Source organism: Eulemur rufifrons, chromosome 7 (genome assembly GCF_041146395.1).
Source record: "Eulemur rufifrons isolate Redbay chromosome 7, OSU_ERuf_1, whole genome shotgun sequence".
Classification (NCBI taxonomy): Eukaryota; Metazoa; Chordata; class Mammalia; order Primates; family Lemuridae; genus Eulemur; species Eulemur rufifrons.
In genome coordinates this window covers 104,395,987-104,456,934 of record NC_090989.1, presented here as the reverse complement: position 1 = coordinate 104,456,934, position 60,948 = coordinate 104,395,987, and the positions used below count along the sequence as shown (strand labels likewise).

Genomic DNA, 60,948 nt, shown 5'->3' with positions numbered 1-60,948 from the left:
AGATAAGAAACAAAATCTTTTAATTACCACAGTGTGTGATCTTTAGGTAACACATCAAATGCACTTAAGTGTTTGCACTAGTCCAGCTGTTCACAGGAAAAATAATTAACAACTAAATCAGTAAAGCTTACGTAAACCAACAAATAAAAGGAAATCAGTCTCACAACAAAAGTGTTAGCTTCACAGTTTGGAGCCATTCTTTCTTTAGACCAAATGATCACTAACTCCCCTTGCTTTCTTCCTCTCTTTTCCTGTAAGCTTTATTTAACAACTGGATTTCCTCCTGGTAGCCTTCCCTCTCTTGATGCTGCCTTTTACTGTTCTGCCTGTGCGCTTCAACGGTGTCTGGAATAGAGATGTTGATATCACCATCAGGATTACTTGTGGGTAAAAAGAGGGAGTATGAGGCTGTTTCTCCTAGATCACATGAAACAAATCTGTTTTCTTTCCGTGAGTAGCGTAGGGACGGAGATCTGACTTGTGTGGAGGATTGGCTGATGTTACTAATGATTGATACAGTGTCCAAGGCCTCTTCATTATCACAAATTTCAAGAACCTCCAAGTGTATTTTCACACTGGTATCCGCAAACGTGGAGGGAGAATCCTCTGAGTTTGGTTCATGGCCAACACTTTTGGATCGATAGACTTCTATTTTCTTAGAGGCTGGGGTTATTTTTTGCCCTTCTGCGCTTACCTCGTAGGTAGAAAGAGATAGAGTTTTTCCTGTAGGTGCATGGAGAGACACAGTCCCCTGGAATGCACACAAGGGAATGGCAAGGGCACCACCGGAACGCTGGGGACAGAAACAAAATTGTTATTATTGAAAACCAATTTCTGAGACTGAGACATTTAGAAATTCATGTTATTCATCAGAAAGGTAAAGTTTTTCTACTTCAGATCCGTTTCCCTAGAAACATTTTACAGATATGGGATTTAAATTCTGCCACCAAAGTGCCATAGCTCAGTTTCTCCCAGGTCAAACCAGACATCTAAATGAGGGTAGTCAGGAACCTTTCTTTGAAGATGAAGGCCGTATTTCCACAGTTGAAGGGAAAATTGTTGTACTGATGGGAAGCTATAATGGGTGTTTCCAAGGGCAGAATTTGGACATAAAATTGAGTGCATATTTACAATCTGATATTGCTTTTATATTTTTGTTACATATTTATATTAAAAAGTTTACATAGATTGAAAGAAATGTAGACTGGTGTTATCACCATGTACTTTTTTTTTTCCTGTTTAGTATGCCAGAGGGAATGATAATTTTGAAACTGCCTCAAATTAAGTTCAAAGGATGTTTGAAATGTTAGGTGTGAGCATACACAAGACAAATTAAATGTCATCAGAACTGTGCTACAGTGTGCTTTTCCACAGAGAAATCAGTCATTACAGTAAACCCAATAATAGAGAACTCCTCTACCTCTCTGCAAAAATTTGCCTGAAGTTTAAACCTTTTCTATTACACTTTATATATGTATACGTATGCGTATATATATATAAGAAAAAAATAAGATTGATTCTTATAAAAAGTTTATACTTCTTATTGCTAATTCATGCCTTCATACTTTCAACTGATCCTTTTTTTGATTACATGTTAGTCTCAGAAGATGGTAATATGCCAAACTTCTAGAGCAGTGATTTTCCGAACTGAGTCTCTAAGCCAGCATCATCAGCATCACCTGGTAACTTTTCAGAAATTCAGGTTTTTGAACCCCACCCCAGACCTGCTGAATTAGAAACTCTGGGTACAGGGTCCAGCAATGTGTATTTTAACAAGTCCTTAGGTGATTCTCTTGCATAGTCAAGTCTGAGGCCCATTGCTCTAACTAAAGAAATGTTGTCATCCAGAAAATAAGGTGGTGGAGGTTAACAGACACTTTTTATATATAGGCCTACCACCTTTAAAGCCTGGAGTTACTTATTGCATTGGCATAAATGTGTCTGTCCCCCTGGGGAATTGGCATGGGGGATAATGTTTTTTTGCCAATTTAGTGGAGTTGTCCTACTTTTAGCACTGAAATTTCTTCATTACAGGAAACCCATCAGTCCCAGGCAAACCAGTAGAATCCAGGGGAGGAAGTTTGGTTACCCCAACAGTCCCCAACCTTTTTGGCACCAGGGACTGGTTTCATGGAAGAGAATTTTTCCACGGATGGGGGTGGGGAGATGGTTTTGGAATGATTCAAGCACATTATATTTATCGTTCAGTCAAACCTTTCTGCTAATAATAATCTGTATTTGCAACCACTCCCCAGTGCTAGCATCACCGCTGCAGCTCTACCTCAGATCATCAGGCATTAGATTCTCATAAAGAGTGTGCAATTACAGTAGGGTTCACGTTCCTATGAGAATCTAATGCCGCTGCTGATCTGACAGGAGGCAGAGCTTATGTGGTGATGCCAGCGATGGGGAGCAGCTGTAAAGATGAAGCTTCACTGGCTTGCCTGCTGCTTGCCTCCTACTGTGCATTGGGTTTCTAACAGGCCACAGACTGGTACCAGTCCACAGCTTGGGGGTTGGGGACCGCAGGGTTACCCTATTTGCCATGGGTGTTTTCAATTGGGACCCAACAGCAGCTAGAGGAAGCCCAGGTTTCCACTATTGGAGAACAGTTTGGATTCTCTTTTATTTAGAGAAGTTTTAAAGAGAGAATGAACCATGAGTTTTGCTGGGTGTGACTTCCTGCCCCACTCCTTGAATTTAGGGACTATGAAAAATACAGTCCCAGATATCTGAGACATGTCACCAGTCTTTCCCAGTTAATTCCTGTGAAGAGGTCTTGAATTCTGTTTATCCATGAGGGGACCTAGGAATCTAACTTTAGGGCCTTGCACTCTCAGAAGGCTGGAAACTTTAAAAATTCACATAATAAAATTTAATCTTCATTGACTCCACATGTGTAATATTGGCTAAAGTAGGAGAAACAGAGGTTCATTACTGCACCAGAGCATTATTTTGGTAGTGGCAATATAAAATCAACAGACTGCCCAGGTTTCAAGGCACATATCCTGAGCATGCCCACATGAACCAAGTATGCCAGATTAGTGACCCTGGAGCTGGCTGGAATGAAAAAGTCAAGTGCATAAGGAACCCAAGTACCTGGATGAGGAGTGAGGACCAAATTAAGAAGCAAGGGGTGCCCTGTTTTGTTGCAGTACAAACTTAAAAGCCAAGGACCTGGCACCGCCTCTCTGTGTAGCCCAATCCGATCACACCTTGTTGCATTTTCCTATCTCCCTCATAATTACTCTCTGCCTATGAAACTTGCGGCCAGCCGGGTGTGGTGGCATGTGACCGTAATCACAGCTATTTGGGAGGCTCAGAAGGTAGGATTGCTTGAGCCCAGGAGCTCAAGGCTACAGTGAGCCATGATTGGTCCATTGTACCAGTCTGTGTGACAGAGTGATACCTGTCTCTCTAAGAAAAATAAAATAAAATAAAGAAACAAAAAACCCTGCCCTCAGATCACAGCTAGAGGAGACAGATTTGAGTGTTGTTTCCTGTCTCCATGCCTGTCAACCTTGCAGTAAAGCTTTTTTCCCCCCATCAAAATCTGGTGCCACAGTATTGTCTTCTATGTGCATTAGACAGCGAGTCCATTGTTCGGTGACAGCAAATTTTGGCAAAGGGGAAGGGGCCTTCACTTCTATTTTTATTCATCCATTCATTAAACATTTATTAAGTATCTATTACGTGCAAGATTCTGAGCTTGTCCTGGTTATTTGAGCTTGTCCTGGTTATACATAGATACTATCTCTTCATTCTAAGACCTCACAGATGATTGGGTGAGAAAGACATGTGAAAAAAACAAAATAAAATTTTTTTAGTTCTAAGTGTAATAATTGAGATAGGAACCAAGTTCTATAGGGTTTAAAGAATGACTATCTGTGGTAAGGAGATTTCATATAAGGGTGGCATTTGAAATTGATCTTAAGAATCAAGAAAAGATTTATAGTTTTAAAAGCCTTGCTTTCTGAGTGATAAATCATGAGTAAAGGGCCATCCTAAAAAGTTTCCATCCTGAGAAAATATTTTTGTTTTCAAAGACAGGAACTTCTGTTTCTTTTTAAAATCAAATTTGACTGCGACATTATTCAATCAGAAAATTTGACTGTCATTTAAGAAGATGAATTATAAATACAGCCTTCTTTACTCTGAGAGCTAGTTAATTTGAAAGCTGAACTACCTTACATTATACTTTCTACAAGAAAAAAATGTACAACTCTACCTTAGTGCTTAAAAAATGTGACTAAGTTTTGTCTTTGATATGGGGCATTGTATAAACAAACTGCTACAGAGTGTGCTAGTATAAAAGAGAAATATTAGATAATACCCAGCAGTGTCAGCATGTCTATCTTCAAAGAACCTTTACTAGAGCTTCAACAGTGTAATTATGTCATTATATGTACCAACTTGTATCACGGATAAGTAGTTAATATAAAAACAAATGTGATGAGGAATTTTTCTGCACCTCATTTTATACATCCACATAATGCAGATTTTGATAGTTCCCCCATGCTAACCTTACCTGCAAATGAACAAGCAGGCTTTACTGAGTTATCAAATGACAGCTCATTAAAATTGGCATTTGAGAATTGCATAGTGCCAGAGTTTGGCTAAGTGTGAAGTCCGATTTTTCTGAAATGGCACACAGTCTCGAGTTATTCAAATCATTTTATGAACCATTGTTATTCAAACAATCTCCATTTGAGAGTTATCAAAGTAAAAACACAGAGATGACAACAACAACAAAAAAAAACCCCACAAACAACCTGATTAAAAAATGGGCAAAGGACTTGAATAGACATTTCTCTAGAGAAGATATAAAAACAGGCAAAAAGCACATGAAAAAATGCTCATCATCACTAATCATTAGACAAATGAAAATCAAAACTATAATAAGATACTACCTCACACCCATTAGGATGGCTACTATCAAAACAGAAAACAGCAAATGCTGGCGAGGCTGTGGAGAAACTAGAACCTGTGTGCACTGTTGGAGGGATTGCGAAATGGTACAGCTACCATGTAAAACAGTATGGCAGTTCCTCAAAAAATTAAAAAATAGAATTACCAAATGATCCAGCAATTCCACTTCTGAGTATATACTCAAAAATAATTGAAAATAGTGTCTCTAAGGGATATTTGTGCACCCATATTAATAGCAGCATTATTACAATAGGTAAAATGTCAGAGCAATCCAAGTGTCCATCAATAGATGAATGGATGAGCAAAATGTGGTAGATGCATACAATGGAATATTATTTCAGCCTTAAGAAGGAAAGAAATTCTCACATATGTTACAACATGGAACCTTGAGGACATTATGCTAAGAGAAATAAACCAATCACCAAAACCAAATACTGTATGATTCCAGTTATATGAGGTACTTAGAGTAGTCAAAATATGAAGACAAAAAGTACAATGGTGGTTGCCAGGGGCTCAGGGGAGGAATGAATGGAGAGCTATTGTTTAATGGGTATAGAGTTTCAGTTTTGCAAGATGAAAAGAATTCTGGAGATAAATGGTGGTGATGGTGGTACAGCAATATGAATATACTTAATACCACTAACTGTACACTTGAAAATGGTTAATACAGCAAATTTTATGTGCATTTTACCACAATTAAAAAATTGGAGGGACAACATAGAGACAGATAGAAATAGCCATCTAAGCATACAACTTTATACTATTAATCCAAAATTGGTAAATTAGTTTCAGCAAAACGGTACTGTCACTTTAAGCTAATTTAATAATTTTAATTATGCTGGTTTTGAAAGTATTTAGTGTAAGAATTTGGTTTTGGTTTAGATTTGCATAAGACCTATAAGTGTGAGGAGTTTATACCAAATTTTATTTGTACATCTTTAAGCAAAATCATAACAATTTGATTTGACAGTGAGGTTTATAGAGGTTTTTTTTCCTTTAAAGGGGACTTGTATATTATTTAAGTTACAGAAACATTTCTCTGGGTAAGAGAAAATGGCAGCTTAAACTAAAGAAGTAGTAATAGGGTTAGAGACACAAGGAGGAAGCTGACAGACTGAGTAAAATCAACAGAATTTTCTACCTTTTTTAGGAGTTTGGAGGGAGGACTAAAAGAGAGAGAGATTAGAAGCTAGGAGAACAAACTAATTGAACGACTATTATGTGCTAAGGAGTGGCTTAGCTGGTAGGCCTGTAGCAATGGAATGAAGAAGCTGGCATAGCTTAAGAGCCCATAGAATATAAAAATTTTCATGCTCATAAACAATCGCATGTCCATGTGATAGATGCTGCAATAGACTCAGGCTGGGATATTATGAGAATATGGAATAAGGGTGCCCAACTTAGGCTGAGTGAGGGAAAAGTAGACCAAAGAATCCTTCCAGAGCAGGGTTCAAATTTTACAGGTGATATTAACGCTATTGTCTAGCATTGTTCTAGAGGTCTTAGCTGGGCAAAAATCAGGAAAAAAATTGAGAAATATAAATAATGAGTAGAAAGAAATAAAATTATCATAATTTATAGATGAAAATATTGTCTGCTTAGAAAATTCTGGAAAAGCAAATCTAGAAAAGAACTAAATAGGGAGTTCAGGAAGGTGGCTGAATTCTAGGTAAAAACTTTAAGAAATCAATAACTGTTGCCAACCAAAACATAATTTTAAAAAGGTCTCATTCAAAATAGCAACAAAACTATAACAATGTATGAGACTTCATGAGGAAAATATGGCAATACTAAAGGAAGTCCTCAATAAATAGGAGACAAAAGAAATAATGTTTCTGCATAGGAAGACTCTATATTGTGTATATAGCGATTTTCTTTTAATTCAATGATTTAATTCAATTTTAATAAGCCCAGTGGAATTTTATCTTGGAACTTGAAAAGTTTCTTTTAAGATTTATTTGCAGAGATAAATGCTTGTAGAATAAAATTTGGAAACAGACATTGAAGTTGATTTCCAAATATAATATTGAAGCTACAGCAATTAATACAGGGTGTTCACAGCAAGATTTGATAAACCTGTCAAAGAAAATAGAGTCAAGAAACCAGATACAGTATATCAAGAAGATGGCATTTCAAAATAAGCAGAGTAATTATATTTTAGCAACAAAAACCAAAAATAAGTGGGATAAGTATTCAAATAAACTTTTAACATATTATTGGCTTTTCCTTAATTAAATTAGATACCTTTATCATGTTACGTGCAAAAAAATTTTTGATTCTTAATAATTCTTATAAAGTCCTTGATGAATAAGACTTTTCCAAATCTGGATGAAAACTGGAAACCACAAAGTAAAAGATGGCCAGATTTGATTATAAAAAAGCTTAAAATGTCTTTATAGAAATATGTTATAAACAAAAGTGTAAGACAAAAGGTAGCCTGGAAGAATGTATTTGTATTAAAATAAAATATAGTAATCATAATATAGAGAACTCTTCTAAATCAATGAGATAATCTAACAGAAAAGTAGAAAAGGAAAATGCACAAAGCAATTGGAGAAATAAAAATAGAGAGTAAACACATAAAAGATGTGCAATTTTACCAATAATTTTTAAAAAGTAAGTAAAAAATGGACCATTGTTGTTTCTTATATTGCCCTCCATAAAAAAATGGTTGTATACATACATAATGAGTGCAATGCGCACTGTCTGGGGAATGGACACGCTTGAAGCTCTGACTCGGGGCGGGGGGGCAAGGGCAATATACGTAATCTAAACTTTTGTACCCCCACAATATGCTGAAATAAGAATAGAAAAAAAAAAAGAAAATTTGAATTAAAAAAAAATAAACAACAAAAACTCCAGAAGTAAAAAGATTGATACCATCCTTAGAATAAATTTTGATATTTGACTATGTAATAAAAACTATATATACTTGCCAGTGCTCTTATTTCTGTGAGTCAATTCCACCAAATATTGATTTCAGAAAACAGTAATGTTTATTTCAGCACTGTTGTGAGCCCTCAAATTAGAAACACTGTAAATGTCCACATACAGAAAATAGTTGAATATATTGTGATATAGTTATGTCCTGGATTCTTGAACAGATGAGGTAAAGCTATGACTACTGCCTGTACAAAATAATTTCCATATATTTTAGGTTCTAAAAGAAAATTGCAAAACAATATCTATGGTGTGATTTAGTTTTCTTGTAGAAAAACACCCACCAGAAATCAACCCAGAAAATTATACATGTATAGGAATAAAAACATACACAGACACATAAACACACATATATACTATAGGCATAGAAAAAAGGTTTGAAAGGCTACACACTAAACAATTGTTTTCTCTTTGACTGAATAGTGGCAGGGTATTTCACGTTTAATATTTTATATTTCTAAATTATTATTATTATTATTTTGCTCATGGAAGTTTAATAGGTAGAAGGAACAGATTGCAAAATATTACTAGAAAGGCACCCAGAATGTGGAGGGCAGGTACTGAGTGTGTGTTGCCTATGATGGTAGTCAGCCTCAGGGTTTGGCATTTAGAGTTTGTGCTGCATTTGGGTTTCTTCTGTTTTTAGGTTAGCAGAGAGAGAGGAGACAAGCTGGGTGGAGAGTGTTGTCTCAAAATTTTGCCCTAGTCCTTTGGTTGATTAGAATAAGAGTCCCAATTGGGATATAGCTAATATCTGATTCATATTTAAAAACAGTAGAGAATGGCACTGATGGCAGGAAAAATAAAAAATTCAAATTATCTAAAAGGAAAAGCTATTAAAAAAATTCTATGGTCCTAGTCAGACAAAAATTTATAGTACTCTCAAAGTGGCCAGTGTCTGTAATATGTCAAACTACCCTCACTAATTTTATAGAAAAAACTGTTATAAACATTTGAGTCCAACAAACTGGCAATGTAAACTTTAAGTTCAAATAAAGAGTATCATCTCAGGAAACAATAACAACAAAAAAGGAAATATTATACAACTTGAATCACAAATGATGATGTAGCCTGCAGATCTGCAAATCATTCAGAAAGTTCAAGAACAATTTCAAAAAGAGACTAAAAGGCAATAAAACCTTAAGAGTAAAATGAACATTGATTATAAGAAATAGAAGCTAATACAAAAGGCTGTTAATACTGTTTTAATTGTTATTCACATTTGTAACAAGTTGAATAGAATCTCCTCCCCACCAAATTCATGTCCACTGTAAACTGTGAATATGACCTTTTTTAAAAATAGGGTTTTTGCAGGTGTAATCAAATTTAATGAGGTCATACTGGATTAGGATGGGTCCTAATCCGATAACTGATGTCCTTGTAGGAGGAGGGAAATTTGGACACAGATACATGTAGAGGGAAGATGATCATGAGAAGAGGCAGACAATTGGAGTTATGTTGTCACAAGCCAAGGAACACCAAGGACTTCTGGGAGCCACAGAAGCTAGGGAGAGGCAAGAAAGAATCCTTCCCTGGAGCCTTCAGAGAGAGTATGGCCCTCCTGACTCTTTAATTTCAGACTTTTGACCTACAGAAATGTGAGACAAATTTTTATTGTTTTAAGCCATCTAAATTTGTGGTAATTTGTTATAGCAGCCTTAGGGAACTAATAAAATGTCTTACGCAAACAAGTACAAAAACACATTTGAAAATAAACTTAAGTTTCAAAGTCCGACAACTGCCCATTATTTTTCTGGACATTGGGGCTGTGTGGTCATTTCTGTCAAATCCACATGGAATGTAATTTCTTCAAAGGAAAGGAGCATTTATTTGTTAATCTTTATTTTCTCTACCATTTGTAACAGTGCCTGGCACATGGGAGGCCCTCAAAAATAATTGTTAAATGTATAAATAAAAGTGTGCATAAAGGGATGAATCTGCAAAATGTTGACTTTATATGCTTTTTAGATTCCATATTTTAACTTTTTAAAGCACAAAAATAGGATCATCTTTAAAAATATTGCTGTTTAAAATTTATATTTAAATAGTCTTATATAATAATACAGCTACAAGTGCATCAGAAGGTCATATTAGAGCATATTCCTTTTATAAAAATAAAATATTATAGGACTGAATTGTATGTGAAAGTTTACTGCATGACAAAGAATGATAGATTCAGAGAACATAAACTGATTCATTTCATAGTCTCTTCTTTCTTTTCATTTAAAAGTCTATGAATTAGCATATGCTGTCAGGAATAATGATAATCCATTATTGCTGTATTCCTGAGTGTAGGCGGTCAGGAGCTTTTTTATTTGGTAATAAAAAGCAGTCTCTAAGCTTCACAAATGCTCCAGGAAGAGAGAGCATGCCATATAAACACATTAGCACAAATAATCTGCTGTGATAATTGATTCAGATTTACTGACCTTGGGTATATTGAATATTTTTATTTCTTCACTATAACCTTCTAGGTGAATTCAGGGTGAAATTATAATATGAAAGGAGCTGCTCCGAATTTCTCTCCTAACAAGGTGAAGTATTCTGTTGATTATGTGAATCATTCAACTTAAGAAAGATATATTATAGCAGGTAGGATCATAGCCCTTACCAGACACCATGGAGTTGCAATTTCTCATTTTATAAAGGGAGAACTGACAGCCACAGAGGGGAACCTTGCCCAGGGTCACATAAGCAATAGTAGTAGGACTGGCACCAGGACTCTGTGAAAGATGGAGTGTGGTGGCAGGGGGAACAATGAGGAGGTTTTTAAAATCATATGAGCAAAGAAAAAGATCTGAACTTTAATACTGGTAGTAAAAATGGCAAATGGGACTTGGTTTTTTTTTTAACTCTGGTTAAGTGCTCTTTCTACTCTATCATGCTGTTACTTTAAAAGAAATCTGCTTTAGCCAGAAGTTAGTCATGTGTTTTCTGCCCTGGAAGCTAGAATTCTTTCACTACCTCATGAATAATCCAAGTGACTGAACATTTTAATCTCAAACTCATACGGATGATCTTTAGGTGATTTAGGTGACTTTTAGGCCTCTAAAAGTACAGACCTTGAGGAATTTAAGTTGAGCAAGACCATTTAAGCTGGTTTTGGGGGAGAAGGGGTAAGTAAGGACATTTTTTTTTTTTTTTTTTTTTTTGAGACAGAGTCTCACTTTGTTGCCCAGGCTAGAGTGAGTGCCGTGGCGTCAGCCTAGCTCACAGCAACCTCAAACTCCTGGGCTCAAGCAATCCTCCTGCCTCAGCCTCCCGAGTAGCTGGGACTACAGGCATGCGCCACTATGCCCGGCTAATTTTTCTATATATATATTTTTAGTTGTCTATATAATTTTTTTCTATTTTTAGTAGAGACGGGGTCTCGCTCTTGCTCAGGCTGGTCTCGAACTCCTGACCTTGAGCGATCCGCCCGCCTCGGCCTCCCAGAGTGCTAGGATTACAGGCGTGAGCCACCGCGCCCGGCCTGGACATTAAGAGAAAAAAATAGCAGGAAGAGCAGCAACTTTGTGAGAAAAACAAAAGTAGATTTTTAATAATCTACTTTCTGGAATTTACTTTTTATTCAATATACAAGACTATGTGGTTACTGTATTTTCATATATTCAACTCACAGAATATTCCTGTGTCATTCTGTCTTCTTCATTTAAATGTTTAGGAAACCAAAATAAGAGATGATACATGAATTGCTCAAGGAAAGAGATGATAGCGGTGAGAAAATAAAGGCCCTTATCAAGGGTCTACTATGTGGCATGGAAAGTGCTGGGAATTTAACATATTTCACATTTAATCCTCAAAGGCCTTAGAGCTACAAATTAAGCTTTTTCTTTTTAATGATGAAAAGTCTAACAACTGAGTAACACCTTTAGGATTTATATTCATCGTAACTAATATTTACCGATCCTGTTGAACAGGAACCATGTATCAGACTTCTTGCTAAGCCCTTTTATGCACTTTTTTATTGAATATTCATATCAACTTTATAAAATAGAGACCCTAATTATCCCAAATTTACAGATGATATAATTGAGACATAAGGAAGTAACGCAAGTCATTAAATGTCAGAGTCAAATCCAAATATAGTGTTATCTGTCTCAAACTCTCTGCACTTAACCATTCTGCTACTTCAAGGCATAGTGTTACATAAAATCAGAATAATACCTCACTCTCCTAATTCAACTAGAACTCTGCAATGTTCTGTGGAAACAAGGAGACAGAAGGGATTTATTCACATTAGGGAGTGAAGATAGTATTTAGAGAAGACATTTAAGAAAATGTTTTCTAAATAGAATCCTAAAAGATAATTGCAGTAGGCACAATAGTGGGGAAAATGTATTCCAGGATGAGGGAACAAGAAGAGCAAAGACAAATGGAATTTTGGGGAAATGAGGCCAGAAACAGAGATTAGGCTCAGGGCTGAGAGCCCTGAGCAACACAAGTTTTATTGTGTCCCATAGGCAAGGGGAACCACCCCAATTTTTGTTTCTACATTTATAGAAGGGAATGAAATGATGATATATGGAGTGTCTACTATGTGCAGACATTACACTTGGCACTTTCCACGTGAAACATAATTTAATATAATCATGAGGGTGGTGAACTTATTTACATTTTGTATGTAAATAAATTGAGATATGATGAGATTAAGTAATTTTCCCAGGTTACCTAGAAAGATAAAGTTTGAACCATGATCTAGACTCAGCTTAGATTCCAAATCCTTCCCACTATGTCACTGAAGACCTAAGAAGATAACTGTGGACCCTGTGAAAGACAGAGTGTGGTGGCAGGGAGAACAATTAGGAGGTTTTAAAATCATATGAGCAAAGAAAAAAAAGATCTGAACTTCAATACTGGTAGGAAAAATGGCAAATGGGATGGATGGACTATAGAAGTGCTGCCTAGGCAAAACTCTCGAGACTGTGGAGGGTAGTGGTGAAATACTGCCGTGAAGTCACTACACTTGGCTGTGGACCTGGTTGAGTTGCTGTCTCTATAATGCTTACCTTTCTAAACCTCAGCTGTCTTATTTGCAAAATATGAAGATTAAATGAGTTAATGCATGAAAAATGATTATTGGAGTGCCTCACACATAATAAGTGCTCCATAAATATTAACTATTATCAGAAGGTAAGGGAGAGGAATCCAAGATGTTTTTGCAGTTTCTAGTTCTCGTGTCTGGTACCAGTAGTTGAGATAAAGAGCTTAGAAAGAGGTAGAAAATGAAATGCTATTTCCACAATCTTTATCTCCTAACTAGGCAGCTCATTCCTTTTATTTTATTCTTATGGTCTAAATAGATCAATTAAAAGCCAGACATGGGCAGAGTGGATTAAAAATACAACTCAACCATATATTGTCTACAAGAAACTTACTTTCAAATGATACGGGCAAGTTGAAAGTACAAGGATAGGAAAAGATATATCATGCAAACATAAATCAAAGAAAAACAAGAGTGGCCATGTTAATAATCAGACAAAATAGACTTCAGAGCAAATAAAATTACCAGAGACAGGGCAAATTATTACATAATAATAAAAGAATCAATCCACTCAAATGACATAGCAATCCTAAATGTGTACAGAGCAAGCAACAGAACTGTTAAATATAGAAAGCAAAACTAATAGAACTAAAAGGAGAAATAGTCAAATTCACAAGTACAGTTGGAGACTTTGACACCTCTCTCTAAACAATTAACAGGACAACTAGAAAGAAAATCAGCAAGAGTGTGAAAGAACACTATCAATCAATAGGATCTAATCAGCATTTGTATAAAATTTTATAGAAAGAAAACTTTTATTTATAGAAAACTCCATCCGACAACAGCAGAATACACATTATTTTCAAGGGCCCATGAAATATATACTGACATATACCATATCTGGGCCATAAAACAAACCCCAATAAATTTAAAAGAAATAAAATTATACAGAGTAAGTTTTCTAGTTATAATGGAGTCAAGGTAGAAATAAATAGCAGAATGATAACAAGAAAATCTCCAAGCTCTTGAAAACTAAACACAACACTTCTAAATAATCCATGAGTCAAAGAGGAAGTCTTGAGGGAAATAAAAAAATATGTTAAACTGAATGGAAATGAAAATACAATAAATAAATATTTGCGCTAAAACAATTCTGAGAGTTAAGTTTAAAGCATTAAATGCATACATTAGGAAAGAGAAATAGTCTCAAACCAGTAATTTAAGCTCCCACCATGATGATCTAGAAAAAGAATAGCAAAATAAACTGACTGCAAACATAAAGAAAGACACACATAAAAGCAGAAATCAATGAAATTGGAAACAAAAAAACAATAAAGAAAAATCAATTAAAGAGAGTTGGGTTTTTGAACAGGTCAATAAAATTGACAATCCTCTACCAACACTAACAAAGAAGAAAAGAGAAGACACAAATTACCAATATTAGGAATGAAGCAGAGATCTCGGCAGACTCTACAAACATTGCAAGGACAGTAAGAGAATACTACAAACAACTTTACAATTTAAATTTGACAACTTAAATAAAATGGACCAATTCCTTGAAAAACACAAACTACTACAATACACCCAATGTGAAATAGATAATTTGAAAGCCCTATAACTATTAAGGTAATTGAACACATAATGTAAAACTTCCCAAAAAGAAATCTCTCCAGGCCCACAGTTTCACTGAAGAAATCTATCAAACATTTAAGTAAGAATTAATACAAATTCGACACTATCTCTTACAGAAAATAGAAGAGGAGGGAACACTTCCTGATTCATTTTATAAACCCATTATAGTTTTACCCTGATACTAAAACTCCCAACGGACACCCTGAGGAAGAAGAAATTCTGCCTAAAGACCTCAGCATCAACTTCCAACCAACAATTTCCAGCCCGTAGGCCTGCTCCACATATTTTAAACTTGCCAGTCCTCACAAGAGCATGAGCCAATTCCTTTAAATAAATCTTTTTATATACATACATTAAAAAAATTCTACAGAAACTACAAAAAATAAAACTATGATATCATTTATGAATATACATGCAAGCATCCTTAAGAAATATTAACAAATAGAATTCAGCAATCTATAAAAAGAATTATATACCATGATCAAGTGAGATTTATTCCAGAAATTCAAGGCTGAGTCAGTATTCAAAAATCAATTCATGTAATCCACCATAATAGGCAAAAGAAGAAAATATGATAATATAAATTGATGCAGAAAAAGTATCTGACAAAATCCAACATCCGCTCATAATTTAAAAAAAAAAAAACCCAGAAAGTGAAAATAGAGGAAAACTTCCTTATCTTGATAAAGAGCATCTATAAAGACCCTACAGCTAACATTGTTTTTAATGGTTAAAGACTTCTTTCCCCCTAAGATCAGGAACAAGACAAGAATGTCAGTTATCACCATTTTTATTCAACAATAAAAATTCTTGACTTATTTTACTGGCTAGAACTTCCAGTAATAAGGCAAGAAAAGGAAGGAAAAGTTGCAATAAGTCAAGAAAAGGAAGCAAAAGTTTTACAGACCAGAAAGGAAGAAATAAAATAGTTGCAACTTGCAGATGACATGATTGATTCATGTAGAAAATCCCAAGGAATTAATAATTGAGCTAAGAAAGGCTTCAGGATACAAGATAAATATACAAATGCATTTGTACTTCTGTATACTAGCAATGCACACATGGGCATCAAAATTGAAAATACAGTACCATTTACAATTGCTCAAAAATGCTAACTATTTAAGTGAAAATCTTACAAAGCATGTATAGGACTTATGTAGTGGAAACTACATCACAGTCTTTAAAATCTGGACAATCTAAATAAATGAAGAGACATACTGTGTCCATGGACTGGAAGACTTGACATAGTAAAGATGTTAATTCTCAACAAATTAATATATAAGCTTAATGTAATTCCTTTAAAATCCTAGCAAGATTTTTTTGCAGGTATAGGTAAGATTCTTCTTAAATACAAATGGAAAAAGGTACATGAATTAGAATAGCTAAAGTTATTTTGAGGAAATTAATATAGTTGTCCATTGGTACCTGTGGGCAATTGGTTCCAGGACCTCTCATGGATAAAAAAATACACAGATGTTTAAGTCCCTTATATAAAGTGGCATAGTATTTGCATATAACCTACACACATCCTCTCATACACTTTAAATCATCTCTGGATTACTTATAATACCTAATATAATGTAAATGCTATAAAATAGTTGTTATATTGTTTAGGGAATAATGACAAGAAAAAAGTCTGTACATGTTCAGTACAGATGCAATTTTTAAAAATAATTTTGATCTGAAGTTGGTTGAATCTATAGATCTGGAACCGACAGATGCAAAGGGCTGACTGTATAATGGGAGGAATCAATCTACCTAATTTCAGTATAGCTACAATAATCAAGACTGTCTTTTTGATAGAAAGATAGACACACAGAACAGTGGAACAGAATAGAGAACCCAAAGGTAGGCTCACACAAATATGCCCAACGAAGTTTTTACGAAGGTGCAAAAACAATTCAATGGAGGAAAATTAGCCTTTTCAACTAACAGAGCTAGAAGAATTGGACATTTATATGCAAAAAAATTAACCTATAACTGTCTCACTCTTTATTCAAAAATTAATTCAAAATGAATTATAGACTTAAATGTATACTGTAAAACTATAAAACTTTTATTAAAAACATACAGAAAAATCTTTGAGATCTAAGGCTAGGAAAGAGTTATTAGACTTGACACCAAAAGTATGATACATAAAAGGAAATTTGATAAATTAGATGTCACTAAATTAAATATTTTTGTTCTGTGCAAATGCATATTTTGATTCAGTAGGCCTATGGTGAGACTTGAGATTCTGCACTTACTAAAAGCTCTCAGGTGATGCTGAGGCTGCTGGTCCAGAGGCCAGACTTTGAGTAGCAAGAGACATGTAACCTGTTTGGCTCTTTACAGTTCTAAAATTACATGATTTCATGGATAAATAGATTTCATTATTTTATAGTGTTAGCAATTTGGAGAAGTAGAGGAGGGAATTTAATTTCATTTGAAGGAATAGTAGAAAGCCCCCATTCCCCTGCCAAGCCAACATTCTAGCTGACTAGATTGAAAAACAGTCTTATCTTTTCAAATATCTTTAATTATACAATAATGTGATGCTTTATTCAAATAACAGTTATATTGCAAACGATGAACCATTCTGATGAAAGATAATCAGATTTCAGCATGAAACCTCACTTTACATTGATCTATGGCCAAAATAGAAGCTTCTGCAATGAATATATCATTGCACTTAAATTACATATTTCTCATTATGGAAACTGGCATTCTATGTTTTCTTTTCTTTCTCTTTCTTTCTTTCTTTTTTTTTTTTTTTGAGACAGACCCAGGCTAAGAGTGCCATGGTGTCCACCTATCTCACAGCAACCTCAAACTCCTGGGCTCAAGTGACTACAGGCACGCATCACTATGCCTGGCTAATTTTTTACTATTTTTAATAGAGACAGGAACTCGCTCTTGTTCAGGCCAGTCTCAAACTCCTGACCTCAAGTGATCCTCCATCTTGGCCTCCCAGAGTGTTAGGATTACAGGCGTGAGCCACCAAGCCCAGCCCCATATTTTTGATTCATACTTTTTAGCTCTGAGTTGATGAGCACAACCATCACAAGCTGTAAGAAATCCTGGGGGAATTTTGAATTTTAAGTCCATTGTTGCTCTTGGGATTATTAGACAGGTTTTTCCATTCTATGTTCTAATAGAAACTAAATCTCTTGTCTTATCTCTAAAATGACATTTTTTCAAAGTCACTGCAAAGATCTAAAAAAGAAAAAAAGCTAAAAATGACATTTCAACTCAGATATGATGTATATCCAAGTTTATTTCCATGTATTATCAATTCTCTCTATTTTTCTAACAAAATAAAAGAATAAGCTAACTTGAAAGAAAGCATATACTTACAATATTTAGACAAGAAATAAAATTTCAATGCGAATAAATGAATCCTAAGAAATGAAATCATTTTTCATATCTTAATGATAAGCACTCATTCAATTGGGTGTTTCATCAGTTAGGACTATCCTATGAAAAGTGGTTGCAAGAAAATTTCTTCTCGTGCCACATTAACCAGAATTAGGTCAGTAATGAAGATATATTTTCATTGGTGAAACAGTTTAAAGGATAAACACAATGTTTACATAAGATTGCTGCACTCCAGAAAAGGTGTTAAATTTCATGTTGATGGTGTTCATGAGAGTACAGAAGACAAGAATATTTTTATCAAATGCATATAGTAGTAAAAAGAGTATCAAACAGAAAAACAAATCTATAGAGACAGATAGTAGATTAGGGATATCCTGTGGTAGGAGGTGGTGACAGGAATTAAGAGTAAATGGGCACACAGGATCTTACTCTTGTGATGACAATATTCTAAAACTGATTTATGGTGATAGTTGCACAACTTAGTAAACTTACTAGAAATCATTGAATTGTGTACTTGAAATGGATGAATTACAACAGCAGCTCCCAACCTTTTTGGCACCAGGGACCAGTTTCATGGAAGACAATTTTTCCACAGACATGGGATGGGGGAAATGGCAGGGTGGAGGCGGAGCTCAGGTGGCTCAGTTCCTAACAGGCCACAGCCCGGGGATTGGGGACTGCAGAATTACAGGATATGTAAAATATTCCTCAATAAAGTTTTCTTTATTAAAGAGCATTTCACTGACATTCAGGAGACCCTGTTCTGCCACTAAATAGTTGTATGGCCCTGGACAAGTAATGTACTCGCTATAGATTTTTGCTTCATTATCTATAAGGAAGAGACTGGGCTAGGTGAACCCCAAAGTATTTTTTATCTTTCCTCATTCCAACATTCTGTGACTATTTTGACAAAGTTAGCCTCAAAGAAAGCACTTCTGGTCCTTGACAAATATCTAAGTAGGAAGGCTCTTCTGAAAGAAATTAAAATCACAAAATTTCCTATAAAAACTTGCCAAAATAAATTATAGATCCAAGACCCTTTAAAGAACATTTATCAATAAAGCTTTGTATGTCTACAGCCATACTACCCTGAACATGCATGATCTCATCAATAAAGCATTGTCGCTGATGGATATTTTTATGCACTCAAAATATATGACATCTAAGGCACTATGCATGTTACAATGAAAGTTTTTGTGGTAAGAAGATATAGTAAGAAAAGGAAGCAGATTATAAACCGATATTTATGTGTTTCATAGATCTTCACAAACTGGAAAGAAACCTGTGAGAAAGGTCTCATGATGCTTCTATTAATACAATTCAAATTTGAACTCTCCATCAATAGGAAACATTTATTGAGCACTGAATATAGGTAAGAAACCATATGAAATCTTCAATACATGGGTGTATATGAGTATGTGTATATGTGTATTATATATTTGTGTGTGTAATGTGTGTATGTAGGATTTATAGTTAACTTTTTTCTGATGGTAAAAATAATACATTACTGCTTAATTTTTGGAATTGGAATAATATCTAAAAATTATGCACCAAGTAGTCCTTAGGTTATAGCAAAGTAAGGATGACTTCCATGTGATTATAACGTTAACAATTTTAATCCCTGTGAAAAAAAGAGAATCGTTCAACTTTATAAAGCCTATGTGGACAATATGCATTACCTAAATAAATGAAAATTTTCCTCATATTTTGCAAAATAGGAAGGAATTATCTAGAAAATTCTCTGACATTTATCTAGAAAACAATTTGGTAAGTCTAATAGTCATTTATGACTTTAAAAAAGACAGTATGTGGTAAATTCAGAGACAGGTAGAAGAAGAGGTGCCTGGCAGGTGCAGGCTTGGTTCTCTCTGTATATGTGAATAGAGATCTAAGGTATTTTCTGGTTAGTATAATTTTAGGTTATTTGGCCCTCTCTTCGTGGTACTTTTCTATGTTGCTTGTATTTTAGAAATAATAAGCATATGCTATTTTTATAAAAACAATAAACTATTCTTAAGACAAAACTGAATGCAACTAATTTCTCTTTTGAAAAAAATACAAAGTAAAATTTCAGGTCTTAAATATGAAAAGACTGCTCTGTTTTTTCTTTCACTCAAAATTTTTTTTTCTTCCTACTACTTACATAGCAATAGAACATAATATGTGGAAATCATTTTCTAAAATTGATTTAGAAGACAAGGTCTCCAAAATTTTCCCATCCTACGCAGCAAATACTAAAGCAATTATTTTAAAATACATTATTACAAAGATTCTTTTGAAAAAGTTAACTAAAAATCCCAGTGATATTATTGGATCTCAAATAAGGAAAATGCTAATGACAAAGTTATACGTAGAGTATCACCCATATACACACTCTTCAGAAATCAGCCACTTGCCTTCAGAGGAAATGAGTCCTGCAAAAGTGAAAATGGCATATTCAACTAGTTTTCTTATTCCTGGGGAAAGAATAGCATGCACATTGTAACAGGAATTTTATCAGGAGTAGATGAGAGTACTTGTCCTAATAAAATCTGTTTCATTGTAATATGCTTGATAGTACTTTTTTAATTGATGAAATTATGGAGATATTTACATTTAAATTTTTCTGGGTTTTGGTTTTAATTCATATTAGTTATTTGTGTAGTGGATATAACATTCATGAACAAATGCATATTTTAATTCCACAGGGTAAAATTTGGTGATGCTCCAAAGGTTTTTAAAAAAATTTGGGCCTAATATTAACAAGAGAAAAATAGTAGGCCCTTAATAAATGTTTGTTCAAAAAAGTGGATGAAAGGAAAATGAAAAAAGTAACTGTAATCTTTATGACTAATAACAAGAATTTTTTAAAAAGCTCAGAAAAATATGCTTCAGAAAATACCTTCTGAGTGCTTGCAGTTCTTTGCCTATTTAAAAAAATTTATGAGCTGTTTGAGATCTCAATCATACATCTAAAGTGGCCCACATGAGTCTTAATATTCCCCAAGAATCCTCAAATGGCAGGTAGTTGAGGATGAGGGCTTTAGTCCCTCACAATACCCAGGAATAAAGGGATGTTCCAGACTCTCAAGCCAGGCTTGGTTAAAACACACAAAAATGAATATTACAGTATTTTTCTCTTTTCTTGGACTATCACAATATTTTTAATAGCAAAGGAAAGCAACACTGACATGTCAAATTTATTTGGATTCGTATGAAGGCCCAAGGGACATATTTTAGAAGAAATCATTCTTGGCAAGTCTTAGGAAGCAAGGGGAGATTTAAAAGCAGTTGACTGTTGGCCTGCCTTGGGCTTTCCTCATACCATCTTTGGAGAGGCAGAACTTTTGTCCTGAGAGAAGCACTTGGAATGGACTCAGCAAATATACCAGCATTTCCAACAACCTACTCATCCTTTCTAACAGACTGATTTTGCAGAGATACTTAGTCTTATTTTCTCTGGCTGGCCTTCCAAGCTATATGATGTGGCACAGTTTGAGCAAAAATAAATATTTACAACTAGCTGTATAGCAGCTCCTTTTCTTTTTCTAGTAGAGGCACACTGTGTTTTTTGTTGTTGTTCTTATTTTGTTTTGTTTTGTTTTTTTATTTCAGCTTACTATGGTTGTACAGAAGTTCAGGTTATGTATATTGCCCATGCCCCCCCATCCCCCTGAGTCAGAGCTTCAAGCGTGCCCATTCCCCAGACAGTGCACATCACACTCATTATGTAGGTATACACCCATCCCCTCCCCCCACCCCCACATCTGTCCGACTCCCAATTGGTGTTATTCCCATATGTGCACTTAGGTGATGATCAGGGAAACCAATTTGCTGGTGAGTACATGTGATGCTTATTTTTCCATTCTTGGGATACTTCGCTTAATAGAATGGGTTCCAACTCTCTCCAGGAAAACAAAAGAGATTCTATATCATCGTTATTTCTTATAGCTGAGTAATACTCCATGGTATACATATACCACGTTTTGCTAATCCACTCATGAATTGATGGGCATTTGGGTTGTTTCCACATCTTTGCAATTGTGAATTGTGCTGCTATAAACATTCTGGTGCAGGTATCTTTGTCATAGAATATCTTTTCTTCTTTTGGGTAGATGCCCAATAATGGGATTGCTGGATCAAATGGTAAGTCTACTTGAATCTGTTTAAGGTATCTCCATAATGCTTTCCACAGGGGTTGCACTAGTTTGCAGTCCCACCAGCAGTGTATGAGCGTTCCTGTCTCTCCGCATCCATTCCAACATGTATTGTTTTGGGACTTTTTGATAAAGGGCATTCTCACTGGAGTTATGTGATATCTCATTGTGGTTTTGATTTGCATTTCCCTGATGATTAGAGATGTTGAGCATTTTTTCATATGTTTGTTAGCCATTCTTATATCTTCTTTTGAAAAATTTCTATTCATGTCCTTTGCCCACTTTTTGATAGGGTTGTTTGATCTTTTCTTACTGATTCATTGATTTAATTATTGTCCTCTCCTCCACCTCTCACTTCAAAGTTCCATCTACAACAATGCCATGTTCAGTTGCTGTTAAGCAATCACATATGAGTATAGTTCTGCCTTCATGAATGGAAATATTAAAGCATGAATAACCTGAATGGTAATTCACAAAGGTGTGATAGAACTATTTCATTATCTAGATGCCTGTATTCAAGATTAATACCAGGTGTCCAAGGAACCATGCCAAACTTATTGTTGATCTTCTTGAAGCACTTTTTGATTCTCCTTGTACCTTAATTTAACTAAAATGTGGAGACCATTGCTCATTATACATAAAACTCAAACATTTATATGATGCAAATCATATGGCCCTCACTCTGGCCGAGAAATATAGTCCTTCACTATGTGTTTCCGCAAATAGGATCTTTTATTCTGCAAAAAGCCCTTTAATTCCTCCCCAATCAATTTCTCCATTACCCATTTTTTGTTTTAGAAATGAATATGTTTCAAATTTAATATTCTAAGCTAACAGTTAACACAAATTAATTATATTAATTGTGCCTAAATCAATTAAATCCAAACTGCCAATATCCAATATTATAAAAGCATTTAAGGGTTAGATTATTCATATAGAGTTTTTTTTTTAAAGAAAGCTTAACCACCTGCTGTCAAGTCAGGTGTCCAAATGAGTCCCAAGCAAACTCACACCCAATATCTTCTGAGCTAAGCGAATGTCAGATACAGGATTTTTAAAGCAGAAACCTCAAAGCCAATGAATGACTAGACTCCAGTAGCAGAAAGAGCTGAAGGAAAATTCCTACAGATGTTTTATTTTTTTAATCTAGTGGATATTATGCTCTACACCAGTGTTTTCCAAATCTGGATATTCATCAAAATCTCTTGGAGAACTTTTTTTTTTTGAGACAGAGTCTTTCTCTGTTCCCCAGGCTAGAGTGCAGTGGCATCATCATAGTTTGCTGCAACATCAAACTCCTAGCTCAAGCACTTCTCCTACCTCAGCCTCCCAAGTATGTGAGGTTCCAGGCACATGCCTCCATGCTGGCTAATTTTTGTATTTTTTGTAGATATGGGGTCTTGCCATTGCCTAGGCTGGTCTTGAACTCCTGGGCTCATGTAATCCTTCTGCCTGGGCCTCCCAAAGTACTGGAATTACAGGTGTGAGCCACTCTGCCTGGCCTCTTAGGGAAAATTTTAAGAAAACAAATACCAGGACTCCACATTCAGAATATTTGATTTACTTAGTCTAGGTGGGGACTGCGAATCATTAGGTAATTCTAATATGCAGTCAGTTTTAGGGACCACTATTGTAAAACAAAACCTCCAAAACTCAGTTAGGTGTGACATCATGACTGGAAGAACATTATTGCAGACCATTATGGTGCATTCACTGGACCCCAACACTTGTTGCTATTCATGTGATCGCATATGTTCCATTCACATTGCCACAGACTTATAGAAAATAACTTGAAGAATTAATACGTTCTTTTTGCTCATTATATATTTGCTTTTCTGATAACTATATATTATAAATGTGGCAGATCTACAATTGCTACATCACTTTGAGAAATCAAGGTTTTTTTAACTAGAATTTTTCTTGAGTCTCAACCAAATAAGGTTTAACTAATTATGTAAATTGCTGTATTTGTAAATCAATTCAGCTCCATTTGTCTTCAAATATTTAGGGTTAAGTTTTTCTTATAATTAGTAACTATTTGAAATGTTTCATACCATGCCAGAAATATTTAATTGCTTTAAGATATTTAATATAAAGTCATCATATCTGGGGGTGGTGGGGGGAGGATATCCAAGATAAAACCAACTTTAAGATGTATGGTGAAACCACCCTAACAACTTACCTAGATCTAATTGAGGAAATAAAAGTCATCATTTGATGTCCATTATGAAAGAGCAGGGAAATCATGTTAGGAAGTCTTAATACTCAAAATTGAATTGGGTGATATGTATTATATTTTTAAAAGATGTGATTACTTCCTAGCACAGATTGCTCAGGAATACATATTTGTCTTTATAAGGATAGGAAAATATTATGTTCAAACGAATCAAATAGATGCAAAAACTGTCTATTTTATTGCCAGACTACCTCTATTATATTCCAAATGATAAAGGTTTTTCCAGTAGAGGAATTCTGCTAAAAGTCAGAAAAGATTTTTCAACATAGAGAGTTAATATTGGGAATTTTCAAGTTTTGTTATAACTTTAGCATAATTCTGAGAGACTAGAAAATATTTAAGTATTGGATTTTGAAAGTAAAAGAGCGCAGGGCTTTGGCTTTGTTGTGGCTTGAGATTCATCACTCAGGCTGAGCAGGAGAGAGTGGGGAGAAGGGATTGGTCTCAGCACTACCGGGCTCCATGTGGGTAGGACAAGGTAGCCAGCAGTGGTGTTTCAGTCATGTAGGTAAGGCCCATCTGCTTCAGGGAGTGGCATTCTCCAGTCAAAACCAGGGGATCAGATGTAGCAGAGCTCAGCCAGTGGTGGGTGGGTGGGAAAAACTCAGACTTCCAGGAAGGCTGACCATCAGTATAGAAGCATAAACACAGCACCCAAGTGGCTCTAGATAACTTTGCCAAAAGTCAATTTGCAGAAAGCAAATTCATTAAAAAGTCAAATGATCATTTGATCAAATTTACCAATTATCAAAATCTCATGTTGAAAAATAGTCCTCTTGAATATCTTCAATTAATATGTTTTACTCAACTGTACTTTAAATAATCTTCAATTTAAGTGCTGAGGATCATAAGAATAATTTAGTTTTCTTATGAGTATGTTCTTGAAGAATATGTTCATGAGAAAATTCATACTTAATATATTCAAGAATGTATTCTTGATAATATTTAAGCAAAATATGTCCTTGAATGTATTCTCAATAAGAATATATCCAAATTCATTTATTAATAATAGATTCAAAAAGAATGTTCCTTAAAACAAATTGTTAGTATATCAGTAAATTCATTAAATTCAGTGAATTAGTCATTAAAAAAATTATTCCTTCACGAAATTGATTTTTGATGAATTGGTCTATTTTCAATGTGAACTGGAATTTGGGGGCAGGATGAGGGTGGTGGAATCTGGAAAAAGTATAGAATAGCTCTAGTGTGGAATGTAACAAGGGCAACCCAGGACATAGTGCCTATGCCCATATCTGGGGCCAGCCTGCAGGAGAAGGGGTACTATAATAAGCCTGGATAAAAGGAGGCATTGGGCTTGAGGCTACTTATTTATATCCTGCTAAAACCCCAAATTACTGTGAAATTAAATAGTGAGGCTGGATCTACAAAAGATTAAATGAGTTGACCCAGCTGTGGGAGAACTGGGGAAGGCAGGAGCTGGGAAAACAGGAATAAAGCTGAGACGTTCCATTGAGCAGCTCATATTTAAACCATCTGAGACTTTACACTATCATCTCTGCTTCTTTGAAGTCATAGGCAGTCCCAATGTAGGAGACAATTCAAATAAGCTTTGGCTAATCCTGGGGGCACCTGATTCTATACAGATTTCTTTCCTAGGAAGGAAGCAGCATTTATAATTCTTACTTTGTGTGAGTCCCCTCACAGTGAATATGGAGCACAGGGCTGGGCATACTGAAGTAGCTTGGAAAATATGCTTGTTGACTTGATATATGTGGAAGCTTGAAAACCTCATTTTAAGTCTTTTATGACCTCACTCATGACAAAGTTCTCATTTGTTCTTTGTAGAGCAAAATCCCCAGTGTTTAGAGTCCCATATTCCACAGGCTTGAGAAACAAAGTTACTACAATCGTTCCTTGATCTTTGATCTGAATGTTTGTTCCACCCAAATTCATATACGGAAATTCTAACTCCCAAAGTGATGATATTAGAGGAGGCATTTTAAAAGGTGATTAGATCATGAGAACACAGCCCTCACAAATGGGATTAGTGCCTTTATAAAACAGGCTCAAGGGAGCTGGTTTGACTCTTCTACTATGTGAGAAAAAAGCAAGACAGCTGTCATGAACCAGAAAGTAAGCCCTCATCAGACACTAACTCTACCAGTGCCTTGATCTCAGACTTCCCAGCCTCCAGAACTGTGAGAAATGAATTTTTGTTGTTTGTAAGCTACCCAGTTTATAGTATTTTGTCATAACAGCCCAAGCAGACTAAGACAGATGGAGAGAAATTTACATATAAGATACTAAATTGAAACAATGACCTTTGCACACAGAGTGCTGAAAGTTCAGAAAAGCTTTAGAAAACTGTGAAAAATAAAAAGCTCCAGGCATTTTTATAAAGCCTGTGGTGATATTTTATTTTCAGTAAATTAAACTTAAAAAGAAAATTCATAAGTAACTGTTACTAGTAAAGCAAAAGTATAGACATTTTCTCATTGCTGCTGCATTTCCAGATTCTTTGATTAAATAAAGCAATTAGGAATTATAGACCACAGCATGTTAGGGGTGGGAAAGACCTGAGGTTATCTAGTTCCAATCTTTCTGTTTTTCTCAAGTGCCTCATTTTTCAGATGAGAAAACAAAAGCAAAGAGCCTGCTCAATGTTATGTAGTTAATCAGTCCCAGAGTCAGAGTTACAGTCCAAATTCTGCCCAGCAACAGAATAGCTTTCCTAAGCCATCCAGAATTCTGGGGCTTATGTGCCTTTATGTATAATTACCCTATGCCAGGATAGAGCTAATTAAGGGTCTGTGGTTGTAATTCCATAATCAGGATGATCACTCTTTTTAACTATAGAATAATTATATAAATAGAATAGTTTTAGTGCTTCTCCTAGGTGGAAGAGGGCAATGTATGAGCCATTGCCATCTCTTCATCTTCTTTCCTGGTAACTTCTCCTGTGGACTTCCTCAAATTGGATATATAAATAAACTATAGCTTTGAATGCATTTTTGCTGCTTTGTGTGTGTGGTTGTATGCATGCCTATGATTGATAAATACCATTTCTTTTTTTTTTTTTTTTTGAGACAGAGTCTCACTTTCTTGCCCAGGCTAGAGTGAGTGCCATGGCGTCAGCCTAGCTCACAGCAACCTCAAACTCCTGGGCTCAAGCGATCCTCCTGCCTCAGCCTCCCGAGTAGCTGGGACTACAGGCATGCGCCACTATGCCCGGCTAATTTTTCTATATATATATTTTTAGTTGTCCATATAATTTCTTTCTATTTTTAGTAGAGACGGGGTCTCGCTCTTGCTCAGGCTGGTCTCGAACTCCTGACCTTGAGCGATCCACCCGCCTCGGCCTCCCAGAGTGCTAGGATTACAGGCGTGAGCCACCGCGCCCGGCCGATAAATACCATTTCTTAAAAGATATGAGCATGTTTCTTAAAGGATACAAGTACATAGTGCATATCTGAGCTTATGGGTTATATCTGGATCATTTTGTGCCTGGGCACTTGGTGTTTAGATGTTAGCTAGAGACATAATTTGCTGAAAAGAAACTTGTGCTAAGCCTGCTATAGTACTAGGCCAAGAATGATGATTGGAGATTATTCCACTTGGTTATTATCCCTAATATCTGGGGACCCTTTGGAGATGGAAAATCCAGAATCAGCTTTCATACTTTTTGTATTAGTTGTGTGTGCTAAGAAGCTTAAAACTCAGGAGAGGAACTCCTACTACAATGCACAATACCCTTGGGTACAAACTCTTTGTAAAATTTCAATAAACCGGTCATTGTCTCCTTTGTGAAAATTACCACCTAGTCCTCTCATAGATACTGGGGGGAGCTAGTAGGGTAAACTGGGGTTGGAAGTAAATATTGGAGTCTGATACTCTGGGTAGAATCTTGGCCTGGTTGTATGTGCTTTTAAGGCTGCTACTTTTTCATTTGTTTTTGTTATGCCATCAAATCTACACATTGACTCCAGCCTTAGGAGCTGCTTAAGGGAAAGTCACACATCCAAAGATCTCCAGTGCAGTAACTTTCACAGATGTCTGTAACTTTCTGATTTTTCTGGTACAGATAAAGGGAATAACTAATGGTGCATAACAAATATTAATCAAATGAATACATGAATAAATACATATTTAATGAACAACAAACACCTAATCTTTGAAAAACTTCATAATTTTAGCTTGTTTTACCTCAATACCCTGTGAAGTGAGTATTTTTATTTCCCTTTTCAGTTGAGGGAAGTGAGATGAGAGTCAAAAAGAGGTCTAATAGTTGCTGTGGATCAAAACTAGAAAGTACCAGCTTTGAAACACCTGCATCTGACTCCAAAGACCCACAATTATAATTTACACAATTGCAAAGAGCTACACGTCATTTCTGAGAAGCCAAGAATACTTGTCTACCTTTGTTTGCAACCGTATAGGATCAGACTGACAAGTTTCCACCAAAGAGGGTCAGAGTTGATCTCAAGGGCATACTCTATTGAGGGAGGTGAGTGGCATTGTCTCATTGTGAGACTCAGTGATCACAGGAAAGAGCAGTTTGTACAGATATTTAAAAAGAGGAGATGTGAGTTCCAGAGTTGAGCCTAAATTCATCTCCTTACTGTACTCAAAGCTTTTTGTAGTGTAAATCAATTCCATAAGGCAACATGCATCATCTACTCAAGACATACTACCTCCCACTCTTTAATTCTACCTAGGACCACCTGAGAGACTGTGCATTCTGTATGGACAAGTTATTCCTGTGAAAGACATTGCTGAAGAAAGCATAGGATTAGGGACAAAAAGGAAACATAGCTACTATGGATTTAATTTTCATAGAGCTGATACCAAGATTTAGATAGCTAAAAATAATTTTTATGATTTTTCTTGCAAAGCCATTCACAATCAATAAAGATAGAATTGTCTGAATAGGAGAGTCAATATTTTTAAAAATTATAATAATTTATGTACTTCCCTCTTATTCATGTGGGATTAATTCAACTTTTCTTTTTTGGAAGAAGGGGTTGAAGTATGTATTTTCTCTTCTTTTTCTCTTTAATGAAAATAGCCAAGGGAATCTCAGGATGTATATTAATTTTTAAAACCACTAACTGAATATATATAAAACAATATCCATCACTGCAATTTTTGAACAGAAATTTTATACTGATGTGAAATGTGGAAGGTTCCTGGACTTCCCATGCTTTTGTGTGTCGAAACATGCTATCTTCCTCCCACCCTTTCTGCAGGGTGAACTATTATTCCTTTCAAGCCTCACGGTGAAAGCTGTGATGATTTTATTTCTCCTTTTAGCAAGATTAGCTGTGCCTGTAATACTTTTGCACATCTGCAGTAACCAATTACCTTGAGATGCTGTCATTATCTGTGTACTCCCGTGCCTTCTGATCTCTGAGTTACTTGGGATTAAGGGCTCGGTCTTATTTGCCTTTAAATATTTCATACCTAGCCCTAGAATCAATGAATGTTTATTGAGTGTATAATACAATCCAAGTCAGAAGTATCCTCACATTGTCCCCACAATGCCTAAGGATGAAATGCAGTGATCTGACATAACCTTTAAACCTAAGTATAGATCAGATCTCATGTCTCCTTTAAATTGGTAGAATATGAGTCAGTGAGCCTAAATTATTTTTCTTGTTAAATCATCTACTATCTTTGGTTGTCTTATTAAACTTAAAAAATCTGTACCTTCTTTTAACTCATGGGAATGGTGAAAAATAAATGATACATCTAAAAAACCAGGGTCAGCACCTTCAAGTGTTACCACTCCCCAAACAGTGCGCAATGCACTCATTGTGTAGGCATACCCCCATCCCTTCCCCCACCCCCCACCTCAGTCTGATATCCAATTGGTGTCGTTCCCAGATTTGTATTTAGGTGATGATCAGGGAAACCAATTTTCTGGTGAGTACATGTGATGCTTGTTTTTCCATTCTTGGGATACTTCACTTAATATAATGGGTTCCAACTCTCTCCAGGAGAACCATAGAGATGTCGTATCTTCATCATTCCTTATAGCTGAGTAATATTCCATGGTATACATATACCACAGCTTACTAATCCAATCATGTATTGATGGGCATTTGGGTTGTTTCCACATCTTTGCTATTGTGAATTGTGCTGCTATAAACATTCGGGTACATGTGTCTTTGTTACAGAATTACCTTTTTTCCTTTGGGTATATGCCCAGTAATGGGATTGCTGGGTCAAATGGCAGGTCTACTTGAATCTGTTTAAGATACCTCCATAATGCTTTCCACAGGGGTTGCACTAGTTTGCAGTCCCACCAGCAGTGTATTAGTGTTCCTGTCTCTCCACACCCACGCCAACATGTGTTGTTTTGGGTTTTTTTGATAAAGGCCATTCTCATTGGAGTTAAGTGATATCTCATTGTGGTTTTGATTTGCATTTCTCTGATGATTAGGGATGTTGAGCATTTTTTCATATGTTTGTTAGCCATTCTTATAAACAAAAACATTTAATGGCCGCTCCGGACCCAGCCGAGCGGAAGTGAAGGGGCTGAGCTGTGCTAAGGCGTAAAACAAACAAACAAACAAAAAAAACATTGAGTCGCTGAATTATATACTTCAGGGTTTCTTACTACCACATTATTATCACTATACCAAGCAGGCTCCAAGAACTCTCCAGAGTGCTGAAAAGTCTACCCTGAGGTAAAACAAAACAAAACAAAACAAAACTGAAAACATTTTCACTCTACCTGTGCTGTTCTCTGTTATTAAATGGTACGTATCCTATGAACCCCTATGGTATGACCTTAGAAAACTAAAGCAAAAGATAAGACAAACATTGAGAAAAACAAGCCTAAGCATAACTTATTTTTGTATGTGGGGGGCACTGATTTTAGTAACTTGCCTCAAGGTGTAGAGGTATTTAATATAAATAAGTAATAATTTTTGCTATTTGGAGTTGCAGGAAAGCATACTGATATGTGAACTATGCAGTTACTAATAAAACATATTAAAATATCACTGGTTTTTCAGGTTATTTTGGAAAAGATGTTTCAGTTAATGACTTCTTTAGAAAAACCCACTGACCTTATGTTACCTTAAATTTACAGTACATTTATATTTACTGTTTTTTCCATCTACAAAATGAGTTGTAGAAAATCAATTTTAAAATTGTCAATTGCAGAGTAAATAGCAACATTCCAAAATATATTAATATGTACTCTTAAGAACTATAATTTGTGGGAAAAGTACCAATTTGGAATCCAATTTTCCTGTTGCTTTTCTTGAGTACATCAGGAGAATTTAAAACAACTTCTCTATGTCTTTTTGTCTCTGTCTCTCTTTCTTCCCATCATTCCACTGCTCTCTACACTACTATTTTTGCATTTTCTGAGTTTTTAAATACTTGGGCCTTCAATTGTGCTTTTATCAGAGGGCTAACTTAAGAATGATCTTCTGGTACCTTAGAAGGTAGCATTCAGAAAACATAGCCCTTGCCCCCTTCCCAGAAATGCCTGTGGAGCTTATAGGATAGAACAGGGGTAGGTAGGCCAAAATACATTATTTATCATTGCCTGACTCTATTCCATCCAATTTTATTATCCTGAACTTCACTCCAATTTACCTGTGTGTCCTGGAGGTTGACTATCCCAATACAGAACCCTATCATTCATGGTACAGACAGCTGGAGAGCAGAATTATTTCTAATAAATTGACCACTGTCAGAAGAAATAGAATCACTGTTATGCTACACATTTCACAAATATAAACATGTATTCAAAAAAATTAAAGGAACCACTTTGTCTACATAAAGCACTTTCTAGTGAATGAGAGTGGGAGTTAACACAGGCAAGGAAGAAGAACAAATGAGTTTCCTCAGAATTTTGTGAAAAGGTAACCACTCATATGAAAATCTGGAAGAGAGTAGTTGAGCCACAGGTCATTCATTAATTCATCATCATGGAGTATTAATTTCACACAGACATCATACAAGGTTCTGGGAGACACAAAGATTTAAAAATTCAATCAGGAATGTCAGCAAAGTGACAGAATAGGAAGCCCTAGACCCTTCTTTCTCCCATAGAAACAATGATTCCCCAGTGATTCACCAATAAAATACAGGCCAATTCACTTGTAAGAAACCTGGAAAGTAGTCAAAAGGCTCCTGAATCCCAGGCAAGTGTGAAACCAACCACGTAAAAAACAGTGAGAGGCTGGAACATCACCTCACCAAGGGCCCTACCCCTGGCATGGTGCCATATACTTGAGGAGGGGGGGAACCCCAGCTCTCAGTTTCTCTTTGAGGATAAAAGAGAAGAAAAAGACCATTCATTGAACACTTGGGTATATTTTGGAGGCTGCCTGAGGCACTGGCTTCTGTCTCACTTGCCTTGGAGGTTTGATGGGACCAGTCACCCGGGGATACTAAGAGTAAAGACTGTAGTTTGAAATAGCAAGCTAACACATGAAATAGCCCATTTCAGCACAAAGAATACAATCAAAACAAACAAACAGAAAAACCCCTCTGCCCACCCCAGATTGCAAGGTCTCTCTGAAAAGGGAAAGAAATAATAGGACTGTGCATCTAATTCTCTGATATTTTTTTAGGGGGCTTCCCAAGGTACTGGCTTTTATCTTGCTTGTCTCAGAGAACTGATGGAACTTGGCATATTATAGTCACCTGGGAGCTACTGAGACCAGAGACTATGGTTTGAAATATTAAGTTAACTCATGCCACAGCCTCACTCCCTCCCCCAGCTCAATGCAAAGTGAGTGGATGGGAAAAACCTCTAGCTCCCAGCTTCTCCCTGGTGAGGGAAGAAAAAGATGGGACCATACTTACTACAATCTGCTTGTGCTAAGGGCTGCCAGAGGCAGGGGTATCTGTTTTACCTGTTTCAGAGCACTGAAGAGACCTGGAATACTCTAGATGCCTGTTGGCCAATGAAAACAAAGATATCAATTTGACTTAACATGAAGGTTTGAGGGCCCCCTAGAATCTCTGAATGGGCTAATTGCTGACGGTCCTCTCCTGTACAAGACTAGTTCATGAAGAGAGGGAATAGTGACTGTTTTGTCTAATGTATAGACACAAGCACAAAAAGTCAAGGAGAATAAAGAAACAGGAAAATATGTTCCAAACAAAGCAACAAGATCATTTTGCAGAAACCAACCATAATGAAATAGAGATATATGATTTACCTGATAGAGAATTTAAAAAGATGCTCATAAAGATGCTCAGTGAGATTGGGAGAGCAATATGTGAACAAAATGAAAATTTCAACAAAAAGTCAGAAAATATAAAAAAAATTACCAAACAAATCATAGAGATAAAGAATAAATAACTGAACTGAAAAATTCACTAGAAAGATTCAGTAGAAAACTAGATCAAGCAGAAAAAAGGATCAGCAAAATCTAAGTCAATTCATTGGAAGTTATCCAGTTAGAAGAGCAACAAGAAAAAAGAATAAAAAGGAATGATGAAAGAATAAGGGACTCATGAGATGACATCAAGTGTGCCAATATACACATTATGGGAGTCTAAGAAGAAGGAGAGAGAGATAAAGAGGCAGAAAGCTTATTCAAAGAAATAATGGATGAAAACTTCCCATACCTGGGGATGAAAATCCAGATCAAGGATACTCAACAAACCCAAAGAGGTAAAGCCAAAAAAATTCACAGTAAGTCACATTATAATCAAATTTGCCAAATTCAAAAGCAAAGAGAGAATTTCAAAAGTATCAAAAGAAAGTGACTCATCCAATACAAAGGAACCTCCATAAGTTTATCAGCAAATTTCTCATCAGCAACACTGCAAGCCAGAAGGGAGTGGTCAAAGTGATGAAAGGAAAAAAACTGCCTAACAAGAATACTATACTTGGAAAAACTGTGCTTTAAAAATGAAGACTTTCCTTGACGAACAAAAGCTAAAGGAGATCATCACTACTGGACCTGCCTAACAAGAAATGTTAAAGGAAGTTCTGCAAGTTGAGACAAAAGGATGCTAAACAACAATACAAAAACATATGAAAGTATAAAATTTGCTGGTAAAAGTAAATATATAGTAAAATACTGAATACTCTAATACTGTAATGGTGGTAAATAAATCAGTTTTAATTGTAGTATAAAAGATAAATGTCAAAAGTACTGAAAATAATTATAACTATAGAAATATGTTAACAAATACACAATATAAAAAGAAGTAAAATGTTGCATCAGTAACACAAAATGTATGTGTGTGAGGGGGGAGGGAGAAGTAAAGGGTAGAGTTTTTGTATGCAATTGAAATTAAGTTGTTAAGCTTAAAATCAACTGTTATACCTATAAGTTGTTTTATGCAAGTCTAATGGTAACCACAAAGAAAACACAAACAGAAGATGCACAAAAAGAAGAGAATAAAATCAAAGCTCATCAATCAAAAAGAAAAATCAACAAAACAGAAAGGAAGACAGCAAGAGGAGAAAAGATGGGCAAAAGAACTATACAACAGTCAAAAAACAACAAATGGCAATAGTAACTCCTTCCTTATCAAAAGGAAGTACATCAATTACTTTAACTGTAAAGATTAAATTCCCAATCAAAAGATGTAGAGTAGCTGAATGGATTTTAAAAAAAGCAAGATCTAATTATATGAAGTCTACAGGAGATTTACTTCAGATTTAAGGACATACATAGATGAAAGTGAAGGGGTGAAAAAAAAATTCTGTGTAAATGATAACCAAAACAAAGAAAAAGTGGCTATACTTATATCAGATAAAATTGATTTTAAGTAAAAAATTGCCCAAAGAGACAAAGAAGGACATTATATAAATGATAAAAGGCCAACTCACCATGAATATGTAACAATTATAAATATACATGCAGTCAATATCAGAACACCTAAATATATAAAGCAAACATTAACAGAACTGAATAAAGAAATAAACAGCAGGACAATAATAGAAGATTTCGATGTCTCACTTTTAATAATAATAAATAATCATTATTATTTATTATTAATAAAATAATATTTTATGTTATTAAAAATAATAGGCAAAACAGCTAGACTAAGTAAAAAGAGAGAAGCCTCAAATAAATAAAATCAGAAATTAAAGAGAAGACATTACAACTGATGAAATCAAAACAGAAAGAAGCAGAAGAAACTACTATGAGCAACTACACATCAATAAGTTAAATTATACCAAACATTCAAGGAAGAATTAATGTCAATTCTTCTCAATCTCTTCTAAAGGACTGAAGAGGATGCAATATTTCCAAACTGATTTTATGAGGCCAGTATCACCTTGATAACAAAGCCAGCCAAAAACATCACAAGAAAGCTATAGGCCAATATCCCTGATGAATATAGATGCAAAACTCCTCAACAAAATAGTACCAAACCAAATTTAACAGCTTACTCAAAAGGATCATACACCATGACCAAGTGTGATTTATCCCTCGGAGGCAAGCATGGTTCAGCATATGCAAATCAATTAAGATAATATAACACATTAACAGAAAGGATAAAAATGACATGATCATCTCAATAGATGCAGAAAAAGTATTTGCCAAAATTCAACACCATTTCATTTTATAAACTGTTAACAGACTAGAAATATTAATAGATGAAAATTACCTTAACAGGACAAAGGTCATACATGAAAAACCCACAGCTAACATTATACTCAGTAGAAAAATTTTTTAAAGCTTTTTCTCTAAGACCAGGAACAAACCAAGGATGCCCACTCTTGCTACTTCTATTAGTACTAGAAGTCTTGGCCAGAGTAATTAGGCAAGAAAAAGAAAAGGCATGCAGGTCAAAAAGGAAATAAAGCTGTCCCTGTTTGCAGATGACATGATCTTATAGGTAGAAAACATTACCAAAAAAAGTTATAATTAATTAACAACTTTAGTAAAACAGCAGGGTACAAAATCAACATACAAAAATCAGTTGGTTGTACTTCTCTACAGTAACAATGAACTATCTGAAAGGAAAATTAGGAAAACTGTCCCATTTGCAATAGCATCAGAAAGAATAAAATATTCAGGAATAAACCTAACTAAGGAGGTGAAAGACTACTATACTGAACACTACTATACTGATCAAAATCACAATTAGATATCACCTCACATGTATTAGCATGGCTATTAAAAAAGAAACAGACAAGTAAGTGTTGGTGAGGATATAAAGAAATTGAAATCCTTGTGTGCTGTTGATGAGAATGGAAAATGGTGCAGCTACTATAAAAAACAGTATATAGATTCCTCAAAAAATTAAAAATAGAATTACCATATGATCCAGCAATCCCACATCTGGTTATTTATCCAAAAGAAATTATAATGTTGAAGAGACATTAACATTTCCATGTTCACTATAGCACTAGTCACAATAGTCAAGATATGAAAACATCTTAAATGTCCATGGACAGATGAATGGATAAAGATAAAGTGGTATATACATACAATGGAATATTATTAAGCCTTAAGAAAGAAGGAAATCCTGCAATATGCAACAACATGGATGAACCCTGAGGACATTATGCTAAGTGGACTAAGCCAGTGACAAAAAGACAAATACCTCATGGTTCCACTCATATGAGGTACCTAAAATAGTCGAAAACATAGAAGCAGAGAACAGAACTTTGTTTGCGAGGCATGGGGAGAGGAGGAAATGAAGAGCTGCTAATCAATGGGTATAAAGTTTCAGTAACCCAAAATGAATACATTATAGAGATCTGCTCTCAACATTGTGCCTGTAGTTTATAATGTTGCATTGTACACTTAAAAATCTGTTAAGAGAGTAGATCTCATGCTAGTGTTCTTACCTCAATAAAATTAAAATTAAGATTTTTAAAAGATTCAATCTAGTGGCAATGGCAAACACATAACTACAAAATATATCATTGAAGATAGTAGAGAGAGATATACATTAAAAAAAGGCACAGAGGAAAGAACTATCACTTATTCTGGGGATAGAGTATATCTAAACTTACTGCAGCCACCTGGGAAATGGATCCAAAGCTTTGTAAATGACCTTATCTCCCGTGAGTCTCCCAGACCAAAGATGAGCAAGGGCAACACTGGATCTGCTGGGACCGTTATATATAAAAGCAAATGTTTTGCGCATACTTTAGTGCAGACTAAAACTCCCCAGGTTTGTGTTGGCATTAAACTTGGGTTGGATGTGTGTAGGATAGAATTTGAGTCCTGACCACCTGGTTTTGGCAGTCATAGATGAGAACAAAAAAATGGACTTCAGCTATTTAAATGAGGTTTATAACATAAAAGCTATAGAGTAACTCTATTCAGTAGAAATTTTTGCAATGATGGAGATGGTTTATGTCTTCACTGTCCAGTGGGGTACCCATCAGACACATGTAGCTATTGAGTACTTGAAATGTGGCTAGTGATACTGAGGAACACATCTAAAATTTTTATTTAATTTTATTAAATTTAAAAGGCCACATGTGGCTAGTGACTACATTATTAGACAGTGCATATTTAGAACATTGAAGACTTGGTCCCAGAACACTGAGATGAAGTGGCCAATTTAACTAAATTAATAACTATGAGTTACTCTAAAATACAGTTGGAAAAAAGTTTTAGATACTGTAAGACTTAAACCCAAATATAAATGTTTTAAACATAGCATTATGTAGACATGCAGATATTGATTGACTAGCATTAATCAGCCAGCTGTCAGACCTAATGTTAATTGTCTTTTAATTAGCATTCCAACTCTTGGTAGCTTCCATCTACTATTGATCATTCAAGCTGACTCCTCCCTTCTTGCTTTGTAAAAAGAATATTTGAATTCTTACAGATTGCAAGGCTGAAATATAATGTTTTAGATCAACAAGTCTATAATTCATATAGGTGAAAAATTGTAATATTTTTTAAAGAAAAGTGAATGCTGGGATACTAACAAGCTAGAAAGCCAAAACAGACCTGAGGATTGAGATATCAACCTAAAAGAAGCACTTAATAATGCTCCCAAGAAAAGCTGACTTATTCTTGGAATGTGAATAGAAAGTTAAGCAGGTAGACTGGGGGAAATATCTTTAAAATCAAGTTTTATAGTAATTTCTAGAGCAAAACTATAGCTACCTTAAAAAAACACACATTGCCAATTAAAGGTAATGTTTTCTAAATCTTGAGTATATGACCAAAACAAAAAAATGTGAGAAGGCAAGAAATCATTTAGAGATGTTTTCTTGATAGGAAAACACAGTCAGGGGTTTCAAAAATATTTAGTATTTGAAAATGTTATATTTCTTGACTACTTAATATTTTTCCTGATTCCTTGGGCTCCCTCCGATAGGAGGAGCAGTGATTGGGAATTATATATATGGGGCTAGGTGCAATGGCTCATGCCTGTAATCCCAGCACATTGGGAGGCAAAGGCAAGGAGGATCACTTGAGGCCAGGAGTTCAAGACCAGCTTGGGCAACATAGCAAGACCCCATCTCTATAAAAAATAAGGAAAATTAGCTGAGTGTGGTAGTGCACATCTATAGTCCCAGCTACTTGGGAAGGCTGAGGTAGGGAGATTTCTTGAGCTCAGGAGTTCCAGGCTGCTGTGAACTATGATTGCACCACTGCACTCCAACCAGGGCAACAGAGCAAGACCTTGTCTTTAAAAAAAAAAAAAGAATTATAAATATGTTCATGTGTGTCTAGATTTGAACCTAAGTCTAAAGAGTACTGAGGTGGTCTGAATTCTGAGATTCTCTCTGGAACATTTTGCTCCAAGCATATTTCATTATGTTTCCCAAATGAGCTTTAAGTTTTAAATTACATAAAATTATGTAAAATTTTTATTCAGACCAATCTCCATTTCTTATTAGGAAATGTTTGTTTAGTGTGGGACCTGTGTAACTATTCTCATTTTACAAGATAGATAATAGACACTAAGAAACAATGTCAAGCAGCTAATTATTAGTAATTGTTGAGGAATACTAGAGTTCACATGTTTTTGGTTTCTATAATATTAGCAAGGAATTTTTATTTTTATTTAAGACATCACTAAAGCAATAGTATTCTTGATTGTAAATATATCTACTTAAAATATATTTCCTCTTGTTTTCGTGACTTTTAACTTACAGCAATGGGAGGCTTTAAAATATTTCTGTCTATAGTTAAATGACTTTGTTACCCTTCTTTTGTTTTAAAGTCTTCCTAAATTTAAAGTTTATTATGACTCAGCATGAGAACTATTCATCTAAATTAAACATTATATAATTTGATAGGGTGTCATTTTCAGAGGGTTTAAATCAAAATTATAACTAAAGGAAAACAAAATATTATGATTCTAAAAACACAATTGCAAATAATGCTTGATATCAATAAAATATTTTTAGGAATGTAAATACTAAAATCAGATTTTTATTACGTATGTAAGAACTTTGTAGGGGCCAGAGTTCCCTTTTCTCTTCCCTTTTTTTTTTTTTTTTTTAACTCTTTAGATCCTCGTTAATCATTTCCAACAGACTGTGGTAGTGAGGGAGATAGAGGTAAAAAAAATAATAAGGACAGTCTCTTCTGTCAGTCAGCTCCTTCTTATTTTAAAAATCATAGTATTTTTTTTTTAAAAAAGCACTAACCATTAAGTCAGAAGATATGGCCTTGAGTTTAAAGCTTATAATAATGCCAGTCATGTAACTTGGGTATCTGAGAACATCCCACTGATTCGTGTGTCCATTGGGATCGTGGGAGGAAGGAGAGAAGTGTTCCTGAATTAGAGACTGAATTTGAAATGGAAGCAAATCTAATCCCTATTACTTGGGAAAAGTTGAGAGTCAAGAGAGGAAAACTAAACACTTAAGCCAATTCTAGGGTGAGGTACCCGGTAAAGGACAGACTCATAAATGGAAAAACAGAGAAAGAATCAGATTCTAAGAAGAGACAGAGTCAGAAAAGGTCTAAAAGAGAACATGGATGGAGGGAGCGGTCCAGCACAGCCAGCCTGGAGGGACTGTGGTTCACATGATCAGAGACTGGGTGTTATTACATGTATTTTATGCTGGATTTTCTTAAATAACAGAGTATGCCAGTGGTGTGCTGGAGCTGGCTCATGCTGGCTCATGAAATTTTCAGGAATCTTGCAAACTGGTTGTTAAAAATTAAACTATATAAACTTATAATAAACTGAATTATATTAAAACAAAGGTAATAAATACTCAAAACTCACCACTTCCAATTATTCTAACATATTTTATTATTATCTATGCTCTTGAGATTATTTACATCTATTGTATCTGTATGTTGGAAATACTATAGAATGTTGTGTTACTGTATATCTCTTCCCAAGTCTGCATTCAGTGATGTCACATCGGTAGCTTGAAATCAGACATGCTTGGAGTATTTATACCATGTAAGTCAGCAAATGCTGCAAATTAGAACTTGATTTATTGTTTTGTTGATTGTCTTAAGAGTTAAGACAGTAAAGGAAAAATGTTAATAATATATATTAAGTGTCATGTCTATAGCTAATATATTGTGAAGAGCACAGAAAATAGAGTATTTAAAAATTATTATCTGATTCAACAAGGAAATCACCTATGTTATTGATAAATGAGTTTAGCATATGTCTTTTTTTGTTTAATTTTCACCTTACTCGTTAATATATAAAAATGTTAACCAAATTTATATTTTCAGTTGCAACTATAGGGTGGCTATGGATATAAGATTTTGGTAAAAATCAACCAAAGGGTTCTGTGAGAATCAAGTGGCTATATGGAATTTACAATAAAGAGTAACATCTATTTTAATATTATTTGTAAATTATGTGTTGCACATCTTTTACTTCAGTAAAACTTATACATATACTTCTATTATACTTACATACATACACATTTTCCCCACAAAGTCAGTAATTTAACATTTACCAACACACCACTTGAATACTAAGCTCAGTTCAACTTACTTATCTGTCAAAATACAAGAAAACATAATGGTATGATTTATCTTTACATATGTTTATGACTATTGGGGTTTCCTCTCACATGAAGTATCAATTTAAATCTTTTGCTCATATTCTATTCCATTGTCTCTTGTTTTATTATTGATTTATTGGTGTTCTTTATAAATTATGTATTCTAAATAAAAGTTCTGTGTAGATTATACAGTTTTCAAATATCCACACATAGAGTTTTTAAAAATATTAATACTCAAGTTTCACCCCACACCAATTAAATCAGAATTTCTGTGGCTGGGATTGAGCAGCCTTAAAGATTCCCCAGGTGATACTAATCTGCCCCTTTGAAGAGAAGAGATTTGAACTTAGTGTAAGAAAAGACTTGTTGACCATCAAAAGTATCTCGCTGAGGAAGCGTATGGTAGTGGGCATGTGGACTGTCTCTGGAGTCAGACAGCCTAAGTTTGCTCCCAGGATCTGATAGACTTTGGGATTAACTTCTCTGTGCTTCAGTTTTTTCATCTGTAAAATCAAGTAACAGTACCTACCACATAGAGTTTTTGTGAATACTAAATGAGCAATTTCATGTAAAGTGCTTAGAACCTTGTATGAAACATAGCAGGTACTCAATAAATATTAGCTATCATCATCATCATCATCAAAAGTTTAAATTAGTTAGTTGCCTCACAAAGTACTGAGAGCTGGCATCTTCCCTGATGGGAAAATATTAGAAACCTTTCCAGTAGTATCAAGAACAAGACAAAAATGCTTACTATTTCTTCAACTATTCAACATTGTTCTAAAAGTATTGGCCAATACCATCAGACAAGGGAAATTAAACAGGAGCATAAGAATTGATAAAGAAGAAGTAAAACAATCTCTATTTGTAGAGGGTATAATATTATACCTAGAAAACCCCAATAGTGATAAAAAATTTAATCAATAAAATAATTCAGTAAGGTAGCAGATTTAAAATTAACAGGCATAGATCAATAATACCCTTAATATACACAAACAATATCCTGTTAGAGGACATAGTGGTAGAGAAAACCTCATTTATAATGGAGACAAAGAAGATTGAATACTTAGGAATAAACTTAACAAAAATATGTAAAACTTATATGAATAACACAAAATCTTTCAGGAGAAAGATACAATAGAATAGAACAAATGGAAAGACATTCCCTGTTTTTGCATAGGACAATTTGACATTAAAAAGATGTCTCTATGAGTTAATTTATACATTTAACACAATCCTAATGAAGCTTTTTTTATGGAGTTAGACAAGTTGAAACTAAATTTGACATGAAAAAAGAAACAGGCAAGAATAGCAAGAAAAATACTAAAAAAGAAAAAAATACAAGGAGATCAGCCCTACCAGACAATAAACTCATTATAACAACCTCTCTCATTAAAACAGTGAGATATCAGTACATGAACGGATGAATAGTGAAATAGAATAAAAAGTCCAGAAATAGATCCAATAAAACATGAAAATGTATAAGATAAAGATCATAACTCACTGTGGATAACGATTGACTTTTAAATAAATGGTGTTTTTAAATAAATGACGAGCAACCTTTTGGAAAAAAGATATGATTATATCCATATCTGACACCAAACACAAAAATAAACTCCAAATGGACCTGAGATCCAAATGTAAAAATTTAAGCCACACAAGTACCAGAAACATGAGTAAATTCTGTTTTAAAATGGCTTTCTAACTATTACTCAAAATCCAGAGGCAATCAAAGAAAAGATTGATAATTTTTACTATAAACAAATAAAAAGTTGTGTGTGGTAAAAAACACCATAAACAAAAGTAAAAGATAACTAAAAAATTAGAAAAAATATTTGTAATATACTCTGTCATGAACACAATATCTCTAATGTGTAAAAAACTTTTAAAAATTGAAAGATAAATGAAAAATCCCAATAAAAAATCAGAAAAAGATAACACACAATTTACAAAAAATAAGATAAAAACATCCTTTAAACATATAAAAACTATTCAAACACACCTATAATTAGATAAATATAATTTAAAACAACTCTGAGATATCATTTCTCTTTTATCAGACTGGCAAAAATTAAAAAGTATGACACTATGTACTATTACTGAAGTGGTGGGGGAAAAAATCCTCTGTCATACATTGCTGATGGCAGTGCAAACTGGTTTGATGCTTTTTAAGGGGAATTTGGCAATTTCTAACAAAACTACACTTGTCATTTGATCCAGAAACCCTAATTCCAGGAATTTACCTTGACAATATACCTCCAATAATTTGAAAATACATATGCACAAGGATTACTCGTTGCAGTACCATATTTAATCGCAAAAAGTTGGAAACAGCCTAAGGAGAAAGTTGAATTGACTATGATATATCTACACTAGATTATTATGCAGTTATGAAAAAAAAGAATGAGGAAGATGTCTATGAACTGATATGTAGTAACTTCTAGGATATATTAAGTTTAAAAAGCAAAGTGCAAAAGCGTATCTTTTATACATGTAAGAAAAAGGGGACTATAAGAAGATAAGCATGTATCTGCCAATTTTTGCAAAAAGAAATACAGATAAGTTAAGCCATAAACTATATGATTAGTTATTTACAGAGGGTGAGTAGAAACAACATGAGAAGAATGGGAAATAGAAACAGGGAAGAAGGAATGAGTGAGGAAAGTATACCTTTTATAGTTCTGACTCTTGGAAACCTGGTAATGCTTTACATACTCAAACATAAATAATCAAAATCAAAAAGGATGTGAGGGGAACTCAAAATATAATACAGAATGAAGGCAATGGAGAACAAAAGCATGGACTTGTGTAACTTTCAAAGATTACATTCTGACTATAAACTGTAAGCTAAAGATAAAAAGAACTGTACACAACTGTTAATATTATACTCCAGTTAATATCTTTTTCCCACAAGGGTGTGGGTTAGCAATTTTAAAACTACTTTATGTGTATACCAGGATTGGGCAAATAAGTAAATATATTTGTGGATAATAAGAGCCAGTTTTTCTCATTATCAGAAAAAGATGTCACAAATAAAAAAAGGGAAAGGCATGAATGAATCCTATGGTAGTTGATAGGAATTGGAGGTATCAGTATAAACTCATGTTTTAAAATTATTTATAAATAGAGACTGGTATAGAAATATAGATGTGTACATGAGCATATGTATATGTATTTCCTAGTGAGATCGAGAACCAGCAGGCCTTGCTCCATGAGGAGCCATAAAACCTGAACGAAGATCTCTTGTAAAACAGGAGATGGCAGAGAAACCCAAAGCAGCTAGAACCCAGATGGCCACAAAAAAACACCTCAGGTTACCCTCACTGCTCATTATACACTAGTTATAATGTATTAGCATACTAAAAGAAACTCCCACCAGTGCAGGTGACAGTTTACAAATGCCATGGCAACACCTGCATGGTTTAGGAAGAGAAGGGACCCTCGGTTTCAGGAACGCCCCACCCCTTTTCCAGAAATCTTATGAAAAATCCTCCCTCCACTTAACATAAAATTAAATAGAAGGTATAAAATAAGACCCTAAAAACTCACAAGGTGTTACTCTCTGTTGCTCTGAGGGATAGCCACTGTCCCATCTATGTGGCAGTATCCTTTTTTTCTTTTCTTTAATAAACTTGCTTTTGTTTTACTCTATCAGCTTGCTCTGGAATTCTTTCCTGCATGAAGCTAAGAACTTACTTGGTCTTCTGGCCAGACCCCAGTTTTGGGTTCCACTTTCCTGTATCACTAGCTCTGTCCAGTAGGGTTCTAGAAGCAAGACACCTCAGTAGCAACAAGCATACCTAGCACCTGGGTCTTGATTTCTAAATACCATTTTCCAATAAAAAGAGCCAAAGCTCCTTGGAAAAAGGGTTGATTGTAGGGCTGGGTCAAGGAAAATACAAGATGATGCTGGAATATCTTGTGCTGTCAGAAAGTGAGGAAAGTAAGGAAAAGATGATGATGGCATGTTGAATTGATATAGGAACCAACATGAAAGAGCTCTCAATGGTCAAATCTAGGACAATTTGAGTAACAAATTAAATTATAGTATGGCTTATAACCTATAAGTTAAAATAAATATTTATGAGTTCATACTGATATAAATAAATAAGTAAATGGAGGAAAAGAGATAGCTTTTCTTTATAGTAGAATTCCAATGATAAATCAGAATTAATGATAAAGTAAAAAATTACCATCACGTAATAATTGTTGCAGGCAAGATTCATCAATGAACACTAAAGTTAGTGGAGAAAAGTATGATATAAAGCAGAATATTTGTATAGTCTCAAAATGGCTCTCCATGAGACACTTATAAATTATAAAGAAGAAAATAGTAACTTTGCATGGAGCAATCTGACAGACACCAGTTTTGCAAAGTGATCAAAGTTTACATTACCATGAAAAGACATACCAACATTATGTACCTCTTGATATGATGCACTAGAAAAGGCAAATGTCACTCCTGTGGTATTCTTGCCAAAAATGCATAACCTCAATTTAATCAATAGAAAACATAAGACAACTACAAATTTGGGGGAATTCCAAAAACAAACCAAAACAGATCAGTAGTCTTCAAAAGTGTCAAAGTCATATAAGACAAAGAAAGATGGAGGAGCTGTTACAGATTGAAGGTAAGGAGACATAAAAACAAATGCAATATGTAATCAGGGATCAGATCCCGGACCAGAAAAAGGATATCAGCAGGGAGGACAACTGCCAAAACTGAAATAAGGTCTATAGTTAATAATTTATTGATAATTGCATTATTGTTATATAACATGTTTTCATTAGTGGAACTTGGATAAAGGATATATTGAAACTCTCTGTACGATTTTTGCAGCTCTTTTGTAAGTCTAAAATTAGTTCACAATAAAAAGTTTTAAAAATATAATGAGTTGCCAGCAACTTGAGTTCAAGTAATGGGTAGTTACTCTATAGAAGGTCATAGAAGAAGTTGAAGCCATAGCTGGGTGGTTTCAGTACATAGCCTTTAAGTTCTCCTTAAGGCATGAGACTTGACAGAATTCTTAGCTTAACAGGTGGATTATAGGTTTTCACACAAGCCTTGATCCAATGCTAATTCCCTTGAATTTGTAGAAAGTGAGCAGTTAGCTCTATTTAACTCATTGCAGCAAATTATGCACGCTATGAGGATCACAAAATGTGTTATGAAATATCCAAATTAGTTTAGAATAAAATTCTCTTAGTTTCAACTTCTGAGCCTTTAAATACTTGAGAACAAATTTACATGCATGGAAGATTTTCAGCCACACTTCAAATAACCACTCCAAACTATACCAGATAGTGACACAAAGGGCTGCAACAACTTAAATGAGATGAAAATAGAGAAAAGCAGATCCCATGCAGATTATAGAAACCTATGCTGCCCCATGCAGTGTGATTCCATTTTTATCAAAAGTGAAAATATATGCGTAGGAAAGAGCCTAACATTTTATATGACAAAATGTAAACAATGGTTAATTCTGGGTGGTTGGAAGTGGATGTTTTTTTTCTTTACTTATCAGCAATTTCTAAATTTTCTACAATTGTATATTATTTTTATAATTATAAAAATGATAAAAGTTATAAATTTTTTTAAAAAAGTTGTGTAATAATTTTCAGGTCCCTGCACAGTGAGTAATGGACTAACCTCTTCAAATAAATGGATGTATCCAAAAATAAAATATATATACTCCAGAGAGTCATTTGTATTAGGATGACTGGGTGGAGACCACAAATAGAAGGTGATAAGTGTGTTTTCTTATTATGGTCATTTCAGTTAAAAATGTCAAAAGTTACTCAGAGACAAGTTTAAGCACATACTATTGTTAAGCTGAAAATGTCACAAGAAACACTAATATCTTGTGCCAAATTCATTTTTTAATAGTTTATTTTTAAAAGTGAAAAAAGAAGATGTACTTTTTTTAGGGAAAAGAAAGAGAAATGTGCATTGCGATTTTTTTTTGTTTGTTTTACTATACTTGATGGGGCATACATTAAATGGAAAAAATTAATTTTGCCGTGCTCTTTAAACTCATATCCATTCTCCAGTGCTTAGACTCTAAAGTAGTGCTTAAATTTTAGCATGCATATGAATCAACCAGAGGATTTTGATTTTGCAGGTCTGGAGTAGATCCTTGAGTTTGCACAGGAATTACCTGGAAGATTATTAGTAATGCAGAATCTTGGACCACACCTCATACCTACTCAATCTCAATCTACATTTTAATAAGGTCTTCATTTGATTTGTATGCACATTAAAATTTGAGAACCACTCATCCAAAGGACCAAAAATAGTTTAATTGACTTTTGGTTTTGGTAGTTTCCTATGAAAATTACTTAAAGAAATAATATAAAAAAAGATTATAGAAATCTATGCTGCTACTAAACTCTGTTAACAAAGGACACAATGTAATTTTGATTTGTAAAACTATTTTTAGATAGTTAAAACATTTCCCTTAAAATGAAAATAAAATTTCCTTATTTCTTAGGTGACTTTAAAATTAGTTCTTGTTGGCTTTATTTATCCCTTAAGCTAAGTGGTTGTGTAGCAAATTTAAATACAATCACTTTCCCCTGCTTTGTCTCTCATTTGAGGACTGTTTTAGAATCTGTTTATATATATGTAATATAATATACTATATAGTATATAAAATATTTATATGTTATATAATTTTATATATGATACATTATATATTTATATATAATTATTATATTATCTATTATATAAATATATATGATATATATATATTATAGTGGCATAGTGGAGGACCTTTCATTTTCAGATGCTATGGTGGTAAGATTTTAAATGGGTTAAAACTTATATCTTTGTTTCTGATATACAATAATAAATGAGTGAGTTTCTAGAACTCTAAAACAAGACATTAAGCCATCACCCATAAGCCACTAAATTATTTTTTAAATCAAATTTTCTTTCTTCATAAATGACAAAATTTGGGGCTCTAGAAAAATCATCATTTCATTTCAGAAACAGGCATACCGTGGCCACCACATTAAAACTTTCTAACTGAACTCTGACATTACTGACTATTCCTTCTGAACATTTTAGTGGTAAACCACTTAGGATTCTACCTACTAGAGGTCCAAAACGAAGCAATTGTGTGGCCAGATTTAACATTGAATTTGTCTTACAAACACCCTCAACTCTTAAATTTTATTGGATCTCATTTAAATCTACTGAAATCATTCTACTACCATCTTTTCTACACTCTTACTAGGTAATCTCAGTCTTAAAAGATATACTGAGAATTCATTTACTAAAATAAATTCTAATAAAAAAATTAAACAAAACATATTATAAAAATAGAGCTCACTAAATATATTTGAAATAAAATCTGCTTTTTAAAAATCCTGAATACACATACTATTCAGTGTAGTACCATTAGATATGAGCTGATAAATTGAGCCCAAATATTTGAAAGTACACCCATAAAAATTCAAAAGAATTAGTGTTTTCATAAAGTAACTGCAGTGTCTACCACAGTTTAATGTATCACTGTACAAGATGCAAAAGTTAACATTGCTTTCAGAGTAAAGCAGGCACTTGGAAGAAAAGACTAAAAATGAAAGTGCTTTCAAAGTCACAATCTGCTTACTCCCTTGTAATATTTACTGTTGGAGAATAGGGTAAGAGTTAAAAACTGTCTTTGATCTTGGAAAAAGTTCTCATGAGCTTTTTGGCCCAAAATGTATTTTGTTAACATTTTAATTTACAATGTTAACATTAAAATTTTTGTATTTTAAAATGTTTTGTAGAATTTTACACAATTTTTAAATTTAAATTTTGTAATTTCACTTAATGTTAACCTTAAAAACTATAGACAATTTTGTTAAGAGAAGGTCATACCAAAAATATCAGTCTCTGGTTTAAGGATTTTTTCCTGATACCTTAAAAATTATGATAGTATTTTAATTTTAATTGGTTTCTGGAAATACAAAGTTTTGTCTTTTCTGAATATTGTATTACCTGTTTTGCCACTGATCATTTTTGTCCACAGCTACCATTTCATAAGTTTTCTGACTTACTTGCTCATCATAGTTTTTTTAAATATCACTTCTTAATAAGGAAATATTTATAGTTGAAAGATATATGGATTGATCAAAGTTTTGTACATTCCATATGTCATTTTATTTTTTGATTTAAAGAAGATTGTGGGTAAGTTGTGCTGTATCATTCTCATAGGACAATATACTTATGTGTAAAGTGTGTGATTCTTTCACATGTTTCTAGGTGAAGTTAATTAATTATATTTTCCAAACTATAATCAAGACTTTTAAATGAGGGTTATAAGTTGTGATATTTTAGATAATAATTCCCGCTGTTTTGAAAAAATATATTTTAAAATTGAGTTAAAGTAATATTGAGTGACAAAAAGCAAGTCCCAGGAGACAGTATGATACCATCTTTGGAAGGCTCAAAAGTAGCAAAACTGAATTATATATTGTGTTAGAAGTACATAAATTTGTGATAAACTAATTTTTAAAAACATGAGCAAGATTTAAGATAACTGTGACCCCTAAATGGTCAACATGAGGATGGATAGGGGAATAGCACACATGGTAGTTACAAGTTATTGGGACACACACACATGCACACACACTTCATCACAAATATTATTTAATTTTTAAGTGCAAGAAAACAAGGAAGTTTAGATTATTTATGAAGAAATTGGTGATGAAAGTGTAGGAATTCCTCTCTTAGCTAGGGGAAACATATTGTTCTAAAAATTGGGATAATTGTGTTCTTTGACTTCTGCTTTTCACTGTATTGTTCCCTTTATGGCAAATATTTACTGATATTTTTCTGAGATTTCTAATCAGTAAACAATATGCGCAACTATCTTTTCTAATAATATATTTTGTATACTTTGTTTTACTATTCAACTGACTTTTTAAATGGTGATATCAGATTGAGACTAGTGGTTTTAGCTAATGACAATAAAGGAAATCTCAGATTATTCTGCTCATATTTATAGCTGGTGTCATATGGTTATACTTTTAGTCAATTAATGCATTATTACTAGCAGAATATTTTTAGAATTATGTTTTTGATTCCAGAAACTAGGTGCAAGTAGACTCTGATTTCCATTAAATCATGTAGAAAAAGGTCCCTTTTTCCTAGTAAATCAATAGTATGGAAAGCAAGGGCAACTTTAATTATCATATATGAGAGTTTGGGAGAAAGAACAATCTCATATCAATATTACATTGCAATTTTAATAAAATAAGAACTATCTCTCATCATTGTAGGCAAGCTGGAATCAAGGAGAGAATGAGATAAGATTCAGGTTCAAATTCTTTTAGTTTTATAAAACATTATAAAACCATTCTTCAACCCTTATGGAAATGGGACATTCAGCAGAGCTTGCAAATGCTTGCCAGAATGTATTCTGGAATAAATCTTTTTTTTTCTTGCTGCATACTGGAGGGACTAGTTCTTGCAAGACTGATAGGCAAACTGTCCAGTACAGTTGCAACAGGACAACCCTTCTCATTGCTAGTTGTATAAATACTTGCCTTTACATGAAAGAGAAAACTTCCCTTGGGAACTTGTGAGATACTTTTGGGATGGAGAAGGAAAAAATAAAATCTACAAGTCAACTAATCTGAAACATAATTTCTAAGAGTCTGGTCTGGATTTAAGCAGGTTACTTGAGGTTAAAATAAAAGGCTCTACCCTTCTCAAAGAGCTTATTTAACTCTGCTGATTCCAAAACGTATAGATTTTGAATGAAAATATATACCTACAAAATTAAAAGGTCCTTCAAAAGATACCTTGAAATAAAATGAAATATTGTGGAAAATAATTGCAGCAAGTGAAATTAACCTTGGACTTGATTGAATGAAATAAGCAACTAATAATGTTTTTCATGCCCATCATATTTAGTCTTACTTCTAATTTCACAGGAAGAACAACTTTTACTGTACCTGACGTGGTGTTCTTTCTGATTTACTTCTACACCATTCCCAGTCTGAAAGGTCTGGTTTCTGACTCCCCTCGTGAGACAGTCTCCTTTCTGGCCCTTTAAAAAAGGTGGTTTCTTCATAGTTAATATCACCTCCTGTTTTGTCAGAAAACACACCCCTTTCTTTGTCAGAATCCTGATTAGTTTCTGTAATATCAGTATTCGTGCATTTGTTGATGCCTTTGATTGTGGAGCTGTCCAAAGAGGGGGTGGTGCTGATTTCTACTTTTATGGCATTGAAGACATTACGGTTGTTTCTCTGAGAATCTTTTGTAGCTTCACACTCATAGTTCATCAGGTTGTGATAAGATACGGAATTTTCATCATCATCATAGTAATCTTCATGTGCTATTTTATAAATCCCATAACTTTGTTGGAATGACAGATTGAATTCAAAGCCTCTCCTCTTGGCTAAGTAAAAACAAAAACAAAATTCCATGGCTAGTAAGGTAGATAAAAACAACAGCTGAATATACATAGTGAGTAAAAATAGGAAGTGCATTCAACCTGATTATTATACAATAAAAAACTACCTTCATTTGCTCTGTGTCAATTATCCAAAGCAATTATGCCTCACAAACTCAAATCATCTTATCACCCTGGGCCTAATTTTTCTCACTTGCACAGTGAGGGTCTTGAAATATATACACTCCTGAAAATCCTTTCAATTTTTAAAAGCAGTTTTACATAACAAAAATTTAACCATAAATTAGTAAACTCGCAGATACATTGAGTTTTAGTTTTTGCAGGCTACCAATTGTTCTGTATATTTCTTTATTTGGGGATAAAATATATTGTTTTTAAATTTTATTTTGCTAGAAATTAATTATTAGGTAGCCTTTATATTATGTGAGTTATTCAGCTGACTGTACCACCAATGGATATAATTGCTTTAATAATTTTGATGTATACCATTTCTGACACTTATGTCTATAAATGCATACAATAAAAAGTAGATCTTGCTGAAAACCAGCTTTTAAACTTTTTAAAATAACATGTACATTTCTGATACAAATCAATTTGGAATAAATCAGTAAAAAAGTGGATGGACTTAAATTTTTGTGATGTGAAGCCCTTTACAATGTCTATAAAGCTGATTAATTACAGGATGAGGTTAGCAAGAATGCATAAAACTTTTTATGATTTAAATCAAGTGAAACATGATGGTATACTAAATATAGTATTCTTAATATTAGTTGGTGCATATGATGCAAAATCTTAGTAGAATAACAAAAGTGTAACAGAAAGTGATACAAAATTTTATGTGTGAATGTCATTAAATGCTAGATCATTTTTACATATTAAGAATGAAGTTATATCAAGGTGATAGACAAGATACAATTTAATGTTTTTGTTTTCATCTTTCAAATCACGGATTGTTTTGAACAAATTTTCTACTTTGGTAGCTCTGTGTTTTATAGTCAAACACTTAGCTGTCTTTGGTAGAAAATAATTTATGAAAAACTATAAAGTTTCTTTGGGAAAAATAGGTAAAATTTGATTCATTTTACCATACACCCTAGTGTTGTTCACATACTGATTCTATTATTGAAATGTTCCCAGAACTTAAGATTTACAAACAAATTCTGCTGACTGGAAAATAGAATTTGTCAGTATCATTCATTATTGTTTGAGCCAGAGCACAAACAAGAAAAATTTCAATTCAAGGAAATGGAAAAGTAGAAACAGATGTTTATATTTTATATTTGAACATCTCATTTATATTTCTATCTACCTTTTCTACTAATATAGTCAAGTAAAATTAAATAAGTCTTTTTAACTTACTTTAGCAATGTGAAAAGCAAAGGAAAAAGGATGTTTTAATTATTTATAGGTTTCCATTTTCTCCAAATAAGGATATAAAGTGACAAATTATCAATTCAGTACCATCAAGAAAAAAAAAACTATCACAATATCCCAATTTTGTGATATAACACTTGATAAAAATCATGTCTATAACTATATATTTTATTAGTGGAATATTATAACTCTGAAATATATAAAGCAAAAATGAATAACATTTTTTAAGAAGTGTGCAGAATATGTTACTAAAGGCCCTCTCTTCATGTCATGAGACACATGAGGCAGTCTGAGATAAGGCCATAAGAAGAAAGTAGAATTGCGATAGAGACCTTGATTTGATAGAGCATTCCAGGGCCAGCTTATTCACACAGATCATGTCATTTAACGCATCAACAACCTTATACGACAAAAAGCTTATTGGTCCTATTTTACAGCTAAGAATACTGAGGTTGATAGAGGAAATATACTGAAGATTATTAACTTGGTAAAAAGACTTGAATATAAAACTAACTTTTCAGAATTGGAGTTATTTGCCTCTATGTGAAATTGACCCTTAAAAGAAATATGTTAATGAAAGACAAATGACCCAGATGTACTGTTTTTACTTCAGAGGAAGTACATTAATTATGAAGTATAACCAATAAAAACATCTGCTAATGACTTTCCTTAACACTAAAGTTAAATTCTCACTGAGGTAACTCATAATACCGGAGATACTTAACCTGAGATAAACATTTATAACAATATCACAGAATTGATAATATTTGACTAGAGGCTGGTTGTAAAGGGGTAAACGCCTATAAAAATACATTTAAATGACATTGTTAATAACCAAAACTAAGTTAAAAGAAATGTTAGAGTCAAAGTCAAAATTGATCATCTTTAAGTTCCTTGAGGGTAAAGACTATGCCTTTTTTTTCTTCTTTATTAACCAAAGGTAGAAAAACTCAAATGTTGATAGGGGCCAGTTAGGTAACATTAATAACAAATAAAGGTTAGACATATATTATAGCAAATGGGAAAGCTCCCTCCTTATCTAAGGTAGGCTCCTGAACTGCAGCCAATTGTTATAGAAGGATTGTCGGCTGTGTTGTCAACTATGGTGATTTTTCAGACAAACCAGATTCATAGATTTTGATGTAAAATATCCTGATCTTAAAATTTTGGTGCATAATTAAAATTAGTTAAAAGTAACTATAAAATTGGTTTAAAAAATATGTTTTTGGGCCAAATTCTGTTCATTCACCATGAGTTGGGAACTTCTGTTCCTTATCACAGCACAGTGCTAGACACATAGTAACCTATGTGTCTTCCCTAAAAAAAATATTTGTTGAGTGAATGAGTGAATGCATGAATGAAGCAATCTGTCAGAAGCATTCATGGAGTTATGGGAAGGGTTTGTCAGGATAGCCTTAACTCAATGATGCTAGCTGAATGGAATATGATATTAAAAAATGATATCTTTAAGAAAACTGATTTATTTATAGGTGGAAGGCCTTGAAGGTGTTAGAGTTTCTGACTCCTATTTTATGTCACTAAAAAAGACTCCAGTTGCATTGTTTTTAAAACTTTTTTTCTGTCGTGAAAGTCAGAGACCTTTCACTGACTAATAACTTGCAAGAAACTTAAAGACCATCAGAATATTGTCCAGAATCTTTTGAAATCTATGCTACACTTCTGAAAAATAAACATAATGTTGTATTTTTTCCAAAAAGCAAATGCTTCACTGTTCCAAAATCCTGGATAAAAAATGAATTAGCTTTATTCTTTTGTTTTTAGTCACATCTTGCCAATTATAATTTTAGAAATAAGTAATTGTATCAACTCATAAAAATGAATAATTCTTCAGAGTAATGTGTAACTTACTAGAAACTCTGATTTTGTCAAAAAATAGAAGCTTAAAGTCTGATTTTTATATAAAATATTTGATTAACTTTATTTAATTTAAAAAAGAAAACATCATGTCAGGCAAACAAAATGAGTCTGAAAGCCATATCCAACCCATATGTCTACCACCTGAGACCTATGTGCTAAAGTCATCCTTTTTTAAAAAACAAAAACACTTTTGTTTTGAGACATTAGTAATAAGATTATTGTTGGAAACCGAAGAGAATTATTATTTCTGCAAATTACTTTCCAGTACTGACATTCATTTTCCAGTTGCATGTCTCTCAGTTCCCGTTCAGTGAAGCTGAGAAAAGGAATTATATTTACATCTGCAAAATTAATCTGTGGTAGATAGGAGTTAGGAAAAAAAATCTTTCCTTCTTTACTTCTGGAATTCACTGATAAAGAATGTAAGGAGAGGGAATCTGAGTTTGTCAAGGAAAAAAGTTTCAGTGTAAAACTGGAGCCACACTCCCAAAGAATTAAAGTACTGTAGCTGATCAAATACCTGGCCCACCTAAGGATGAGCCACCTTTGGGGTTTCAAAATTCTGTTGTTATGTTATCCAGGCAAGAGGGAAATTTATGGTGGCTTCTCAGACAGTGAAACACATTATTCTTATTCTCAGAATTTCCCAATGGCATAGCTTGGATCAAAGAGGGAATGGAACCATTTGAACTATAAAAATCTTATAATTAAGTTTCTCATAATATTTTACTTTTGCAGCCATGACTCTTTCTAAAAGCATCCACATTTCAAGTCTTTCTTTGGAATTTTGAAACTAAATCAAATAAAAGCAATAGTAATTTTAGAGAAAAAATATTATTTTAATCTTGAAAGGCATGTTTTTAATTTCAAAAATGTGATATTAATGTGATCATTGATTCTGCTGGCCTGCCACAGTCTCTTCTATCTTGTGCAGTACAGAAGATAGAATATTTCATAGGTCATTCACAATAATAGGTCTGTTACTTGCTTTGTTTTCACTCTGATATGGATTCTTTATACTTCTTAAAAATGATCACCTTAAACCACTTTACTGTGACTTTTCATTTTCACTGGCACGGACTCTTGCTTTTCTTACAATCTTAGACATTATAAGACAGGGTTGGTTCATTAATGTAGCAGAAAAATGTTAAAATCTGTTGGATTGTTAGAGCCTTCAGGCTTGTGAATAATTTCTTATATGTTATGTATTTGTAAGTGATCCATAAAGGTTTATCACGAATTTTCTCTGTCACTGTTGCTCTGGATATTAATCTCGAGAGAGTATCATTATTATAAGTTCTATGGTTATTTTAAATGCAGATTAATTTGCCTTCTATTAACAATAGAACTTTGTGACATTCTTAACAATAAAAAAATTCTGATCATTTGAAAAATATCTAGACATTCTAAATTTTAAATGTGATCAATAAATGGAAAATGGCCATTTCATGACTAATATTTATAAAATAACTCTGTTGTTAAGTTGATTGTAGAGAATCAATCTTTGAGAATATACTTGGATATTCTCCAGATTTTACAACCCTAAAATAATGTGAGATGGACAGTTTTTATATAACCTTTCTTCTGTTAAAGAATAATATACTTGCTTATTTTGAGCAAAGGACAATTAATGGGAAAGTTAATTCAGTATTCTTAAATTTATTAAATGGTAGAATATCTTATCTTTTGTCTGGACTGATAAAAAATATCCTCTTCCTTTCTGGCAGAGTCAAAACATACAGCTCATTCCTCAACTTTGCCTGTTTTAGAATATGGTAACAATTACACTGTAAAGTCTTAAAATTGACCCTGCCTCCCACTTTCATTCTAGGTGTACTCTTTAGAACTTAGATTTTTTTAAAATGTAAATAGTGTGGCTAGATTCATACATGAGCATACAATGACAAACTCTGCCACTTTGTCTTTTCTTGACACTGAGGGTTGGTTTGGTTTGGTTTGGGGTGTGTGTGTGTGTGCATATGTCCAACAGTAGAGGCCTACACTTAAAATTTGTTTTGAAACTATCTTCAGTCTCTCTGATTACTTACTCAGAACTTCTCAAAACCTTGGAAGAATACAAGCAGCAAAATAAGGAAAATGCTTTCCTTTACTGTTTCATTGAATAATAATGGGCAGCAACATAATGAGTTTTTAATTCTTTCCAGAAAGTTAATCATTTCAGAAAGTTAATAATATTATAATATATAATATTATTAGCTTTCTGCAGGCTTCTCATAGCAATGCCCTTCTTATTTGCAGACTTGGGAGGGGCACTAATTTTCTACTCTGGGTTAAAAGCTATGTGAATATAATATCTAAATGCCTTTGCTGGCATGCTGTGTTGAATGACTTCTAGTTCCCTTTTTATATAAAATAATTATTGAATAGCACAAGTAGTACTTCACAGGATAGTTTAAACCCTGCCTCATTTAAAACCTACTTCAACACTGTGCTAGCAATTGTTTGCTGTTATAACATCTTCTCTATATTTCCCATTTACATTTGTCCTTGAACTCTTCATCCTCTACTCAGGCAACTTTCTCAATAGACCACTTTTCTGAATTTCACTGTATGCATATTATGCCCGACCACCGCAGTGCCAGACTTACTTTTTTTCCCATCGGATGCGACTGGGTGTGCGTTCTGCCTGCAGTTGATGATGCAGCCACAGGGCAAGTGGGTCCAGCGTTTGGACAGGACAAACACTGGGGTTACAGTGGTGGCCAGCAGGGTGAGTAGAAAGCTGAGTGTCTCGAAGGGAAGGCTCTGAGATCTCACTACATGCTGGACCACCATGTGGATCTGCAAGGGCGAGAGAACTTCAGACCTAACCCAGAATGACATTTTCCACTTCCCAAGCCTTTCCCCCAAGCGTGCTGCCCCAGACCCTTATCCAGTCCCCTTTCCTGATTGAGAGTCAGAAGCTCCGCTTCTGGGCTGGTGCCCTCATCTTTGGTGGTGTGTTCTTGGGAACTGGTGAGAGCACCTCACTATGCCAGACCGCACAAGATTCGGTGGGGCTTCTGTTCTGGAATGTTGGGTCTGCGTCCACTGCCAATTCAAGTCCCCACCAGGAAGGCACGATCTACGATGTGGGGGATGATACCCGGGAAAAAAGGGCAGGCATCCGGGAGTCCTGCATCTGGCACCCCAAGTGGACTTTGTCAGCTCCCTGGACCTCACCTCCTCCCCTGTGCGCTTGTAATAGCAGGGCGCCACTTTGTCACCTCTCAATCGGGTTCCCTCCTCGAGGCAGGAAAAAAAGCCTGTTTAGTCTCCTCTCTTCTCTCTCTAAGTCTGATGTTTCTCTCCTCTATCTTTCCCTGCTGGGGATGGGGATGTCTTTACCAGGCAGGAGTGGAGCGGAGAGAAAGGGGTGACAGAAGGTTGGAGGAAAAACAAACCCTTCTTTTTACTCCCTCCTTCTGTTTCTCAATACTCAGATTCTGCTGTGAGAAACTACACCCTTGGCCATCACAGAACTAGGAAAACTAAGTTGCCCGCGACCGAAAGCCCTCCTCACCCCCTTCAATTTTGAAAGGAGAGGCACTTAGCAGCAAAGGCTTCTCAGCCAACTAACCCTACCAGTGAACTGCCTTCCTCCAAGTGATTCTCTAAAACAGAGCGAGATACATCTGGAAGCGTACTTAACCGCGCGTCTCTTGGTGACTCCCCAAACCAGCGATGCTGGTTCCAACACGCACTCACACAGTCTGGCACACACACTCGCGCTTTGTGAGCAACTGCACTTTTACCATCATAGGCAGCCAAAGGATGACTTTTGTCAGCGCTAGGATCAAAGAGAAGCGTTTCTGCGCTACACTTATGGTGAAGCTCCTGGTGCCATAGAGATTCCCTCGGTTCTCACGCCTGCAGACTCCAGCTCCAGCGGCAGCGGGCACACCCGGTCCGAACACAGAATCGGAGCTCGGGGAACATCCCCCAGAGCGCCGCAGGGCCGAGCCCGGAGCATCCTCTGGTGACAGGGAAAGCACTCTCCCCCCAGTAGGAGGTGTCCCGGGAGTGGAAGCTCCACGGGAAATTTCCTGGTAGTTGGCGTGGAGTCTCAGCGGTTCCTCCGAACAGAGCAACCGGTGAATGAGAGGAACGGAGAAGCCCGCGAGGAGTGCAAAGGCCGAAGCGTACACCGCGAAGAGGAACAGCACATACGAGCTAGAGCAGTCTGCCAGGCAGCCCCAGGGCGTGCGCACGAAGGCGCCCCAGCCGCACAGCGGGAGCGCAGAGAGCAGCAGACTGGCTGCCCACACGGTCAGAGCCACGCCGAGCACCTGGCCCGATCTGCTGGAGGCTATCTGGCTCCCCACAGCTCTGTGCATCGTGTAAAAGTTGTAGGAGACCAGGAGAGTCGCTTTCAAGTTGCTGGAGAGACCCTGGCATAAATACAGTAAGGCAGAGGTGGTGCACAGAGACTGGAAGTCGCCAGGGATCTCTTTTGGCCACTGCAAAAACATGAAGATGGTCACCGACAGGACGCTCATGAGATCATCCACAGACCAGGAAGCCACAAGCATGGACACGACAGTTCTGTTCTGCATCCTCAGCAAGGAAACTAGTGAATAAATGCTGCCCGCCAGGGCTGCAAGAGTAATTAAACATGTCAGGCAAAAAAGATAGATATTCAGAGTTCCTGGTGGATTTAAAAGGTCCGTAGAATTATGATTTTCTTTCCACAGGCTAGAGTCAATTGTTGATAAGTTACTGAGCAATAAAGACATTGTCCTTGGTCAATATTTAATTTTCCTTCTCAGTGAATCTGATAATTTTCTCAAAACAAAGCATGGCTGTTGCAAATCAGATTTCATTTCTCCTACCCAGTTTCCCTCTAGATGTTTCCCTGGTCAGTCCTGCAGGAAATGGTGAGGCATGTCTCCTTTAGATCTGACTCAACCCATATTTAAAAATTAGGTTCCATTTCAAGCATTAGTAAGAGAATTTTCAACACTCCAATAATTAAAAACAAACCAAAAACTCCCTCCCATTATCAAGTTTCAGGCAAGAAAACAAAAACTCTTCAGGTAGATTGAGAAGCAATGATGTCTGGATCCTTTTGGGTCCTTCTTATGGAGCAAAGCAGCTTGTAGCGTGAAATAATCAAACTCTATTCACTTTTAAGAGCAGAAAAATGATGCATTTGGTTCCAGAGCTGGATTCAAAGGCAGAGATATTGTCAGGTAGGTTTCAGCTCTGAAGGCTGAGAGGAAGAGAGAGAGAGAGCGCGCAAGCCAGTGAGCCAAGCGCGAGCTCATGAGTGCCAGTCAGAGGGAGCCTGAACACAGGCTCCAATCTGAACCGTTGTGTTCTTCAATCAGCCTGCTATCCTCGGAGCTGCAGGAAGGAGGAGTCAGCTCCAAGTAGGAGAGAAGCAGGAAAAAATAGGGAGGGGAGTCAGCGTGTGAGCAAAATGATGTGCGTATGTCTTCTCAGCCTGCCTCATTCAAAGCAAGAAACAGTGTCCTTGCTAAGCTTCTCCTTTGGTTTTGACATATAAAACTACCCAAATACTTGCTCAGGCTTAATGTAAACTACAAATATCACCTCTGAGAGGTCTAAGCTACTCCAATAACTAAGGGGCTGCTTTTATCCTTATCCAGACTTCTCTGTTTCATGATTCATTGGAGGAAGAATATTATCGATGCCGTTAGTAAGAATAGGATGTACTATATTTCTTTTTTAAAAAAAATATTGTACTTAAGGATGTCATTATAGTCCTTATTACACTAAACAGGTTTATGTAGAATCTTTGAGTAAAGTCACACTAACATTGCACATTTACTTATAACTATTTTCTGTCAATGTCATCAAGTAAACAGGCTGTCATTTGAATAAATGGTATTTCTAATTGTTCATAAGTCCAGATGACATTGTATAGGGCCTAAAAGGAAAGTCATCCCACAAAAAACATTTTGAATGAGAGTATTTGCGGAATTGGGTACAATAGTTGCACCTCTGGGTTGCCAGTTTTGCCAGATGAGTAATTTAGCAAAGAAGTAACCGACTAAGTGAAGTATCCCAAGAATGGAAAAATAAGCACCACATGTACTCAGCATCAAATTGGTTTTACTGATCATCACCTAAGAGCACATTTAGGAATAACATTAATCGGGTGTCAGGCAGATGTGGGGTGGGGAGGGGATGGGTGTATACATACATAACAAGTGCGATGCGCACTGTCTGGGGGATGACACGAT

General features: G+C 34.8%; 1 protein-coding gene across 1 annotated transcript; it reads right to left on the bottom strand.

The window, feature by feature from the left end:
- Positions 1–220: 220 nt before the first annotated feature.
- GPR149 (G protein-coupled receptor 149) lies at positions 221–59,475 on the bottom strand. The gene is made up of 4 exons (XM_069473065.1): positions 58,495–59,475; positions 57,349–57,541; positions 51,024–51,472; positions 221–793 (listed from the first exon to the last, which is right to left on the bottom strand). Exons 1-4 carry the CDS (start codon positions 59,473–59,475, stop codon positions 221–223), a joined length of 2,196 nt encoding a protein of 731 aa, XP_069329166.1.
- Positions 59,476–60,948: the final 1,473 nt, after the last annotated feature.

Excerpts from the sequence above, each read along its gene's own strand:
- GPR149 (XM_069473065.1), bottom strand. The coding sequence starts at position 59,475 with ATGTCTTTATTGCTCAGTAACTTATCAACAATTGACTCTAGCCTGTGG. Across the intron at positions 57,542-58,494 it reads TCCTTTGGCTGCCTATGATG|ATCCACATGGTGGTCCAGCA; the intron begins GTAAAAGTGCAG and ends TCGCCCTTGCAG. Across the intron at positions 794-51,023 it reads CAGAAAGAACACCACGTCAG|CGTTCCGGTGGTGCCCTTGC; the intron begins GTACAGTAAAAG and ends TTCTGTCCCCAG.